This window comes from Hevea brasiliensis, chromosome 6, assembly GCF_030052815.1.
Source record: "Hevea brasiliensis isolate MT/VB/25A 57/8 chromosome 6, ASM3005281v1, whole genome shotgun sequence".
In the NCBI taxonomy this organism is placed as follows: domain Eukaryota; kingdom Viridiplantae; phylum Streptophyta; class Magnoliopsida; order Malpighiales; family Euphorbiaceae; genus Hevea; species Hevea brasiliensis.
In genome coordinates, this window is record NC_079498.1 from 24,340,832 (window position 1) to 24,412,920 (window position 72,089).

Genomic DNA, 72,089 nt, shown 5'->3' on the forward strand with positions numbered 1-72,089 from the left:
GGTGTTTTTCATTGCCAAAAACGTCTGCTAGAGAGTGTGTCTAACGGCTCTTTAATTTTCAAAAAACTAGCCGTTATTACTTAGAAAGTCGTGCAGAGAGTTGAGTCAGGTCAGATCATAAAAATAGTTAACTAAAATTTTCACCGGTTAACTAGTTTTGTAAGACAGAGAATTTTAGATATCAAAACTAGTTAACTAATTTTCGCAATAGGTTAATTAATTTCGCTACTGTCTGACTTAAAATTTAAAATTTTGAGTTTTTGAAGAAAGGTTATAAAAATTATTTTGACCATTCAAAAACCTTAGAAATGATATAAAAACACTTTCTAAACTCTTGAATCTAAAAACAAAATTGATTTTAGGTCTTAAATGGCATAAATTCTCCAATCTTGTACAATGGACCTAAGAACTTAATTTCTATCCTATTTCTTCATGGACTTTGATTCGTCTTGTGTTATACAAGATGATAAACTCCTTTTATATCAGCCATGTCAATAGAATAGTCCTTCCATCAATGTCTTTGCATATCATGACCTATAAAATCACTTCAAATACTTATGCACAAAGGGTTAATGTATATTTCATTAAGTTTTGTTATCATCAAAATCAAGCTCATTATAGCTTACAGGGCCTACAACATGATTCTCGTTTTGCTATGCACCCTGGTGGCACTAAAATGTACAGAGGGGTAAAAGAACATTATTAGTAGAATGGGATGAAGAAGGACATAGCTGAGTACATATCCAAATGCCTAACTTGTCAGCGAGTGAAGACAGAGCATCAAGTGTCAGCTGGTTTGCTACATCCACTGCCAGTACCTAAGTGGAAATGGGAAAGAATCACAATGGACTTCGTGATGGGACTTCCGAGAACACAGAAGAATCATGATGCAGTATGGGTTATTGTGGACAAATTAATCAAGTCTGCTCACTTTCTGCCTATGAGAATGGACTATAGCCTGGACAGATTGGCTAAACTGTACCTTGATGAGATAGTGAGACTTCATGGAGTGCCAGTATCGATTGTGTCAGACAGAGATCCAAGGTTCACTTCTAGATTCTGGGGTAGTTTGCAAAGAGCCCTAGGAACTAGATTGAACTTCAGTACGACATTCCATCCACAGACAGATGGCCAGTGTGAGAGAGTGATTCAGATATTGGAGGATATGCTATAGGCTTGTGTGATTGAATTTGAAGGTGGCTGGGATACACACTTGCCTCTGATTGAGTTTGCTTACAATAATAGCTATTAATCAAGTATTAAGATGCCTCCATATGAAGCCTTGCATGGTAGGAAGTGCAGAACTCCTCTGTGTTGGGATGAAGTGGGTGAAAGGAAGCTGATTGGGCCAGAAATTGTTCAGCAGACAGAGGAGTAAATTATTGATCTGAGGAGGAGAGATATTGAGTACACAGTGGGTGACAAGGTATTCCTCAAGGTTTCCCCTTGGAAGAGGATTATGAGATTTGGCAGAAAGGGGAAACTGAGTCCTCGCTTTATTGGACCATATGAGGTTTTGGAGAGAGTGGGTCCTTTGGCATATAGATTGGCACTACCTCCAGAGTTAGAAAAGATACATAATGTCTTTCATGTATCTATGTTGAAGAGGTACAGATCAGACCCCTCTCACGTGCTACCTATTAAAGAGATTAAGGTGAATCCAAACCTCACTTATGAGAAAGGGCCTATTGAGATTCTGGCATATGAGGTGAAACAGCTGAGGAACAAGCAGATACCATTGGTGAAAGTGTTGTGGAACCATCATTCAAGCCAGGAAGCTACTTGGGAACGCAAGGAGGATATGAGGAAGCAGCACCCACAGCTATTCAGAGACTAATCTCAGGTAAAATTTCGAGACGAAATTTATTTTAAGGGGGGGGGAGAGTTGTAACACCCCTATGTTCAGTAGTTTCGTACATTTCACAATTCTGGTGACCAGTGTCTGCTCGGACAGTCGAAATGTGTAAAATCATATTTAAGTCAACTAGAAAAGCCACAAACAAAAATTAATAGCAATTACATGAAGGTTAAATGCAAATCAAGAAAATAAGGCACAATGAGTTAAATGAGCCAAGGCCACAGTGATGGGTGACCGAACCTGGAAGTGACTGCGAGGTCAGTCGCTGTCCTATTTGAAGGAGCGAAAGCATGAAAATTGTTAGATTAGAGCGTTGAATTTGAAAATTTTCTTCTAGGATTTCATGCATCATGCAACATCCATTATGTACCTAATTAATCTCAATGCTCAATTGCATATTAAAACACTTTTAATATGTATTAGGATCTATGTTTGCCATTTAAGATTTTTGAATCAACAAATCAATTCAATTGAACCCTAGTTTGAAAGAAGAAAATGTGCACTAACCTTTTGATGCACAAGTGATGTAATTGCCACCTTTAGGAAGCACCTAGGACCCCAATTGTTGTCCCTCTAGCTTGTCCACACCAAGATCACCAATGGGCAGCCCCTAAATCAGCTTCTCAAGCCTTGCCAACCAATTGTAATTTAGGTTTTTGCCTTTAGAGAGGTTGTAGATGTGTATAGGACACTAGAAACAATTTCTAGTAATTTTAATTCAAAGGAATTTGGGCAATTCTCTTTGAATTGATGAGAAAAGAAGAAGAGGAGAGGGAGAGTTCAAGGTGGCGGCACCTTTGAGACAAGAAGAGTGTATTTTATTTTTCATTCTTTTTCCTTTTATAATTAGGTCATCACTTAAAACCCTTGCCACATGTCATCACCACATTGCATCTTAATTTTAATTGACTTAATCACATTAAGCCAAGTGTCAAAGCTAGACTTAATCTTGACTTTGATCATCTTACATGATTGGAAGACAAATAGCAAGCTTATATGGTGCCATGTGTCACCATCTCATGGTGCCACATGTCACCCTGTGAAATGACCAAACTAGAATTGACATCAATTTCATAAAATGTTATTGTGAAAGGGATTTAAAAAATGTGTTTATTGATGTATGCTTTATTTTCAGCAACTTTAAATTTTTATTGTGCACCACTGAGTAAAATTACTCAGCGATAGCTTTTTATTGTTGTCGCAGATAGGAGAAATGACAAAGCAGTAGAGTGAGTTGCTCTAGTGACAGGAGATAACTTTTGAGGATTTTTGTATGGGTATATTGTTTATACCCTTGTAATTACTTTTGATGTAATTATTTATGTTCATATATATCTTTGAAATTAGTCGAGCAGATGTACAATCAAATTGTAATATTATTACTTTTGTTTTCTTTTCTGTAAAATTATGACTTTTGTATGTATATATTTTGAATGAAATGAAGTTTATGTTATTTGAAAAATGTGTTGAATTGAGAATTAGTGAACTTTGGGATTGATTGGAAACTGTGTTGAAATTATGTTGAGTTGAGAAATGTTGAAATTGAAAATGAGAAAAATATATTGAAATTGTTTTCTTTTTCAGGTATTTGAAGAACTGTTTTCCCAAAATACAGCCGGCACTCTGCTGAAATTTTTATAAAATTTGCAGAAAAATTTCAAAAAGTCAAAATAACCAAAATTTTTATACATAATATAATTTGAACTTTAAGACCTCTTAACAATGGGCTAACACCACTATACAATTTAAAATGAATTGAAATGGTTTAAAATCCCTTGTAGTGTATTTAATGAGTTATCGGTAGACGAAATTCGATAATTCATTAGGTATACTACGGGATCATGTTATGCCTTACGGATGGGGTAAAGTGTAACAGTAAACTAGGGCAGACGCAGGATTATTGTCACGAGAGTGCCTCAATCCCACATCGGAAAGGAACGGAGGTCCTAGGCTTTTTATTAGTGGGTGTACTGCACACTCCATCAGGTGCATCTTTTGGGAAGAGGATAATTACTCCTTGACATTATACAAGGAGGTTGTCTATGGAGGAGTTAAAATTTAAACAACCATATAATTATTAAAATTAATAAAAATTTATAAATTGTATTTTTATTAAATAATAATTGACATTCATTTATTAAAATAAATAATATGAGTTTTAATAAATATTTAGACAATTATTTTTTTAAAAAAATCTAGACAACTAATTTAAGATAAATATTTAAAAAGATACTAATTTAATAATATTTATATAAATAGAATATCACATAAACTCTCTAGTACACATATTTTAAATTAAAAAAAATTGTAGCATAAGCATTTCAATGCTAAATTGGTTAACTTTATCGATTAATAATTTATTATGTATTATAAAAAAAATATTATTTATTAATCACTTATAAATTAAAACGTATAAAGGCATAAATTCATTAAGCATTTTTTGTAACACCCAAATCCCATATTGGTGGGATAGAAAGAATAGAAAGGGTTTATATAACCTTACTTCCACTATCATAATAACTTAATTATTTGGGTAAGGGTGTTTCATTTTTATAAAATATAAAACAAATTTGAATAAAAAAATTAATTTAATATTAGAAAAATAACAAACCTCAACCTATATATCAAAATTGAAAATAATAAAAATCGAGATTTGAGAATTAAGTTAAGAAGCAAATCAAGTAAAGAGATACCAAAGAGCATGTATAATATTTAGTTTTGTTTTCATGACTCTTGTTCTACATTTAATTACTAAATCATTAAAAATCTCGCAAATAGATGATTAAACTTAATCACTTGAAAACATACCTTTACCTTTTAAGATTAGCAATCAATTTTTCTATTTATAATTTTATAAAATTCATTGATAATTGAAATCACTAATAAATTACTAATGGACGAAGTTGGTTCAGTGAAACTCGATGATAATTTTTTAAAATCCATTGTATTATTAACAAATATTCTAATCAATTGATAAATCAAGAGAAAAATAAAAAAATAAAAAACATAAAATATTACAATACATTTACAAATTTATTTATCAAGATCCAAATTATAGACCGGACCGGCACTAGGATTTGGGTCAGCATAAGGTCCCCGAAATCCATAGTAAGCCTAACCAAACTCTAACCCATCATTAAGCTCAATTTCAAGTGACCACCTGGACAGAGTCTGACCATAAAATGGACCATCCAACGGGGAGCCATTGACTCACCCGACCTGTAATCTTAATGAAAATATATTTGGGGAGCTCAGCTCACCCGTCAATCATCCACAATCCCAAAATAAAATCAATGGGAGCTCAGCTCCCTCATCCATCATAAGTATCCAACCACACAATTACACATACATAAATCTTATAAGTTACAATCCTAAATTAATAAATATTACAGTCCAGCTAAATATTATGATCCTACACATGCGGAGGTCTAGAAGTTATATTTAACAATACAAAACGTAAAATTAATAATAAGTAGACCTGCGAAGAATAAAAGCAAGTTTGTGACACTCCTTACCCGACTACAGTGTAGCCGAGCAATGCGTGCTACATTCGGTGCCGGAGCACCCTATTTTATCTTACTTTATTCCTTTAATAATTTAATCTCGTTATATTTTAATATCAATTATTTTTCTATAGAGAAACCAATGGAGTTTCCCCTATTTTATTAAATATTGACGTGATTCACTATTCACCTGTTTGAAATTTTCAATAATATTTTCAAATAAAGATATCATCCATGCTCATCATTTCTGATAGTGTCCATACATTTCGATTCTTATTCATTACCATACATATTCATTCATGCTCATTTCATATATCAAAATTTTCAAATTTCCATTAATTACATAATTTATAATTTACATAATATACAAATTAATTACAATTCTATAATTTATATTTCAATTTAATAACTAATTATAAATACATAAAATAACTTTTGTGAGCCCTATCTACATGCATTGCTGAGGAGGTGACAACCTTATATACTTCTGACACTTCTGCAGATCCGGACTCCAAGATCCTAGTCTCATATCCACTGGGCTTTATCTTCAGTACCTGCGTGAAGGAAATAATCCATCGTGCTAAGCATTGCTGCTTAGTGGTGCAATAATATAACAATAAATAATGTATACAAATAAAGAAAGAATCAAACATTCTAAATATTCAAGTATCAATTTGATTTAAAATGACATTTCTAGTATTAACTATCTTATATGCTAATTTGTTCCTCTTTGGAAGTACTGAGTTTATAGCCTTACAGTAATAATATTTAATATATATTTTATTCTAGGAGTATTGTATTTGAGGTCTCTCTATGATTCTGCAAATTGTATTTTTGTTATGTTTCTATTGCTAATCTCTTTTTCACATTTTATTTAATACTTTCTAATGTTTTTAATTGCTAATATGCTTAAATAATTTCAATAATTTACACTGCCCAGATAACCTATGACAAGCTGACTAAATTGGATAACGGATCTTTGGCACCGGACACCGCGGTGCCTCAGGCCGTCATACCATAAGATGCGAAACGTCAACCACGTATGCAGTCAGTATGGCTAAAAAGCCATGATAACACATAATCGGGCATAAAAGCCATGAGTGCGGGCATAAAGCCATGAATACAGGCATAAAGCCTTTTGCAGTACTGCTAAAACAATACCCTATTGGCATGCCAATCTATCCAATCTGACACAAATGTCTAGGCGATACATGGGCACATAGTACCATTAAGTGTTCATAAGTTTCATTATTTCATTATAGGTTCTAATTATAATTTCTAGCATTTTAATCTTTTTCATAATATAAACATAAATCTCTAAGTCTAATATTTACATAATTTATGCATTCATCGTAATTTATATATTCATTATGTTATCCATAATGATTACAATTCAAAACAATGGTTCTCATATACTATTGTACTCAAAATATTTTTCCCTTCTACAATAATGAGAACTCATGTCTCATTCATACATTAATATGGTTCATTTATTCATTACACTATTTATATAATTTATCATTTGAAATTCAAGAAATGTCTTTGCTTACTAAGTATTTATGATTACTCTTAATTTCACTCATGTACCATTAAGTGTCAATAGGTTTTATTTTATTTCCTAGTGGGAATTGTAGACTCTTATTTTGTGATGAGTATGTGCATTGAGGCCGTGGGAAACCCGATGATGAAAAATTATATGACTGTAAGATGTAATTGGAGGCATTGAGCTGAATTATTAATTTCGTGGCATGATCTTGAAAAAATAAAAATAATAATAAAGTTTTGGGAAAATTAATTTAATTAAATTTAAATAAAATTTTATTTTGTTTAAATTTAATATGGGTAGTTTTTTAAATGGATCTAATTAAGTTTAATTGGGCTTCGTGGGCCTAAGAAAGCCTAGTTAGGAATTTTAAATGGGACCCATTTAATTATTTTCTAAAAATTAAAATAACAAAATATCTCTCTCCTCCTTGGCCCCACTCTCTTCCTCATTCCCTATTGGTGCCTTCCATTTTTTCCTGTGTTCCTATTGGTTGAAACACCTCACCCGTATCCCAGTCTTATTCGAATTCTGCAATCGCAGTTGTTTAAGTCATCTAAACTTTATCACCCTAAGACTACAAATCCTACCACACATCTTAATAAATCCCTATTGGTGCCTTCAATTTTTTCATGTAATCCTAATGTTTGAAACACAACACCAATATCACAGTCTTATTCGAATTCGCAATGTGATTGTTTAAGTCATCTAAACTTTATCATCCTAAGACTCCAAATCCTACCACACCTCTTCCTCATTCCCTATTGGTGCCTTCCATTTTTTCTGTCTTCCTATTGGTTGAAACACCTCACCCATATCCAGTCTTATTCGAATTACGCAATTGTAGTTGTTCAAGTCATCTAAACTTTATCATCCTAAGACTCCAAACCCTATCACACCTCTCTCCCAAAACCCTATAAATACCCTACTAGAGAAGAGAAGAAGGGGATGATGGGAGGAAAGAGGAAGAGAAAATTCAGAGCTATAGGAAATTTAGAGATATTCAAGACTCTTTGAGTTCTTTCTTATTTTTTTTCTTTTCTTCAAGAAGATTTGCATACAAGATTTCTATAAGGTCAGTTTTTTATTGTTTTCTTTTCAAGATCTATGCCACACAACATTTTAATTCTATGCTCTTTGTCTTCAATTTATTTTATATGTTCATATGGATCATGTAATCATGTTTAATTTGAGGATACACAACTCGCACATGTTTAGTTTCATCTCTTTATTTCTTTTATTTTCTTTAGTTTCTTTATTTTTTATTACAAACAAAATTGGTAAGTAGCCCTAAGGTAAGTACCAAAGAGGGCATTTGCGTGGAGCTTATATGGAGCTAAACGGGAGTAAGCCGGGGATATCATTACCATACTAGAAGAGAATACCCTTTTTTAAGGGTAGCTTGCCCCAATGGCAACTGCATTTATCAACAAGTAAGTAGCTCTAAACTTCTCGAATAACCATTGGCATGAAATTGTAGTAATAATAGAACTTTCATTTGGTAAATTAAAATTAACTTTGTTTTTAATTTAACTGACTTTTGCATGTAATTAATTTAAATAAATACTTTGTAAATTAAAATTAATCTTGTTTGTAAATTAAACTAATATTGGCATGTAAAATAAATTTAATTTAATACTTGGTGATTGTAAAATAAATTTGCATGTTAGAAATCTTTATTAGGTTGTGATTGTTTGGGACTTATGTGATATTAGAATAAATTACACATGTACATAATTGACTTAGTTCAATTATCCTTAGGGTAACTTGGTGAAAATTAATTAATTAGGTTAAATAGAAACATAGGGTTATTTGAAATTGAATTTGTTTGTAAATTAAATTCCCAATAATAAATTAATTTTAGTCATCTGGTAAATATCATTTAAATAATTAGCAACCCCATAGATAGGAATTACTTGTGCATGAAAATTGTGTGTAAACAACAACCCTTTTGTGAATTACTTGCGTGTGTAGGATTAGAATTGCATTTTTAGGATAAAAGTTTAATAAAGGAATAATAAACAAGACTTCTAGAAACATTAGTAGAGGACTGGCACTCGAATTAACGAGGTTAGACCAAGCGTAAGGGGTGCCTAACACCTTCCCCTTACGTACCCACTATCCCAAACCTAGACATTGGCCTATGGTAATGACGGTTGTGGAAACTCTGCAAGGAGTAAGTTGCCATCCATGACCCTCGGAAGAAACACTGAATATGTCCCGGTTATTACCCGGGTGGCGACTCCTGTCTATCTATGCCTTCGTGGCATAAATCCTTAGTACCGTGGTAGTGTTATGGGAAGACGGTACTTACCAGTGGTTTGATTCTATTAGGATTGTATGAAGTGCATGTCTAGGAAATGCTGTCTAAGGAGGTGGTATTTAAGTGAGACCATTGTGACTCCACCATCTTTCCTGGGCATTACCTGGTGCATTTTATATAATTCTAATGGATGATATTTCGCCTCACGCCCCCCTCCCTACAGTTTGGCGACTCCGCTGGGGACTAAATGGATAGTTACTCCAACATGTTTCTATTAGTCTAATATTATTCCTCTGTTAAACTTTTTGCATTGCACTACACTATCACACGGATCACTCTTACCCTTTTTAGCCCCGTTAGTACTAGCCAAGGAAACCATAGCTCTACTCGAGCTATGACGAATTGGTGAATGCTAGCACCCCATGCCTGTACCTTCGAGTATATAAAAGAGCCACAGCTCCGGCCGTTGTGCTTAATGGACAAGCTCTCGCATGGGTGACCCTTTTCCTACCCAATGAAGCCCATGAGCCATAGATTTCAACCCTAGGTACCTCATAGATTTTTGTTGTGCTGGATTCGTATCCTTACTGTTCAAACCATAAGTTTTAGTGGTAGTTGAGATGAACCTAGGCCTATGCATAAACCCAATGCGTGTATAGGCCCAAGTCCATTTCAAAACCCATGTTAAGCAAGAGGATGCTTACTTATGGTTAAACTTTAAGGATATAAATCCTTTGTTTGTGAGGGAAGGATCATCCTGGACCACCCCCTGTTGGTGTGTCCAGTGTACCAAAGCCTAGGATAGAATTTTTTCTTACCATGCACGTGAGAGTTGAAGGTATAAGGGGGCGAAGATTCAGTTCTGGAGACATTCTTTTTGGTTTATCATTTAGTCTTTGGTCCGATTTTAGTTCGGTTTATACAATTCGGTTTTGGTCGTATTAGTACGGTTTGGTTTTGGCTTTGTAAAGGCAAAGGTAAAAATGAAAGTGCATATTCATGCATTCATGCATTGCATTTGTACATAGCATAAGATGTTAAAACCTTGTATTTTTTTTCTCTTGTAGTAAACATAGCTTTAGAACACATCAGGAAGACTTCTAATCAGGTCACTTGGGTTAGGGAGGGAAAGAGATTGGTAAGAGTTACACCTGCACAAGCTAAAATGGAAGACACTAAGGTCATGTTTAAACAGATGCTTGAAGAAGCTTTGAATGCCAAGATGGCTGAGCTTGAAGGAAAAATCATGGCCAACTTTGAGAAGAAGTTAGAGATGGGTGGGCCTAGTGATGTTCAGGTGAAAAGGCCTGAAGAAGAGACTAGTAAAAAGAAGGCCTTTGATGACGTTTGGGATGAAGAAGATTATCTCCAAGACAAGGCCAAAAAGAAAGAAAAGGGGACAAGTGAGGAGATTAGAGTTTTTACTGAGATGATGGAAAAACTTGAGCCGGTGTGAAAAAGCAAGCTGAATTTCTTGGAATGGGGTCATTAGATGCAGATGACTTCGACATCCAGTTGGATGGAAATCTACCTGAAAAATTCAAGATGCTTGATTTGGCTAAATTCGATGGTATTGGTGACCCAAAAACCCACCTCAGGTCTTATCTTATAGTTATGAAAACAACTGGTTTGACTAAGAACCAAATCACTCTTCTTTTCTATGTCACTAGAAGGGGTTGCATCTTCATGGTATCATGGGCTAGAAGCCCTTTGTGAGAAAAGATTGGGAGGAGCTAGTTAGGAGATTTGTGCAACAATACTCCTATAATACTGCTTTAGATGTTACCCGAGAGACTTAGAGACCACTAGGCAAAAACCAAATGAAACCTTTTCTGAGTATCTATTGAGATGGAGGAAAAAGGCCATGAAGATGACCAATAGGCCAGCTGAAAAGGATCAGGTGCGCTTGGTAGTGAAAAGTCTGCTGACCTAGTTATTATGAGAAACTTTGTTATTATCCCTTGGCTACCTTTGAACAGCTATATGATGGGGGTATTAGTGGAGGATGTATTGAACAATGAAAAGAAGAGTTATCAGCCCAAGAGGGGAGGATACCATCACCGGCAACATTCTGGGAAAACAAAGTCATTGAGGTTCAAACCGTGTCCCGCACCCCTAGAAAGTTCTCTCAATTCAACCAACCTCTATCTAAAGTCTTGAGCGACTCAAAGCTCTGGGGTCTCCTCGAACCCTTGGCACCTAGACCACCACCAAACCCATTGCCACCCAATTACAATGCTAACCTATATTGCCAATTCCATCAAACTCATGGCCATGACACGATAGATGTTTTCGGCTAAAACACGAAGTTCGAGGACTTGATCGATGCTAAGAAAATAGTCGACCTAAAATCGACCCAACACACGCACCAACCCAATGCCCAACCATAATGTTCCACCTCCACGAGGACTTTACATGATTTCCACCACCTCAATTGACTCGAACAAATTCTCAACCTTATCCAACCTATCCAAAAGCTTGATGAACCTCGACCAGAATGACAATTGATATTTGGGATAGTTCGATGAATGAGGAAGGTTTGTTAGATGTTTGGGTTGACTCGACGGAGATGAAAAGAGTAGGGTGAGCCACATGACCAAGAGTGGTGGATATTATCTGATCCACCCATGGAGAAGGACAACGTGAGAGGAAAGCCAAGGTGTTGGTGAAGAGGACACAGATGAAGAGGATGATCAGTTCCTTAGGCAATTGAAGAGGACTCAGGCTAGTGTAACGGTCTGGGAATTTCTATTGGCATCAGAAAAACACAGAACCGCACTGACCAAGGCCCTGAGTGTACTCAAGGTCTCCACGGAGATAACTCGGAAGAGATTGCCAAAGTTGTGCTTATAGAAGATGGGGTCATATTACTTTCTCGATCATGATCTCGGTGAGGAGAAACTATAGTAGGGCTCTGTTCGTGACCGCCGAGGTTAGAGGGTGGAAAGTGCCTTGTGTGATGATAGATGATGGGTCAGCCATCAACGTATGCCCTCTGAAGATTCTGCCAAAATTAGGAATTTCTATGTCTGAACTAACTGGTTTTGATCTAGTTATCAGGGCCTATGATGATTCAAAGAGAAACATGATCGGGGCTTCAAGACTATGGTTAAGGTGGGGCTGTAGAGACCAGAAGTTGAGTTTCTTGTGCTAGACATCCCCATGACATTCTCCTTCTTGTTGGGTAGAATCGGTTCCATCCCTTAGGTGGAGTCCTCTACACTCCACCAAAAGATCAAGATCCCGTATCAAGATGGTATAATCACCGTCAATCTTTGAAAGAGATGGGGAAGTAGCGATCTTGCAAGTGGATGGTTCGGTACCACTATTGCAGTTTCCAAGTTCTTTGGGATCTATGAAGCTGGATGGACCCTAGGGTGGCCACTATGATGAAAGAGATGAAGTGTTTTCTGGCATGGGTCTGGGAAAACGAGCTAATGGCTTAGTGACTTTTCCAGAAATAAAGGGGCAAATCACTAGATATGGGCTGGGCTATCAGCCAACTGAAGATGAAGAGGAACTCAAGCCCACCAAGTTTATCAGGGAGGGCGCAATTGCATGGACTGATGACCAGGAGCTGCCGCATGTTGAGGAATTAGAACAAGAGGTCAATGTCATCAAGTTAAGGTCTGCTTGGAAGCCAAGCACTTGGACCTACACTCCTAAGTTTGAGTCTGTCTTTTGTAATGCTCATAATAGTGATACTGATATTGTTATTTCTGATGTACTTGATGATGATTTTGAGGCAAAAATAAATAATATGACTAGTCCTTTTGCTTATTTGTTTGATGTTCTTCCTAATGGCTACACGATAACATTCATAATCATTTAGAATCTATTTCTGTTAATGCATTAAAATCAATCTCTATTAATTTGGGTACACCAGATGATCCTAAAGACATTAAGTTAGCTGAAGATTTAACCCAAAAAGAAAGAGATAAATTTGTAGCCTTATTAATAAAGTACCAAGAAGCATTTGCCTGGTCTTATAAAGATATGCCGGGAATTGATCGAGACATAGTACAACACAAGATCCCCACAGACCCTAACATGAGGCCAGTAAAACAAAAGAAGCGTCGGCTTAGGCCAGAATGGGAAGAAAAGATAGCTCAAGAGGTGAAAAAGCTCATTGAGGCTGATTTCATTGAAGTAATTGAGTATCTCAAGTGGTTAGCCAACATTGTGCGTCCCCAAGAAGGATGGGCGAATCGGATATGTGTAGATTATAGGGACTTGAATAAGGCTACTCCTAAGGATGATTTCCCATTGCCTCACATCGATGTGCTTGTTGACAGTGCTGCTTGCATGGCCATGTACTCTTTCATGGATGGTTTTTCGGGATATAATCAGATCCTCATGGATTTGATAGATAAAGCAAAGACAACTTTTATCACTGAATGGGGGACTTATTGTTATAAGGTCATGCCTTTTGGGCTAAAAAATGCTGGTGCGACTTATCAGAGAATGGCTACTATATTGTTTCATGACATGATGCATAAAGAAGTTGAAGTATATGTGGATGATATGGTAGTAAAATCCCCAACTAGGGAGAGACATTTTGAGGCATTAGAAAAGTTCTTTCAAAGAGTCATCAAGTATAAATTGAGACTGAACCCTAGCAAGTGTGTGTTTGGGGTCACTTGAGCAAAGCTGTTAGGGCATATGATCGATAGGGAAAGGGATTGAGGTTGACCAGATAAGGTGAAGGCAATCCAGGAGATGCGGCCAGAGAAGCAGAAAAAGATTAGAGGTTTCTTAGGCAAATTACGATTACATCAGTAGGTTCATAGCTAGGCTCACAACTACTGTGAACCAATTTTTAAGCTACTAAGAAAGAATCACCGGTGGTGTGGAATGAGCAATGTCAAGAGGCATTTGAAAAGATAAAGCGAGCACTGAGCAATCCACCAATTTTGTCACCACCCATACCTAGCATCCTCTAATCCTCTACCTATCGGTGGAAAACATGGCCACAGGGGCAATGTTGGCACAAGAAGTAGAGAACTGGAGAGAGCCATCTATTACATCGAAGAAACTCCTTGCTTATGAGGAGAATTATTCACTAATAGAAAGAACCTTTGTTTGGTGTAGTATGGGCAACTAAGAAGTTAAGGCACTACTTTGGACTCATCGAGTTATTGTAGTATCCGGATGGATCCTTTAAAGTACCTATTTGAAGTACTGACGCTAGTTGGAAAATTGGCCAAATGGTTGGTCCCTCATGCGAATTTGATATTGTGTATGAGACTCGAAAAACCATTAAAGGGCGTGTAGTGGCGAATTTCTTTCGAAAATCCGGTTAATGAAGGGGAAGAAGTCAAACGACCTTCCGGATGAGAGTCTCAAGCTAGTAGAGGTCCACCATGGAAAATGTACTTTGATGGGGCCATGAATAAGAGCGGAGCCGGTATAGGGGTAGTTTTGGAAGCAGAATGGAGAACAATTGTTAATGTCAAAGGCTATGTTTCCCAACCACTAATAATATTGCGAATATGAGGCTTGCATTTGTGGCTGGAGGCATTAATAGTGTTGGGGCTAAAAAGGGAGGTGTTCGGAGATTCAATGCTAGTGGTTTCCCATGTTAAAGGTGAATGGGAATTAAAGAAGAAAAGTTGAGGCCATACAGAGTATGCTAAGAAACTATTATTTAGCTTTGAGGAAGTGACAATGAAGCACATGCCTAGAGCTCGAGAACCGGATAGTGATGCTCTAGCCACTGGCATCCTTATGGGAGAAGGGTGATCGGAAGTGTGACCCGATTATCTTGATGAGGAGTAGAATCCCATGCTATGAAAGGTTAATAATAGCACATTTAGATCTAGAAGATGAGATGAAATGGTATGAGGACATAAGAAGATATTTAGAGGTAAGAGAATACCCACGATGACCAATAGTAGGGATAGAGCTACAATTCGTAGATTAGCCACTCGATTCACTTTGGTGAGGGCAACTCTACAAAGGTTCTTGAAGGACTATTGCTCTTGTGTGTGTGAAAGCGATGCGAGCGGATAATGGAGGAAGTACATGCAGGAGTGTGTGGTCCTCACATGAGCGGAAGGGTATTAGCAGCAAAATTTTAAGATTGGGCTATTCTTGGTCTACCATGGATCTTGATTGCGCTAAATTTGTGAAAAGATGCCATGAGTGCCAAATCCATGGGAATTTGAATCACCTACCGTCCAGTGAACTCTCCAGCATGACTTCACCGTGGCCATTCTCAATATGGGGCATAGACATTATTGGGAAGATTTCTCCCACATTTCTAATGGCCATAGATTTATCATAGTGGCAATTGACTATTTCACCAAGTGGGTTGAAGCTGAATCTTATAAAGTAGTAGGGGCTAAGCAGATAAGTAAGTTTGTGAGAAAGAACTTGATTTGCAGGTTTGGGGTACCCCATGAGATAGTATCAGATAACGGCAGCCAGTTCAAAGGTGATTTCTTAGAATTAATTACCGAATTCAAGATTAAGCATCACAAGTCCTCACCATACAGGCCACAGACTAATGGAGCAGTAGAAGCAGCAAATAAGAATGTGAAAACCATTCTGAGAAAAATGGTTGAAACCTATAAGGATTGGCCTGAGAAACTCCCTTATGCTCTTTGGGGTTATCGCACTACTACAAGAACATCCACAGGGGCAACTCCATTCTCTTTAGTGTATGGGACTGAAGCAGTGCTACCCATTGAGCTAGAGGTCAAATCCTTGAGAGTGATACTAGAAGCTAAGATTCCGGAAAATGAGTGGGCCCAGAAAAGATATGAAGAACTAGCTTTGATTGATGAGAAGAGGATGCGAGCCTTGTATCATATGCAGGCTTATCAAAGGAAGATAGCAAGGGCCTTTAATAAGAAGGTGAAGCCAAGAAAGATCAAAGAGGGAGACATGGTTTTGAAACAAGCTCGGCCCATCCCTTTTGATCCAAGAGGAAAGTTTAAGCCAAATTGGGATGGTCCATATATAGTCAAAAAGATCTTGTCAGGTCTTTGTAAGAATATCGACTGGATGGGAATGAATTTCAAGAACCACCAACTTAGACAAGCTCAAACGGTACTTTGTGTGAGATAGGCCCGCTAGGCTGAAAATTTACAAGAGACGGTCTAGGCAAAAATAAGGGTCAAAGAAAAAAAAAAAGAAAAGAAAAGAAAAAAAAATGCTAGATTGAAAACCTGCAAAAGGCAGTCTAGGCAAAAGGAGAGATGAGAGAAGATTTGGATGAAAAACCTAAAAAGGCCATTCGACAGGTTATAAAGCTTATTTATAACTTTGGAAGGTTAGAAATTTGGCAAAACTAAATATAAGAGGGAGTAATGGTGTACCTGAATAAATAAAGAAATTTTTATTGCATTGACTAGGAATGGGTTTTATTTAATTATGATCGTGAATGTTTGTGTCTTGAGGGATACATCAAATGATTAAGTAATTGAACTGCGTTGTTTTGATTTAATCTATGTCTTCTGAGCATGACAAGATAGGTGCTTGATATGAATGTCCTGGTAATTGTCTAATTTCAAAAAAAAAAAAAAAAAAAAAAAAAAAAAAAAAAGGGGAGCTTGCTAGGTGGAAAACCCGGAAGGGCCACTTAGGCAAAAGTTAGAGCAAGCCCGCTGAGATGAAAATCCGAAAGGACATTTCAGGCAAAAGTTAGAACTGAGAGAATGGAGTTCATGGAAGAGAAATGAGTCAAGGCAGAAACCATGGGGGAAGAGAAGAAAAAGAAAAATCAGAGAGAAATTGTATTGTGACCTTAAGGAAGTCTTTTTTGGTGAACAATTCTTCTAAAAATCTTGGAGGCTAAAAGAAAGTTTTTGTAAAAAGAGGTCCCTCAGAGGACTAAGTTTTTTTAGAATCTCTAGCAAAATCAGCATGCCCATGATAGGAAGTAGCATACAAGAAGCACAAAAATCACAAAAAGAGTTATGAGACCTAGTCATCCTAATTTTTCAAATCATGAATTAGATATTTTTTTATAAGTCCTTAGACGTTGTTTAGGGCGCATGACATAGTTGTGTAAGGCATAGAAGAACATGCATCAACATGTCACCTGTGGGTGTGTAAGGCGTAGAATAACATGCATCACCACAGTTTCAATTGTCGAACTACGAGGGGGTCTGATTCTTCCTTAGGATAGCGAGGGGGATACGTAGGTAGTTTAGGACCGCGGTCCTAAATACGAACCCACAACATTTCATGACAGATATTTTTTTGGTAAGTCCTTAGACGTTGTTTAGGGCATATGGCATACTTGTGTAAGGCGTAGAAGAACACGCATCAACATGTCACCTGTAGGTGTGTAAGGCGTAGAAGAACATGCATCACCACAGTTTCAAGTGTCGAACTACGAGGGGGTCTGATTCTTCTTCAGGATAGCGAGGGAGATACGTAGGTAGTTTAGGACCGTGGTCCTAAATACGAACCCACAACATTTCAAGACAGATATTTTTAGTTAGTCCTTAGACGCTGTTTAGGGCATATGACATAGTTGTGTAAGGTGTAGAAGAACACGCATCAACATGTCACCTGTAGGTGTGTAAGGCGTAGAAGAACATGCATCACCACAGTTTCAAGTGTCGAACTACGAGTGAGTCTGATTCTTCCTCAGGATAATGAGGGGGATACGTAGGTAGTTTAGGACTGCGGTCCTAAATACGAATCCACAACATTTCAAATCACACAGTTGCCATTGTCATGAGACCATAGCTAGTCTCATTACACAGAGTGTATTGACAGAGCAAGATGCACTCAATTTTCACATGACACGATTATCAACATTGTTATGAGACCGTAGCTAGTCTCATGACGCAGAGTGTATCGGCGAGCAAGATACACTCATTTTTCACATGAGACAGTTATTACTGTTATGAGACCGTAGCTAGTCTCATAATATAGAGTATGTCGACCGAGCAAGATATACTTGATCCTCATAGCCAATGTTTCATAGTTATTAGAAATTCGAGTTTCACTTTGACGAAACTTGAGCAATGCTTTCGCATTGATTTCAACTTTTGCCAAAGTGGGGGGCAAACTGTAGACTCTTAATTTGTGATGAGTATGTGCATTGAGGCCGTGGGAAACCCGATGATGAAAAATTATATGAGTAATTGGAGGCATTGAGCTGAATTATTAATTTCGTGGCATGATCTTGAAAAAATAAAAATAATAATAAAGTTTTGGGAAAATTAATTTAATTAAATTTAAATAAAATTTTATTTTGTTTAAATTTAATATGGGTAGTTTTTTAAATGGATCTAATTAAGTTTAATTGGGCTCCGTGGGCCTAAGAAAGCCTAGTTAGGAATTTTAAATGGGACCCATTTAATTATTTTCTAAAAATTAAAATAATAAAATATCTCTCTCCTCCTTGGCCCCACTCTCTTCCTCACTCCCTATTGGTGCCTTCCATTTTTTCCTGTGTTCCTATTGGTTGAAACACCTCACCCATATCCCAGTCTTATTCGAATTCTGCAATCGCAGTTGTTTAAGTCATCTAAACTTTATCACCCTAAGACTCCAAATCCTACCACACCTCTTCCTCATTCCCTATTGGTGCCTTCCATTTTTTCCTGTGTTCCTATTGGTTGAAACACCTCACCCATATCCCAGTCTTATTCGAATTCTGCAATCGCAGTTGTTTAAGTCATCTAAACTTTATCATCCTAAGACTCCAAATCCTACCACACCTCTTCCTTATTCCCTATTGGTGCCTTCCATTTTTTTCTGTCTTCCTATTGGTTGAAACACCTCATCCATATCCCAGTCTTATTCGAATTCTGCAATTGTAGTTGTTCAAGTCATCTAAACTTTATCATCCTAAGACTCCAAACCCTATCACACCTCTCTCCCAAAACCCTATAAATACCCTACTAGAGAAGAGAAGAAGGGGATGATGGGAGGAAAGAGGAAGAGAAAATTCAGAGCTATAGGAAATTTAGAGATATTCAAGACTCTTTGAGTTCTTTCTTATTTTTTTTCTTTTCTTCAAGAAGATTTGCATACAAGATTTCTATAAGGTCAGTTTTTTATTGTTTTCTTTTCAAGATCTATGCCACACAACATTTTAATTCTATGCTCTTTGTCTTCAATTTATTTTATATGTTCATATGGATCATGTAATCATGTTTAATTTGAGGGGATATACAACTCTGCACATATTTAGTTTCTGTCTCTTTATTTCTTTTATTTTCTTTAGTTTCTTTATTTTTTATTACAAACAAAATTGGTAAGTAGCCCTAAGGTAAGTACCAAAGAGGGCATTTGCGTGGAGCTTATATGGAGCTAAACGAGAGTAAGCCGGGGATATCATTACCATACTAGAAGAGAAGACCCTTTTTTAAGGGTAGCTTGCCCCAATGGCAACTGCATTTATCAACAAGTAAGTAGCTCTAAACTTCTCGAATAACCATTGGCATGAAATTGTAGTAATAATAGAACTTTCATTTGGTAAATTAAAATTAACTTTGTTTTTAATTTAACTGACTTTTGCATGTAATTAATTTAAATAAATACTTTGTAAATTAAAATTAATCTTGTTTGTAAATTAAACTAATATTGGCATGTAAAATAAATTTAATTTAATACTTGGTAATTGTAAAATAAATTTGCATGTTAGAAATCTTTATTAGGTTGTGATTGTTTGGGACTTATGTGATATTAGAATAAATTACACATGTACATAATTGACTTAGTTCAATTATCCTTAGGGTAACTTGGTGAAAATTAATTAATTAGGTTAAATAGAAACATAGGGTTATTTGAAATTGAATTTGTTTGTAAATTAAATTCCCAATAATAAATTAATTTTAGTCATCTGGTAAATATCATTTAAATAATTAGCAACCCAATAGATAGGAATTACTTGTGCATGAAAATTGTGTGTAAACAACAACCCTTTTGTGAATTACTTGCGTGTGTAGGATTAGAATTGCATTTTTTAGGATAAAAGTTTAATAAAGGAATAATAAACAGGACTTCTAGAAACATTAGTAGAAGACTGGCACTCGAATTAATGAGGTTAAACCAGGCGTAAGGGGTGCCTAACACCTTCCCCTTACGTACCCACTATCCCGAACCTAGACATTGGGCTATGGTAATGACGGTTGTGGAAACTCTGCAAGGAGTAAGTTGCCATCCATGACCCTCGGAAGAAACACTGAATATGTCCCGGTTATTACACGGGTGGCGACTCCTGTCTATCTATGCCTTCGTGGCATAAATCCTTAATCCGTGGTAGTGTTATGGGAAGACGGTACTTACGGTGGTTTGATTCTATTAGGATTGTATGAAGTGCATGTCTAGGAAATCTTTGTCTAAGGAGGTGGTATTTAAGTGAGACCATTGTGACTCCACCATCTTTCCTGGGCATTACCTGGTGCATTTTATATAATTCTAATGGATGATATTTCGCCTCACGCCCCCCTCCCTACAGGAATACAATGTCCAAATTCATTTTTATCTAATGCATGTGTTCATAAATTTCATTTGTATAGTTCATTTACAATTTCATCTCTAATCTATCACATCAATTCACATGTACCTAGGTTCAAACAAATTTTCATTTTTATTTAATAAAAAGGAAAAATCCCCAAATATTATTTACACATCATTTATACCTTTAATATTTCATTTATAGTAATTTACAATTCACATTTCAAATTATATCAACTATTTCTCCTAAGTTCTATTTGTGATAAGCCTACAAATCCCATTAAACTAATCACATGATTTAAACAAACCTTAAATCATTTAAGTGAGGTATCATTAGTAATTTAAGTTTTGGTCCTTTGCATTTATTTCATTGAGGTTACTATTCACTTAACTATTTCTACATAAAAGTTGACTTTTTAATACATAATAGATTTGTTGAACCTAAGTTCACCAAGATACCACATTTTGCATTTTATTTTTGTTGGCATTAATTTCCAATACCATTTCAAAGCTTATTTTATATTATTCAAAACTTTCAGATTTCATACCTTAAGTTTACTGTTCCATTGGTCATTGTTACAGTAGAAATTTGATAAAATTTTCTTCATTAAAGTTGTACCTTTATGTGTCTTCTTTAATTTCATTTTTGAATCACTCCAATTGGAGTTTTATAGCTCAAGTTATGGCCTAAATACCATAATTGGCCGGATAGGGCAGTACCCAGAATTTCTGGGCAGAATCCATTCTAACAGTTTTTGTATCTTGAGTTTGGTGGGCAATTTCATTAAATTCTGGTAAAACTTTGGAGTTGTGTCCTCCATGAAAGTTGTCCTAAATTGTCTAATCTTTCCATTGATATAAATTTTAGGTCAATTGGACATTTCTACAGTGAGTTATGACTAAATGAATAAACACTGTTCATTTGGTCATTTTCCAAGGACAACATATTGGTCACCCGAATTAGGTCAATTTTTAGGGTAACTTAGGTTGGTTTTCTAGGCCAGGTTTCTTCATAAAAAATGTTGCATTATGTGTCTAATTTCACCTCCAATTAGCCTTGTACCAATTGGAGCTACAAAAATCAACTTATTGTAGCCTAACCACACTAGACTCAAGTCTAGTAATTCTGGCACAATGGAGGCAGCCTACCAAGTCAATGTTTAATGCTACAATTCATTCAAATTTTAGGGTAATTCACTCCCAATGGTTACTAATTAACCATTGGAGCACCAATTTAATATCAATTGAACATATCCTCAAACTCCTTCTCAAAACCCTAGCTCCCAACTAAATCTTCACACAATACCTATCATTTAAGTACACTAACATACCTAGCATCAAATTCAAGCACAATATCAAATTCATTTGGCACCAAACACTTCAAATCCTACCTTTACACAAGCTGGCCAAAGTTTGTGTCTTTAATTTCATGCATAAATATCAACTTTTCCCTTGTAATTCATGCATAATTAACCTTAATTTCAAGTTTAGAAAAGAAAAGTGGAGTGTAACTAGCACTAACCTTGTGTAAGCAGAATTTTCTTGGCTAATCTTAAATTTTCCTTCACTTTCCTTCTTTCTCTAGGCTGCCAAACACTCTCCCAAGAGGAAGTGACAAGGTTTAATGAAACAAACTTAGGGTTTTGTGGTGGGAATGCAAGGTTTGGAAGAGAGAAATGGAAGAAATTTTCATGGAGGTAGTGAGAGAATGGGCTGCCGAAACTTGAAAAAAATGAACAGAAATAATTTGCATTTTTGTGTCTCAATTATTGGTATTTATCCCTTTTAAGTTGCTTGATTAATTCCCATTGGTTAGAAATTAAATTTTATTCATTTATGACATCATATTATGTTATAATTTGGTATTTATTTTCATTTTCTTTTTTTTATTTTCTACTTATTTTTAATTAAAATTTTAGCAATGTTTATTCATATTTTATGTCATAATAATTATTTACTTAATTGGACAAATTGGCCAAAAATTATCTCTAAAGACGAAATGATCAAAATGCCATTCGTTTGGCTTATTGAGCCAAAATCGTCTGTACTGATTGATGAAATTCCAGAAGCATTTTCTTGGCATTCTAATGCTATCGAAACCTCAATAACTCTTCTCTGGAGTCCCAAAAATTATTTCACGAATTTTCCCTCGGGTTTGGGGCTTCTAGCTGTGAAGACCGCAACTTCCCACTGGGTTACTCATCGCTAGGGCACCGACTCATTTTACTTGGTTGTATTTCATTTCTAAAATTTTGTCTTAATTTTTCTTATTATTATTTGAGTTATTTATGACTCCTTACTCTAGTCTAAATATTTTTTCAGACATTCTAGCTTTCCGAACAGACACCGATCACCGGAATAGTAGAATGTACGGAATTGCTACAGTGAGGGTGTTACAAGGTTAGACACAAAGAAAAGCTCTCTTGTAACCTGGAAAAATAGTGAACATGAGTGAGCGTTCAACTCAGAGAGTAAATATTTATTTTACTTACAATTTCTATAACTATCTAATTCTAATGCATCCTTAGAAATGAAATGTCTCGTCTTCATACAAGTCAAACATATCATATTAAGTCACATCAAAGATAATCTGGAGCACTCACGGACCCAAGTCATATTCATACTCACGCATACATATATAGGTAGCTGATCCCCCTACCCAGCTCTCTTAATCCAAGACCTACCAGCAAGATCAACTCGAGCCGGACTTTTGCTTGGTAATCCATATGCGAGGGCCAGCGAGATCAACTCAAAGTCATGCCCGCCCTGACTTATCCATAATAAGGATCGGGTCCTACCGAGTCAAGCTCCAGCCGAGTCTACCCGTCCTACCCATATCCATATACTTCACATTCACACCCACTCACACACAGCTCCAGATTATCAAACACGGCAACCAAGCAAATATCATCAAGTATAAATGCAAAATAGGGCATGCCTAATATTTAACTACATAAATATAATTATAAGTAATGCATGAGCATGCCAAAAATATAATAATATTGAAATTATAAATAAAATAAATATCTACTTACAACACTTGTACAAGCTACTGTGCTGGTTGGGCTGGGGAAAAAGGCTATCTCAGCTCACCTAAATAATATATCAAAATTTATTAATAAACAACTTGAAACAAAGCTGTAGAGAATCAAAAGACAACTCTAAAATTTTGCTAAAAATCCGGCAGAGTTCTCCACTATACCTAGGACCTACCAAACTTGCAAAAGGGTTCAAACAACACTACTAATTCTCAATTTCCCACAATCACAACACATCAATAATATATGGCCCCTCCTGGACCCTTCAAATCAATCAAAACTCACAAGATGAAAAAATTACAATTTAGTCCCCGAAACCAACTTTTTAGCAAAAACCACTTAAATAAGCTTTAAAAATTCTAAAATTTTGCCCTGAGGTCCTTAGCAGTATTATTAAGCTAATGCAAAAGGAATTATAATTTTCTAACCTACCACGAATATTTTATAGATTTTTAATTAAAATCAGGCAATAGATAATTAAGAAAAATTAGAGTTCGGGTTTATCTATATCAATTCCGATGTTTGGGATACGTCCGGGATGTCTAAAAATGGTGGGGTAGCCTATAAACTCAACCCAATTCTAAAGTTTTACTGGTAGCCTACCTGCTCGGCCTGAAATTACAAACCCGAGCAACTATCGAATTTTCGCGAAACGATGGTATCTACGCGAAGCCCACAACACCAGAGGTTAGACTAAAATATTTATATTTACATATAAAATAATTATTTGAAAATTATGGGTATTACATTATCAATAAATTTAAAATTGATTGGTAATTAAAAAGTAAAGAATAAAATCAATTTTAATTAAAATAATAAATTTTATTATCAATTTTGAGATTAATTTTTTTCTTTCAATTTATTTTATTATTATAAATATATTTTTTATTTTATTGTTAATAATGATTGTAAATGCTTTATATATTGAGAGAAAAAAGTGGTTTATGGAAAAAATAGTAAAGAAGAGGAAAAGAAATGAGAGAAAATTATATTAATGAGAATCGAAAGTATAAGGTAAAAACTTTTAATTAAAAAAGTAAAGAATAAAATTAATTTTAATTAAAATAATAAGTTTTATTATCAATTTTGAGATTTTTTTTCTTTCAATTTATTTTATTATTATAAATATATTTTTTATTTTATTGTTAATTATGATTGTAAATGCTTTATATATTGAGAGAAAAAAGTGGTATATGGAAAAAATAGTTAAGAAGAGGAAAAGAAATGAGAGAAAATTATATTAATGAGAATCGAAAGTATAAGGTAAAAACTTTTAAGGGGTAAGATAGGATAGCAAAGCATTTTGCGCCTTTGTGGCCTGCCCTACAGGAATCCAAATTAATAAGATCAGTGAATTTTGAATACTAAATAGTTTGTAAAAAAATATATATAAGGTAAAAAAAAAAAAAAAAAAACGATGGGAGCCATGTTTGTAATGGGAGGTTAATCGCTAGACCCAGAGCGATTTATCAAGCAGAAGGCTTTAGAATTTGAATCAGCTGCCTTGGTCCGCTACTCACTTGATGATTTACTGCTCAATTCCCATGAAGAAGAATGTCTCATCTCTTTCATAATTTGTTGAACCTGGATAAACCCTAATGCTCTGCTGTTTCATGGTAAGTAGCCTGCAATGTTTGGTTTTTCCAGTTCAAGATTAGCTTTGTATAAGAGTGTTTCTCTGTTTGTCTCAAATGTCCAACTAGGTATTCTTCCTTTTCACTCATTATTCGCAATCAGATCCTCTTCGTCTACCATATCTTCTAATTTGAATGAGCACTCATTTATAGTCATGACATACCTTATAAATTCATGTGGATTAACCCTAAAATCTGCTCAATCTATCTCTAAGAGGATATGGTTTAAAACCCCTGAAAGACCCGACTCAGTATTAAGGTTTTTCAGGGAACATGGATTCGCGGATTCCCAGATCTCCAAAATTGTTAAGTATCGGCCCTGTTTGCTTTTAATGAAACCAGAAAAGACATTCTTGCCCAAGCTTGAGTTTCTGCGTTCTATAGGGGTTTCAAGATCAGGCGTTCCTATATTTGTTTCTAGGAATCCAGATTTGTTGGCTCGAAGTTTAGAGCGGTGTCTGATCCCAATTTACGAAATCCTTAAAAGTGTGCTTATCTCTGAAGAGAAAGTGGTTACGACCCTGAATCGCATGGAAAACAGATCTTTGCAGTCTTTTCACAAAACATTTTCTAACAATTTATCACTCTTAAGAGGACTTGGAATCTCTCAATCTTCCATCTCTTCCTTGGTCACCCAATGTCCCTCGGTCATGTGCCAAAAAGTGGGCAAGTTTGCTGAAGTGGTCAAGAAGGTTATGAATCTAGGATTTGACCCTTCAAAAGTTACATTTGTTATTGCTGTCCTTGTTTTTCATTCGATGTCACACAAAACATGGGAATACAAAATGGAGGTTTATGGGAGGTTCGGTTTGTCTGAAGATGAGATTTGGTCGATGTTCAGAAAGCATCCTAAATGTATGTCTTTGTCTGAGAAGAAGGTCACTGGCGTGATGAATTTTCTTGTGTGCAAGATGGGTTGGCAGGCTGCTGCTGTTGCCAGAGTTCCAAGCATTCTTTGTCGTAGCTTAGAGAAGGGGATTATGCCTAGATGTTCAGTTGTAAGAGTTTTGCTTTTAAAGGGTTTGATTAAGGCCGACATCCATTTATCTTCAGTGTTGATACCTTCTGAAAAGAGCTTCTTGGAAAGTTTTGTGATCAAGCATCAAGAACAGTTGCCTCAATTGTTAGATCTCTATCAGGGAAAAATGAGTCTTACAGATCTTGGTTTTGGCTTTGATGATAAATCTGGGATTTCTGGTAAACCTTGAATGAGTAACTTTGATAGCTAACTTTTACTTCTCATTAGACTCTTTTTTTTTTTTTTTTTTTTTTTGTTCAATTTGCAACTGGTCAAGTTTTGAAGATTTTTTTTTTATAAGCAAAAGATGGTGGCTTCCATTTTTCTGTCTTGCAATAACTTGAAGTTAAGTCTTGCATTTGATTGCTTGTTTCCTGTAAACCAAAATGATCTATTTTGTTGAAGTGCTGAAATGCTTTATGAATGTGTAAAGAGGGTTAATGAAGTGGGATAATCTCTAAAAATGAAGAATTTCTTGGCAGTTAGATTTTTTTTTTTTTTTTGACGGAGAATACACAAAGAGAATACACATGGAGGACTGAGACAACATAGAAATCTTATTTATTGTAGTCAAATGCGTGAATTAAGTTGGCAAGAAGAGATAGCAGTTGCACTGCACTTTTGCTATATACACAATCATTCCTTACCAAGGGAATCATCCCCTAGGTGCTCAGTCACTGGAATTCTTCTTTGGAAGGCCTTTAATTAGTGTGGGAAACTTCCTGTTATGTTTTTTTATTATTAAGGTCAACTGATTCCTTCAAAAAACAAAATATATAGGTCAAAGGATCTACTGGGTTCATTTGTAACTGGGTGTTGGAAATAGGATGCTGCATTGATAAATGTTTTCTAGGAAGAATGATAATTGTAGAATGAGGATTTGGATTTGAGCAGTAAAATAGTCTGTTAGTAGTATGCCTTAGAGAATATCATTTAGTATGTATCTTGTACTTATTTTATTAATAAAAAACAATTCCACTTTTCTGTTTACATAATATATTTATATGTAATAGAAAATGTCCATTGATATTTTGTTAGAAATTCTATTAGTAAATTGTTAAGAATATGTTTGCAGTATTTCTAGCACAAAGTATCATAAATTGGTTCACAATCGAAGATACTTCACAATAAGGACATGACTTATCTAGAAAGATTGTAATCATGTTTGTTTCCAAGTTATTTATATGAGATGTAAATAAGATGGAATGGTGAGTCTCATGCCATATAACAAACATGATAGGCACTTATGCATGATAAGTAGGCCGAACCAGTGATACTTATGACAAGCACGTGGAGGTTACTCTTGTCAATGCATTGTCATAAATCATATCAGCGCATATAATCTTTAGACCTGAGATAATACAGTTATCTTGTATATAGGTGGTTTGAGTTTGATACTGCTTTTATACATGTACTGTGTATGGGTATATGGGTATGTGTTGGCTCCTACTAGTTTTATATGGAGGTAGGTGTTGATCAAGATGGAATCTGTTATCCTAAGTAAATAGGGATAAAATTCTATGTTCATTTAATTGTTCTTGATGTTTCAAGTTCTTGGCCAGGATAGACAGATTTAATTAGAAAAGAGTTTCTGATGAGTAAATCTTTTTAATCAAAAATTAGAATTAAAAGATAATATAATATTTATAGCAAATGGGGTTTGACATAAACTATGACTCCAGCTCGAATTGGGATTTTATAACAGAGAGATTCTAGTGCATGGTAACATATGATAAAAGGTTCATTTAAGGTATTCCTTATTACTGATTGAGTGGCCATGGCATGCTATGCTAGGTGTTAACCAGGATCTACGAGATGCCTAAAATGACTTAGAGAAATCATTTATGGTAAGAAAGAGTTATGATGATATTACAAGTTAATATCATATCTCATTGCCAATTAGTAATGAGCCTAGTGAGTCACATACATACACAAGTAATCACTAAGTTTAATGTGATTTAATTAGTTAGTTAAAGAGTTTAATTGATTAATTAAATAGGTTTGGTTTGCAATTAGATTGCAAAGTCCCTAGCATGACTTGAAACTAAATCTAGGTTATTGGATGTATAGTATAAGTTAAATTTATATTTAAAGTGTTTAAATATGAATTTAATTGTGAGAAAGTAATTAATTGAGATTAATTAATTAATTTATATTTGATATAAATTGATTAGAAGAGGAGAAATAATTATTTTGGATTGAGAACTCAAAATTACAATACAAGGGTAATTTGGTCATTTCACAGGGTGGCATGTGGGACCATGAGATGGTGACACATGGCATCATGGCTTGTTATTTGTCTTCCTATCATGCATGATGATCAAAGTCAAGATTAAACTTAACTTTGACACTTGACTTAATGTGATTAGCTCAATTAAAATTAAGGTGCAATCAGAAGTTGACATGTGGCAAGGGTTTTAAGTGATGACCTAATTATATAATGTGATATTATGAAAGAATGAAATAACAATCTGATTTTTCTCTCAAAGGTGCCGCCACCCAAGAGGTTCTCTTCCTCTCTTCTTTTTCATCTCTCATCAATTCAAAGAGAGTTGTCCATATTCTCTTGAATTAAAATTGTTAGAAATTGTTTCTAGTGTCCAATATACATCTACAACCTCCCTAAATGCAAATCTCTATTTTCTAATAGGTTGAAAAGGCTTGAGAAGCTGGTCAAGGGGCTACCATTGGTGATATTGGTGTGGACAAGCTAGAGGGACAACATCTGGGTTCCTAGGTGCTTTAAAAAGGTATCAAACACATCTATAGTGCATCAAAAGGTTAGTGCACATGTTCTCGAATTAATCTAGGATTCTAATGAATTAATTTGTTAATTCTAAAATCTTAAATGGTAAATGTAGATCCTAATATATATTAAAAGAGTTTTAATATGCAATTGAATATTGAAATCAATTAGGTAAATAATGAATCTTGCATGATGCATGAGACCTTAGAAGAAAATTTTTGAATTCAATGTTTTAATCTAATAATTTTCATGCTTCCGCTCCTACATAGTCGTCACAGGCAACAGATCCATTTTAGATCTTTATTTGCAGTGAAATTCTTCTGCATTGGATGAGGGAAGATCATTGATTCAATAGTCGTTCTGCTGATGATAATATGTGAGGTGATAAAAATTAATGTATTAATAAAGCAATCTTTGCTGAAGCTTCATGATTTGGTCTCATTTTCATCCAAGCTTGGCGTAATATCTGCCACCATTTTTCTTCCCTTCATGTGAGATGAAGTGACAATGTCATACTTAGCCTTACTATTATTCTTTTGCTGTCCACCATCTTTCAATCTTTACTAACTAACATCTCCCATTTGGTTCTCTAACCTTTTACTATTTTGCAAGAGTGGATACTGACCACTTCCACTAATCTGACCCAGTTAGACGCAGGTCTTTACCGCTCAGACAGTACATCCTTAATCAAATACTTACCAGTGTTTCCTTACCGTAGACATACCTATCATGACACTATCTACGTGTTGCCCATCTACAATTCCTTTAGTATCAAAGAACATCATTCTGTCACTTAATTGTTTTTTCATTAAAAATTATAAAAAATAATTCTCTATTTTTAAATTTTTTTTCCAACCGTATGCTTATAAAAGGTAGAAGCTCAAATTTGCTCTTGATTTTTTTTAAAAAAAAAAAATGTTAAATAAGGCAATTTTGAGCATTTGGTTTAAATTAGTGATTAAGCTTAAATTAATCCTAATTAATAAAATATTTTTTTTAATAATAAAGTGTTTTATATATATATATATATATATATATATATATAATTTAAGTTATTTCTGATTAAGCTCCCAAAATTGCTATTATTGGTGCTAATAGCCGGACAAGAGAAGGCATCATTGGTGGCTTTGCAAGTAGAGGATGTGATTGGAGATCTACATGAGGTATCTGATGAATGTGAAGTCAGCAATGAAAGGGGATTTCATGGGCAGAACCCAATCTAAGTTTGTATTGTTAATATATTTATGTTGGGTTTGTATGATTTTGCAGAGGAAATTGAGTTTATATTATTTCATTTTGAAGCTTGTAGAATTTATGTTGTGCTTTGACTATTGGATTAGTGTTGTAGAATATAGATTTGTATTGTGAAATTTGTGTTACCGTTCTTCATTTTTTTAAATTTTATTGTAATTAAATTTATAAATAATTTTTTATTTAAAAATACGAAAATCAATATTTTATTATTAAAAATGACAAAATAAAATTCTATTTTTAAAAAATTGAACATATTTAAACTTAAATTAAAAAAATTAATTAATTTAGATAAAAAAGTTTAAAATCAACTTGTTTCAAGATAATTTTTATAGCTTATGCATGAATTTTATTTTATATTTTATTTTTTATCTCTTAATTTTAATTTATTACTAAAAAAATCTCCAAATTATAATTTTATTTTATAAAATATTTCCTTAATTTACAATAGCAGATTTTCAAATTAAAAAAATTTCTTCAAATTACTATGTAATGTCTATAAATACAGTTTTCATACTTTTTAATAAATAGTAAGTCCTTTTCTTTTTGAGGAAGTATATCATTGTGATTATATTAGTACTTTTATACTAAGTCCAGGTAGTGATTAAAATAATTAATTTTTTTGAGTGTAAGAGGAAATGAATATAATAGGAAAAGAAGTAAAAAGGTAATAGTAGATTTCTAAATTAAAAAATACCTTTAAATTATTGTGTAACATTTATAAATACAATTTTATCACTTCTTGATTTTTTTTCTAGGAAGCATACCATTGTAATTACATTGGTATTTTTGTGATTAGTCCAAATAATAGTTAGAATGGTCGATTTTTTTTTAGTGTGACAGGAAAGAAAACAAAAAAAATAATTTTAATATTTTTTTAATTTAAAAAATCTGTTATAGCATATAAAAAAGATTTTTGTAAAATAAAATTAAAATTTAAAAATTTTTTATTAATAAATTGGAGTTAGTGGATGAAATTGAAACACTAAAAAGTTAGACTATAAAAATTACCATTATTTCAATATTTTAAAAAATTTAGGGGCAAATTTAGCGTTATTTAATTTACAAGGTAACCGCATGGGGAAAATTGATCTTATTTGTACATGTATTTAAAGTCGAGACATGTTAGTATGGGATGTTAATTGCTAGACCCAGAGCGATTTATCAAGCAGAAGGCTTCAGAATTTGAATCAGCCGCCTTGGTCCCTTAGTCGCTTGATGATTTACTGCTCAATTCCAATGAAGAAGAATGTCTCATCTCTTTCATAATTTATTGAACCTGGATAAACCCTAAGCTCGGCTGTTTCATGGTAAGTAGCCTGCAATGTTTGGTTTTTCCAGTTCAAGATTAGCTTTGAATAAGAGTGTTTCTCTGTTTGTCTCAAATGTCCAACTAGTTATTCTTCCTTTTCACTCATTATTCGCAATCAGATCCTTCTCGTCTACCATATCTTCTAATTTGAATGAGCACTCATTTCTAGTCTCATACCTCATAAATTCATGTGGATTAGCCCTAAAATCTGCTCAATCTATCTCTAAGAGGATATGGTTTGAAACCCCTGAAAGACCCGACTCAGTATTAAGGTTTTTCAGGGAACATGGATTCACCGATTCCCAGATCTCCAAAATTGTTAAGCATCGGCCCTGTTTGCTTTTAGCGAAACCAGAAAAGACATTCTTGCCCAAGCTTGAGTTTCTGCGTTCTATAGGGGTTTCAAGATCAGGCCTTCCTATATTTGTTTCTAGGAATCCAGATTTGTTGGCTCGAAGTTTAGAGCGGTGTCTGATCCCAATTTGTGAAATCCTTAAAAGTGTACTTGTTTCTGATGAGAAAGTAGTTACGACCCTGAATCGCATGGAAAGCAGATGTTTGTACTCATTTCAGAAAACATTTTCTAACAATTTGTTACTCTTAAGAGGGCTTGGAATCTCTGAATCTTCCATCTCTTACTTGGTCACCCAATCTCCGTCAGTCATGTGCCAAAAAGTGGGCAAGTTTGCTGAAGTGATTAAGAAGGTTATGAAACTAGGATTTGACCCTTCAAAATCAGTATTTGTTGAGGCAGTCCGTGCTTTTCATTTCATGTCGCACAAAACATGGGAACACAAAACGGAGGTTTATGGGAGGTTCGGTTTGTCTGAAGATGAGATTTGGTCGATGTTCAGAAAGCGTCCCAATTGTATGTCTTTGTCTGAGAAGAAGGTCACTGGCGTGATGAATTTTCTTGTGTGCAAGATGGGTTGGCAGGCTGCTGTTGTTGCCAGAGTTCCAAGCATTCTTTGTCTTAGCTTGGAGAAGAGGATTATGCCTAGATGTTCAGTTGTAAGAGTTTTGCTTTTAAAGGGTTTGATTAAGGCTGACGTCCATTTATCTTCAGTGTTGATACCTTCTGAAAAGAGCTTCTTGGAAAGTTTTGTGATCAAGCATCAAGAACAGTTGCCTCAATTGTTAGATCTCTATCAGGGAAAAATGAGTCTTACAGAACTTGGCTTTGGCTTTGATGATAAATGTAGGATTTCTAGTAAACCTTGAATGAGAAAGTTTGATAGCTAACTTTTACTTCTCATTAGCTTTTTTAAGTTGCAACTGCTCAAGTTTTGAAGTTTTTTTTTATGAGCAAAAGATGGTGGCTTCCATTTTTCTGTATTGCAATAACTTGAAGTTAAGTCTTGCATTTGATTGCTTGTTTCCTGTAAACCAAAATGATCTATTTTGTTGAAGTGCTGAAATGGTTTATAAATGTGTAAAGAGGGTTAATGAAGTGGGATAATCTCTAAAAATGAAGAATTTCTTGGCAGTTAGATTTTTTTTTTTTTTGACGGAGAATACACAAAGAGAATACACACGGAGGACTGAGACAACATAGAAATCTTATTTATTGTAGTCAGATGCGTGAATTAAGTTGGCAAGAAGAGATAGCAATTGCACTGCATTTTTGCTAGATACACAGTGGGAAACTTCCTGTTATATTTTTTATTATTAAGATCAAATGATTCCTTCAGAAAACAAAATATATAGGTCATAGGATCTACTGGGTTCATTTGTAACTGGGTGTTGGAACCAGGATGCTGCATTGATAAATATTTACAAGGAAAAATGATAATTGTAGAATGAGGATTTGGACTTGAGCAATAAAATAGTCGTCACAGGCAACAGATCCATTTAGTTCTTTATTTCCAGTGAAACTCTTCTGCATTGGATGAGGCAAGATCATTGATTTGACAGTGGTTCTGCTGATGATAATTTCTATTGATTTGTTTTTTTTTTTTTTTTTTGATGCATTGTCTTTCATGTGAAATACCTTCAGCTGGTGATAATATATGAGGTGATAAAAATTAATGTATTAATAAAACAATCTTTGCTGAAGCTTAATGATTTGGTCTCATTTTCAGTCCAAGCTTGGCGTAATTTCTATTACCATTTTTCTTCCCTACATGTGAGATGAAGCAGCAATGGCATAGTTAACCTTATTACTCTTTGCTGTCCATAATCTTTCAATTTTTACGAGTGCCACCGGAGAACATTTCCCATTTAGTTCTCTAACCCTTTACTATCTTGCAGGAGTAGATACTAACCACTTCCACTGATATAATCCAGCCGGACATAGGCCTTTATCTCGAATAGTACATTCATAACCAAATATTTACTTGTATTTCCCTTGCTGTAGACATACCTCTATCTTGACATTATCTGCGTGCCCCCGGTGTCAAAGAACATCATTCATGTCATTTAATTATTTTTTAATTGTTTTTCCATTAAAAATACTAAAAATAAATTTCTCTATTTTTTATTTTTTTTTCCAGCTGCATGTTTATAAAAGGAACAACGCTCAAATTTGCCTCTGATTTAAAAAAAAAAAAAATTAAATAAGGCAATTTTGAGCATTTGGTTTAAATTAGTCCTTTACGATTAAGCTCAAATTAATCCTCTATATATATATATATATATATATATATATATATATATATATATATATATATATATATATATTTCATAATTTTAAGTATTTCTTATTAAGCTCCCAAAATTGCTATTATTGGTGCTAACAGCCAGATGAGAGAAGGCATCATTGGTGGCTTTGCAAGTAGAGGATGTGATTGGAGATCCACATGAAGGTATATGATGGATGTGAAGTCAGCATTGAAAGGGGATTTCATGGGCAGAACCCAATCTAAGTTTGTATTGTTAATATATTTATGCTGGGTTTGTATAATTTTGCAGAGGAAATTGAGTTTATATTATTTGATTTTGAAGCTTGTAGAATTTATGTTGTGGTTTGACTATTGGGTTAGTGTTGTAGAATATAGATTTGTATTGTGGAATTTGTGTTATTCTTCATTTTTTTAAAATTTTATCGCAATTTAATATATAAATAATTTTTTATTTAAAAATATGAAAAATTGATATTTTATTATTAAAATAACGAGAAAATAAAATTTTATTTTTTAAAATTTAGATATAAATAACAAAATTAAAATTTTAAAATAAACTTATTTCAAGGTAATTTTTATGATATATCCCTAAATTTTACTTTATATTTTATTTTTATCATTTGACTTTAATTTATTACTTAAAAAATTCTTAAATTTTTATTTTATTTTATAAAAAAAATCTCTTTAATCTGAAATAATATATTTTTATATTAAAAAATATCTATAAATTATGGTGTGATGATTTTAAATACAATTTCAACATTTATTAGTAAATGATAAATTCTCTTTTTTTTTTTGAAAAATTATATCATTATAATTACATTATTATTTTTATAATAGATTCAAATAATAGTTGAAATGGTTGATTTTTTTTTGAATGTGAGAGAAAATAAAGTAGAAAAAGACAATTTCGATATTTTTTAATCTGAAAAATTTGTTATAGCATATAAAAAAAAAATTTATAAAATAAAATTAAAACCGTATGGGCAAAATTGATCTTATTTGTACATGTATTTAAAGTTGAGACTTGAGAGCCATATTAGTATGGGATGTTGATTGCCAGACCCAGAGCGATTTATCAAGCAGAAGGCTTCAGAATTTGAATCAGCCGCCTTGGTCCTTTAGTCGCTTGATGATTTACTGCTCAATTCCCATGAAGAAGAATGTCTCATCTCTTTCATGATTTATTGAACCTGGATAAACCCTAACGCTCTGCTGTTTCATGGTAAGTAGCCTGCAATGTTTGGTTTTTTCAGTTCAAGATTAGCTTTGAATAAGAGTGTTTCTCTGTTGGTTTCAAATGTCCAACTATGTATTCTTCCTTTTCACTCATTATTCGCCATCAGATCCTTCTCGTCTACCATATCTTCTAATTTGAATGAGCACTCATTTATTGTCTCATACCTCATAAATTCATGTGGATTAACCCTAAAATCTGCTCAATCTATCTCTAAGAGGGTATGGTTTGAAACCCCTGAAAGACCCGACTCAGTATTAAGGTTTTTCAGGGAACATGGATTCTCTGATTCCCAGATCTCCAAAATTGTTAAGCATCGGCCCCGTTTGCTTTTAGCGAAACCAGAAAAGACATTCTTGCCCAAGCTTGAGTTTCTGCGTTCTATAGGGGTTTCAAGATCAGGCCTTCCTATATTTGTTTCTAGGAATCCAGAGTTGTTGAGTCGAAGTTTAGAGCGGTGTCTGATCCCAATTTATGAAATCCTTAAAACTATACTTATTTCTGATGAGAAAGTAGTTAACACCCTGAATCGCATGGAAAACAGATGTTTGTGCTCTTTTCAGAAAACATTTTCTAACAATTTATCATTCTTAAGAGGGCTTGGAATCTCTCAATCTTCCATCTCTTACTTGGTCATCCAATCTCCGTCGGTCATGTGCCAAAAAGTGCGCAAGTTTGCTGAAGTGGTCAAGAAGGTTATGAATCTAGGATTTGACCCTTCAAAATCAGTATTTGTTGAGGCAGTCCGTGCTTTTCATTTCATGTCGCACAAAACATGGGAACACAAAACGGAGGTTTATGGGAGGTTCGGTTTGTCTGAAGATGAGATTTGGTCGATGTTCAGGAAGCGTCCCAATTGTATGTCTTTGTCTGAGAAGAAGGTCACTGGCGTGATGAATTTTCTTGTGTGCAAGATGGGTTGGCAGGCTGCTGTTGTTGCCAGAGTTCCAAGCATTCTTTGTCTTAGCTTGGAGAAGAGGATTATGCCTAGATGTTCAGTTGTAAGAGTTTTGCTTTTAAAGGGTTTGATTAAGGCTGACGTCCATTTATCTTCAGTGTTGATACCTTCTGAAAAGAGCTTCATGGAAAGTTTTGTGATCAAGCATCAAGAACAGTTGCCTCAATTGTTGGATCTTTATCAGGGAACAATGAGTCTTACAGAACTTGGCTTTGGCTTTGATGATAAATCTAGGATTTCTAGTAAACCTTGAATGAGTAACTTTGATAGCTAACTTTTACTTCTCATTAGCCCCCTACCCCCCCACGCCCCACAAACCACCCCAAACCACTCCGCCGCCGCCCCCCCCTCTCTTTTTTTTTTTTTTAAGTTGCAACTGGTCAAGTTTTGAAGTTTTTTTTTTTTTTTTATGAGCAAAAGATGGTGGCTTCCATTTTTCTGTATTGCAATAACTTGAAGTTAAGTCTTGCATTTGATTGCTTGTTTCCTGTAAACCAAAATGATCTATTTTGTTGAAGTGCTGAAATGGTTTATAAATGTGTAAAGAGGGTTAATGAAGTGGGATAATCTCTAAAAATGAAGAATTTCTTGGCAGTTAGATTTTTTTTTTTTTTTTTTTGACGGAGAATACACAGAGAATACACACGGAGGACTGAGACAACATAGAAATCTTATTTATTGTAGTCAGATGCGTGAATTAAGTTGGCAAGAAGAGACAGCAATTGCACTGCATTTTTGCTAGATACACAGTGGGAAACTTCCTGTTATATTTTTTATTATTAAGATCAAATGATTCCTTCAGAAAACAAAATATATAGGTCATAGGATCTACTGGGTTCATTTGTAACTGGGTGTTGGAACCAGGATGCTGCATTGATAAATATTTACAAGGAAAAATGATAATTGTAGAATGAGGATTTGGACTTGAGCAATAAAATAGTCGTAACAGGCAACAGATCCATTTTAGTTCTGTATTTCCAGTGAAACTCTTCTGCATTGGATGAGGCAAGATCACTGATTTGACAGTGGTTCTGCTGATGATAATTTCTATTGATTTTTTTTTTTTTTCATGTGAAATACCTTCAGCTGGTGATAATATATGAGGTGATAAAAATTAATGTATTAATAAAACAATCTTTGCTGAAGCTTAATGATTTGGTCTCATTTTCAGTCCAAGCTTGGCGTAATTTCTATTACCATTTTTCTTCCCTACATGTGAGATGAAGCAGCAATGGCATAGTTAACCTTATTACTCTTTGCTGTCCATAATCTTTCAATTTTTACGAGTGCCACCGGAGAACATTTCCCATTTAGTTCTCTAACCCTTCACTATCTTGCAGGAGTAGATACTAACCACTTCCACTAATATAATCCAGCCGGACATAGGCCTTTATCTCGAATAGTACATTCATAACCAAATATTTACTTGTATTTCCCTTGCTGTAGACATACCTATCTTGACATTATCTGCGTGCCCCCGGTGTCAAAGAACATCATTCATGTCATTTAATTATTTTTTAATTGTTTTTCCATTAAAAATACTAAAAATAAATTTCTCTATTTTTTATTTTTTTTTTCCAGCTGCATGTTTATAAAAGGAACAAAGCTCAAATTTGCCTCTGATTTAAAAAAAAAAAATTAAATAAGGCAATTTTGAGCATTTGGTTTAAATTAGTTCTTTATGATTAAGCTCAAATTAATCCTCTATATATATATATATTTCATAATTTTAAGTATTTCTTATTAAGCTCCCAAAATTGCTATTATTGGTGCTAACAGCCAGATGAGAGAAGGCATCATTGGTGGCTTTGCAAGTAGAGGATGTGATTGGAGATCCACATGAAGGTATATGATGGATGTGAAGTCAGCATTGAAAGGGGATTTCATGGGCAGAACCCAATCTAAGTTTGTATTGTTAATATATTTATGCTGGGTTTGTATAATTTTGCAGAGGAAATTGAGTTTATATTATTTGATTTTGAAGCTTGTAGAATTTATGTTGTGGTTTGACTATTGGGTTAGTGTTGTAGAATATAGATTTGTATTGTGGAATTTGTGTTATTCTTCTTCCTTTTTTAAAATTTTATTGTAATTAAATATATAAATAATTTTTTATTTAAAAATATGAAAAATTAATATTTTATTATTAAAATAACGAGAAAATAAAATTTTATTTTTTAAAATTTAGATATAAATAATAAAATTAAAATTTTAAAATAAACTTATTTCAAGGTAATTTTTATGATATATCCTTAAATTTTACTTCATATTTTATTTCTATCATTTTACTTTAATTTATTACTTAAAAAATTTTTAAATTTTTATTTTATTTTATAAAAAAATCTCTTTAACATGAAATAATATATTTTTACATTAAAAAATATCTATAAATTACAGTGTGATGATTATAAATACAATTTCAATATTTCTTAGTAAATAATAAATATTCCTTTTCTTTTTTGAGAAATTATATCATTGTGATTATATTATTATTTTTATAATAAATTCAAATGATAGTTGAAATGATTGATTTTTTTGAGTATGAGAGGAAATAAAGTAGAAAAAGGCAATTTCAATATTTTTTAATCTAAAAAATTTGTTATAGCATATAAAAAAAATTTATAAAATAAAATTAAAATTTTAAATTTTTTTAATAATAAATTAAAGATAATGAACGAAATTAAAATATTAAAAAATGAAATTATAAAAATTACCATTATTTCAACATTTTAAAAAATTTAGGGACAAATTTAGCTTTATCCTATTTACTTGGCAACCGTATGGGCAAAATTGATCTTATTTGTACATGTATTTAAAGTTGAGACTTGAGAGCCATATTAGTATGGGATGTTGATTGCCAGACCCAGAGCGATTTATCAAGCAGTAGGCTTCAGAATTTGAATCAGCCGCCTTGGTCCGTTAGTCGCTTGATGATTTACTGCTCAATTCCCATGAAGAAGAATGTCTCATCTCTTTCATGATTTATTGAACCTGGATAAACCCTAATGCTCTGCTGTTTCATGGTAAGTAGCCTGCAATGTATGGTTTTTTCAGTTCAAGATTAGCTTTGAATAAGAGTGTTTCTCTGTTGGTCTCAAATGTCCAACTATGTATTCTTCCTTTTCACTCATTATTCGCAATCATATCCTTCTCGTCTACCATATCTTCTGATTTGAATGAGCACTCATTTATTGTCTCATACCTCATAAATTCATGTGGATTAACCTTAAAATCTGCTCAATCTATCTCTAAGAGGGTATGGTTTGAAACCCCTGAAAGACCCGACTCAGTATTAAGGTTTTTCAGGGAACATGGGTTCTCTGATTCCCATATCTCCAAAATTGTTAAGTATCGGCCCCGTTTGCTTTTAGCGAAACCAGAAAAGACATTCTTGCCCAAGCTTGAGTTTCTGCGTTCTATAGGGGTTTCAAGATCAGGCCTTCCTATATTTGTTTCTAGGAATCCAGAGTTGTTGAGTCGAAGTTTAGAGCGGTGTCTGATCCCAATTTATGAAATCCTTAAAACTATACTTATTTCTGATGAGAAAGTAGTTAAGACCCTGAATCGCATGGAAAACAGATCTTTGTGCTCTTTTCAGAAAACATTTTCTAACAATTTATCATTCTTAAGAGGGCTTGGAATCTCTCAATCTTCCATCTCTTACTTGGTCACCCAAAGTCCCTCAGTCATGTGCCAAAAAGCGGGCAATTTTGCTGAACTAGTCAAGAAGGTTATGAATCTAGGATTTGACCCTTCAGAATTTATATTTGTTATTGCTATCCATGTTTTTCGTTCGATGTCACACAAAACATGGGAACACAAAATGGAGGTTTATGGGAGAGTGGGTTTGTCTACAGATGAGATTTGGTCGATGTTCAGAAAGCATCCCAAATGTATGTCTTTGTCTGAGAAGAAGGTCACTGGCATGATGAATTTTCTTGTGTGCAAGATGGGTTGGCAGGCTGCTGCGGTTGCCAGAGTTCCAAGCATTCTTTTTCTTAGCTTGGAGAAGAGGATTATGCCTAGATGTTCAGTTGTAAGAGTTTTGCTTTTAAAGGGTTTGATTAAGGCTGACTTCCATTTATCTTCGGTGTTGATACCTTCTGAAAAGAACTTCTTGGAAAGTTTTGTGATCAAGCATCAAGAACAGTTGCCTCAATTGTTGGATCTTTATCAGGGAAAAATGAGTCTTACAGAACTTGGCTTTGGCTTTGATGATAAATCTAGGATTTCTGGTAAACCTTGAATGAGTAACTTTGATAGTTAACTTTTAGTTCTCATTAGACCCTTTTTTTTTTTTTTAAGTTGCAACTGATAAAGTTTTGATTATATATATATATATATATATATATATATATATATATAAGCAAAAGATGGTGGCTTCCATTTTTCTGTGTCTTGCAATAACTTGAAGTAAAGTCTTGCATTTGATTGCTTGTTTCCCGTAAACCAAAATGATTTATTTTGTTGAAGTGCTGAAATGCTTTATAAATATGTAAAGAGGGTTACTGGAGTGGGATAATCTCTAAAAATGAAGAATTTCTAGGCAGTTAGATTTTTTTTTTGACAGAGAACACACTTAGAGGACAGAGACAACATGGAACTCTTATATATTATAGTCAGATGCGTGAATTATGTTGGCAAGAAGAGATAGCAGTTGCACTGCACTTTTGCTAGATACACAATCATTCCTTAACAAGGGAATCATCCCCTAGGTGTTCAGTCACTGAAATTCTTCTTTGAAAGGCCTTTAATTAGTGTGGGAAACTTCCTGTTATATTTTTTATTATTAAGGTCAAAGGATTCCTTTATATATATATATATATATATATATATATATTGGTCAAAGGATCTATTGGGTTCATTTGTAACTGGGTGTTGGAAACAGGATGCTGGATTGATAAATATTTACGAGGAAGAATGATAATTGTAGAATGAGGATTTGGATTTGAGCAATAGAACAGTTTTCACGGGCAACAGATCCATTTTACATCTTTATTTCTACTGAAATTCTTCTGCATTGGATGAGGCAAGATGATTTATTTAATGGTTGTTCTGCTGATTATAATATCTGTTGATTTGTTTCATTTTTTGATGCATTGTTGTTCATCTCAAATACCTTTAGCTGATGGTAATATGTGTGACGATACAAATTATGTATTAAGAAAACAATATTTGCTGAAGCTTCATGACGTGGTCTCGTTTTCTGTCTGAGCTTGGTGTAACTAATTTCTACCATAATTGTTCTTCCCTTCATGTGAGCTGCAGTAACAATGTCATGTATAAATAGATTGCCATTCGCCAGACCTTACCATATTCCAATTTACAGAATTGTTGATGATCATTTACATGCCAGACTTCATCATCATGCGAGTATCTTAAGAAATGTGGTGAAACTTTAATGTTCAAGAGGCAAAAGGAAGCAACCTAAAGGCAAACAAGACAGATTTGAGGTCCCCGGAATGTGACATTGATCATGCGCACTTAAGCAGCACCGAAAAGCCAGACTCAGTGCTAAGGCTTCTCAGGGAACATGGATTGGTCAATTCCCGCATCTCCAAATTTGTTAAAGCTACGGCTACTTGAGCCTTCAGCTTAGGGCTAAGTATTTGGTTCAAGCTGAATTGAACTATCAAAATCGAATTATCATATTTTAAAAATCTAAGCGAATTAAAATATATGAAAAATCGAATCAAACTAAATTAGTTTGGTTCTATTTAAATCAATCAATTTTTGAGCTTTGATTAATTTTTTTACTTAGACTTAATTTTTAAGTTATTTGGCATGATTTTAACCTTGATTTGAATCTATTTATCATTAATCAATGAAATTAAATAATTTTTATATATATAAAAAGATATATGTAATACATAAATTTCTAATAAAAATAAAGTAATTTAAAAATCAATAAAATAATTTAGTTCAATTAATTTTTTCTCTTCAAAATCGAATACAATAAAAATAATTAAAAATTTTTAAAATTTAAAATTGAACTGAATCGAATCACTTTAAAAATTAAATTGAATTACTAAATTAAGACAATTCAGTTTGATTTATTCAATTCAAATCGAATAATACTCGTTACTACTTCAACTCATCTTGAAAAGACACTTTATTTGTGTTTCTACTATTTATAGGAGATTAGACTTGAAGAGCCTTGGCAAAAGGAATCCTAACTAGAATTCTACAGTTGAAGGGCCAGATCAAGGAGGAAATTCCTGTTATCATCTTTAATTATGAGGTCCTAAATTGCTTACTAAATAACTATTTTAATTTGAATATCCTAAAAAAATAAACTATATTTATATTGATTTAAACATACATATTAAATTGATAAAAGATTTGAAAATTTGGGCTGTCTAAAAAGTTTTCAAAAAATAATAATCTTGAGTGGTTGAAAGATCATGTTTTTTTTTTTTTTTTAATGTTCTCATTAAAAGCCTTCTTCTATTGAGGGGAAAGCACTACCAATTTCTACATTGCATTAACTTTCTAACTGTTTGATTCTTTATCGGAGAAAAGCACCATGGCCTTTGTCACTATTGGGGCCTTCAAGTGTCTAAGTAGTAAACCAGGAAGCAATAATTTAATTCTAATTTTTGTATGTTGTCTGACTTTTTGGATATTTTGCATGTTCTCAGTATTTTGGATTTTTGGAAGACTTGGCATCTCTTAGAATTTTCACTTAAGTAAAATTATCATTTTGCACCTCGGATTTTTTTTTTTTTTTTTCTAAATTGAGACTAAGAGAAGTTGGAGATGAGTTGTTAAAATGCAAGTGTATTAGGGTTGAAATAAATAATATAAAGATTAATTTGTTTTTTATTAAAATTGAAAATTTGACAAGGAATCAACAAATCTTTGTCATTATCGTGTGCTGTGGGATAAGGCCAATTTCACTGCAAATGAAAATTTTAATAATATTAACGTTGTTGTTTTCTTCTTATTCTTAGCCATTATCTAAAGAATTCAATTGTTTATAAAAAAAAAAAAATATATTATTCTTACTTTGCCTAGCTAGAAAATCTTTTAAAATTAAATTCATTTAGAAAAAAAAAAACTGCTAAGAAAATCCTATTTGAACTCAATTTTTTATTTTAAAAAACTATCCCTTTAATATATTGTTAAATAAAAATAATTTAAATTTTTATGACAAAATAATAATAATAATAATGATTATTATTATTATTATTGTTATTATTATTATATAAAATGAAAAGGAGGGGAGATCATAATAGAATGAACGAAAAAGAATATATATAATTTTTTATATTATAATAATGAATAACTAAATTTAATTGATTAATTAAAATTGATATATTTTAAATAAAATAAAAATATCATAAATTTAAAAAATAAAAAAAAAACTCTATCTAATATATATTAAATAATCATGTGTATAAGCAGTTTCACTAATTTATTTTAAATATTTACAAACTTATGATATACATACCCTAAGTGAAATAATTTTTTTTTATTGAGATACATATTATAATGTAATTGCTATAAAACTTAAAAAAATTAATTTTCATTTTATAAATAAAAAGCGGATGTCTTAATTCAAATTTTTACATCACATACTAAAATTGATGAAATCTTTAGAGTTGATGAGATTTTAAAAAATAACAAAAAAAATTATTTTATGCAAAGCATTCATTAAACAAAAAGTTATCCCAAGATTTTATTGTTAGGAAATTATCTTTAATCATAACCTTTTATATATATATATATATAATATATCAATATAAATAACCTAGAAATTCCTACACCTAAACAGTGCATTTAGAGTCTAGACACAACACAGCAGTAGTGCAATTCAAAATGGAAGTTAAAGATTTATTTAGCTAGTTGCAAGCAAATGCATAACCCTTATCAATTGTAAGAGTTTTGTTATAACAGGCACACAAATCTAAGACACATACATAAATTGCATAATTACACAGTATTAAAAATAGAAGAAGAATAACACAGGATTTAACGTGGTTCAACCGCAAGGTCTACGTCCACGAGCAAGACAAGAGAAAAAGTTTCACTATGATGAAAAGAGCAAGATACAATCAATCAGAACTCTCAAACCCTAAACCCAGTGTGTTTCCCGAATATCTCATAACTCTACCACAAAGGGTAGAATATTACAATATTTATACTGGTCCATACCGCGAGGGCGTTGCCCCTGTAGCCCCAAAGAGATCAGTGGTGGGCTTCGGCCCGTGCCCTCCGCTACCACCACATATCTCACTTTTTATCCCAATCGGGTTGCAACGCGAAAACTTTCGGGTTGGGTCACAATTCGAGTCCATGAAAAAATATATCCAAAATTCAAGCCACAAAAATAACAATTCTTCCCCTTGGCTTGAATTTCCTTTATCATCAACAAAATAACCACAAAATACTCTGTCTTGCCATATGCCCTCGCAAGGGCATTACTGAGCACTACAAACACCAACCAAGTCTAGGCAATGCCTAAACTTGCTGACTGGGACTCCCTTAGTCATCATATCTGCTGGATTATCATGTGTAGAGACTTTCTGCACAACTACAGTCCCCTGAGATACAATGTTCCGAATGAAATGATATATGACATCAATGTGCTTAGTTTGCTCATAGTACATCTGATTCTTTGTGAGATGTATTGCACTCTGGCTGTCACAAAACACCGTTGCCTTGTTCTGTATCAACTCAAGATCACCCAACACACCTTGTAACCATAAAACTTCCTTTACTGCCTCTGCTAAGGCTATATACTCAGCCTCTGTGGTAGACAAAGCAACTGTAGTTTGCAATGTTACCTTCCAACTGATAGCACTTCCAGAAAGAGTAAAAAAATAACTTGTCAAAGATCTCCTCTTGTCTAAGTCCCCTGCAAAATCTGAATCCACATAGCCAACAACTGAATCACTCATCTTGGCCCTGTCAAATGTCAGACCAACATCTGTAGTACTCTTCAAATACCTCAAAATCCATTTCAAAACCTGCCAATGCTCTTTCCCAGGACACACCATGTATCTACTCATAACACTAACTGCATGTGAAATGTCAGGTCGGGTGCATACCATAGCATACATGATGCTACCAACAGCACTCGAATAGGGAACACTGGACATGTGCTCCATCTCCTCATCTGTTTTGGGTGACATGTCTACAGATAACTTGAAATGGGCTACAAACGGAACAGTCATAGGCTTAGCATTATTTATGTTAAAACGCTTAAGCACTTTCTCAACATAGGCCTTTTGAGACAAGAAAAGCTTCCCAACACTTCTATCCCTGGTAATTTCCATTTTCAATATCTTCTTTGCAGCACCCAAATCTTTCATCTCAAACTCATAACTCAACTGTTTTTTCAGAATGTTAATTTGTGACATGCTTTTAGTAGCAATAAGCATGTCATCCACATACAATAGCAAATAAACAAAGGAATCATCTGAAAGCTTCTTATGATACACACAACTGTCATATGAACTACGATTAAAGCCATTATAAACCATGAATGTATCAAATCTTTTGTACCACTGCCTAGGAGACTGTTTCAGACCATATAAAGATTTCTTAAGTAAGCAAACTCGATTTTCCATACCTGGAATGAGAAATCCCTCAGGCTGACTTATATAAATTTGCTCCTCCAACTCACCATGCAAAAATGTTGTCTTCACATCTAGTTGCTCAAGCTCTAGATCATGAAGAGCAACCATAGCAAGTAAAACTCTGATAGAACTGTGCTTCACAACTGGAGAAAACACTTCATTAAAGTCAATCCCCTCCCTCTGAGTAAAGCCTTTTTCTACCAACCGTGCCTTATATCGAGGTGCTTCAACCCTTGGAGTGCCTTCCTTTTTCTTGAACACCCATTTGCAACCTACCACTTTTTGTCCCTTAGGCAATGTTACAAGCTCCCAAGTCTGATTCTTGTGAAGAGATTCAATTTCTTCACTCATAGCACCGACCTACTGATCTGCATTTGAACAAGAAATAACTTCTCTATAATTGTTGGGTTTATGCACATCAACTGTCTCAGGAACTGATAAGGCAAAGGCAACTAGATCTGCATATGCATATCTATGCGGTGATCTAATATGTCTTCTCTCTCTACCAGTTACAATGCTATATGGTTCCTGTTGCTGTTGCTCAGTTGCATCCTCTTGTTGATCAGGATCTTGCACCTCATCCTCTGAATCACCGGACTGAACCGCTAAAGTATCAATATCAAGCTCCACTTGTTCTCTGACATCGTGATCTGATTCTGCTATTGACTTCTCCCTCTGACTATCCAATGAAGCAGACTCATTAAATGTCACATCCCTGCTAATAATTAATCCTGGAGACTTTGGATCAATGCACCACAACCTGTAGCCTTTCACTCCAGATGCATACCCTAGAAATATGCATTTTCTTGCCCTCGGCTCAAGCTTACCATCTCTCACATGAACATAAGTAGGGCAACCAAATACTCTCAGCTGAGAGTCGTCAGCAGGTGAACCTGACAAGATCTCAAAAGGAGTTTTGCACTCAATAGTTGTAGATGGAGATCTATTAACTAAGAAACAGGCTGTAATAATAGCTTCAACCCAGAAATCCTTTCCCAATCCTGAATGTGAGAGCATGCTTTGTGCTTTGTCACAAAGCGTTCTGTTCATGCGTTCTGCAATATCATTCTATTGTGGTGTCCTTGTACAAGTGTGATGTCTCACTATACCTTCATTGCTGCAGAATGCATCGAACTCTCGATTGCAAAATTCCAACCCGTTATCAGTTATAAGACGCTTGACCTTCTTTTCTATCTACTTCTCAATCATTGTCTTCCACTTTACAAAGGTTGAAAATGCATTATCTTTTGTTTTCAGAAAATACACCCACACCATCTGAGAGTAATCATCAATCAAAGTCATGAAGTACCTGGCACCGCTCTTGGAAGGAATTCTACTAGGACCCCATAGATCTGAGTGGATATAATCCACCGTTCCTCTAGTCTTGTGCACTGCCTTTTTGTCGAACTTCACCCTGGTCTGTTTGCCAAACACACAGTGTTCACAAAAGTCCATAGATTCTGTTTTTTGCTCGTCCAACAAATCCCGCTTGCTTAACACAGATAATCCTCTTTCACTCATATGACCAAGACGCATATGCCACAATTGAGTCTGATTCTGATTATTGCTTCTGGATGCTACTGCAGCTTCCCCTGAAACTGTACTGCCTTGAAGAAAATACAATTCTGAAATCAAACTGCTCTTCATGAGTACCATAGAGCCCTTGCACACTTTGAGAACTCCATTCTTTGAATGATATCTAAATCCATGAGAGTCAAGTGTCCCAAGAGAAATCAGGTTCCTCTTTAGTCCTGGAACATGCCAACACTCTATAGTTCTGACAACGCCATCAAACATCCTCAATATGATATTACCAATTCCTTCAACAGATAATGCACGATAATTGCCCAGAAACACCTTGCCACTCATCTGTTTATAAGTGACAAACCAGTTTCTGTGTGGACAAATGTTATAAGTAGCACCAGTATCAAGAATCCAGGAATTTTGTCCATGATCTGAACTCACAGATAAAATTTCTCTAGCACTGTCATCACCATCAGAATTAATAAAACTATCAACCACATTCAAAGAACTTTCTGGTTGTTTTCCCTTTTTATTTTTCAACTTGGGACAGTCTCTCCCGTAGTGACCTTGCTCTCCGCACTCAAAACAGTTGGCCTTTTTCATTCTTGACTTAGATCTGGACTTAGATTTTTTCCTGCTGGAAGAACCCTCCCTTGAATGTGTTCTTCCCCTGCTCACCAAACCTTCCCCCTCAAATCTTTCTCTATTATCTAGAAATTTCTTTTTTAACTCCTTCGATTTTAGAGAATTACTAACATCGTCTAGTGAAATACTATCTTTCCCATACAACAGAGTATCAACAAAAGTTTCATAGGAGGGTGGCAAAGAACATAACACAATAAGGGTCTAATCCTCACTATCAATCTCAATATCAATATTCTTCAGATCCATAATGATTGAATTGAATTCATCGAGATGTTCTTTAATGGGCATACCTTCGCACATTCTCAGATTGTAAAGTCTTTTCTTCAGATACATGCGGTTGGTCAATGATTTGGCATAGTATAACTCCTCTAATTTCTTTCATGCTGCAGATGCTGAGCTTTCACTAGCAATCTCACGTAGGACATTATCAGTTATGCTCATGAAAATCACACTCAAGGCTCTCTCCTTTAGATTAGCCTTCTCCGCCTCTTTCATGCCTTCTGAAAAGTTATCCTCAATTGCCTTCCATAGACCTTGTAGGATCAAGGAAGATTTAATTTTAATCTTCCACAGACTAAAACTCGATCCACTATCAAACTTCTCCATCTCATACTTCGTTGAAGAAGACGCCATCTGTAAACCCTAGGTTTTGCGCAAAAAGCTCTGATACCAGTTTGTTATAATAAGCACGCAAATCTAAGACACACACACAAATCGCACAATCACACAGTATTAAAAAAGAAGAATAATAACACAGGATTTAACGTGGTTCAACCGTAAGGTCTACGTCCACGGGCAAGACAAGAGAAAAAGTTTCACTATGATGAAAAGAGCAAGATACAATCAATCAGAACTCTCAAACCCTAACCCCAGTGTGTTTTCCGAATATCTCACAACTCTATCACAAAGGGTAGAATATTACAATATTTATACTGGTCCATACCGCGAGGGCATTGCCCCTGCACCCCCAAGGAGATCAGTGGTGGGCTTCGGCCCGTGCCCTTCGCTAACACCACAGATCTCACTTTTTATCCCAATCGGGTCGCAGTGTGAAAACTTTCGGATCGGGTCATAATTCGAATCCATGAAAAAATATATCCAAAATTTAAGCAATAAAAATAACAGTTTTGCTTTTAAAGGGTTTGATTAAAGCTGACGTATGTTTATACTCAGTATTGAAACATTCTGAAGAGCTCTTCTTGGAAAGGTTTATGATCAATTATCAATATCATGTGCCTCAATTGTTGGATATCTATCACAGGAAAATGGGTCTTGCAGAACTTGGCTTTGGCTTTGGCTTTGGCTTTGATAATAAATTTAAGACTTGAAGTGCTCATCTATTTTTTTTCAAAAAAAAAAAAAATCTTTCTTGCTAACTTGAGGTTAAGTAATGCATTTGATTGCTTTTTTCTTATAAACCAAATGTTTTGTTTTAAGTGTTGAAATGCTTTATAAATGTGTAAAGAGGATTAATGAAGTGGCATAAACTCTAAAAATGAAGAATTTCTTGGCTTTTACTGCTCTTATTTATCATAGTCAAGCAGGTGAATTAAATTGGCAACATGAGATAGCAGTTGCACTGCACTTTTGCTAGATACATATTTGTTCCTTGACAAAAGGAATCATACCCAGGTGCTCAGTCACCAGAATTCTTCCGTGAAAGGACTTAGAGTGTGGAAACTTCCTGCTATGTTTTGTATTGTTAAGGTCAAAGGATATATTGGGTGCATTTGTAACTGGGTGTTGAAAACAGGATGCCCCACTAAAAAATCTTTAAGAAGGATAATGATAATTCTAGATTCAGGACTTGGATTTGAGTAATAGAATAGTTCTCACAAGCTACAAATCCATTTTAGATCTTTATGTCTATTGAAATTCTTCTGAATTGGATGGGACAACATCGTTGATTTAACAGTGGTTAAGTCTAAATAAGCCCTTCAAGTTTTCCTCAAAGTCCAAATAAACCCAATTTCAGCTTTTATCCCAATTTGTTAAGAAGAGAAGTTGGACTATAGAAAAGCCTTACTCAAGGTCCATACTTGGTGCTATTTTGGAAGTAATACCGAAGAGAGGAGCTGAGAAGCTTGAAGAATGTGACGCTGCAAGAGAGGCTACACTCCATCAAATTAAGGAGAGGATTCAGAAAACGAAGGATGAAAAAAAGGCAAAGAAGGCTGAGATAATGGCAAGGACACAAAAGATTCAGAGCAAGGGTAACTTGTTTTGTTCTCATGGTGTGTTGCAGAGACAATTTCATGTAGGTGGAGGTTAACAGGTAGCATCTCTATAATTGTTAAGAAAACTAGAGATATCATGTTAAATAGGTCGCCATTTGCAAGATGTTAGTATATCCTAGTTTTACAGTATTTGCTCATAGTCATCACCACCTCAAGTGCTCAACATTTGATGGTGACCACAAGGACCCTTTGGTGCTGTGATGGAAGAGCAAAAAAGCTAATTTTGTCATAAATTAATTAGGAGCCAGTTGCACCATTGCCGCACTAAGGTCCAATTACAAGGTCCATGGCAAAGAAGCCTCAAGGTATAGTGTCCAAACACATCAACAAGCTCAACATGATGGAAGAATTCAGTTCAGAAGAGGGAGCACTCAAGGACACCAATTTCATGGTGGTTGGTATGCTAGCTGAACCATTGGTGCACTATGAAGGAGAATTGGCTCAACCACTTGGGACCAAAATCTAGGCTGCCAATTCATACACCATTTCACACTCCACATGCTCCAAATGTGCATTTTAATATGCCCCAAACCTATCCCATTGTTGGAGAAGAGTTTGTCCATCTACATGCCAAATAAGGAAAAAGCAATGCACCAGCAGCACAAACTTGATACCTATTTTGTACACTTTTCAAGGTTGAATTATGTCAATTAAGGCCTTTTCAATATGATTATATCTGATTGTATCCATACTATTTATGTTTGAACTTATTTTCCATTTTTGCTTAAGAATAATGTAATATCCAAGTATGGGAAAGCACATTGGTCATTACCACACTTGCTGGACTACCTCTTTAAAAGGAGATTTCTCTTTCATTTTGAGTAGATTTTGGAAGATCAGAATACAATTTTCTTTCATTAGAGAGCTTTGCAAATATTCTTGCAATCTTAGTTCTTCTTAGAACTTAATCCAACTCTTAGCAAATTCAGCCTAGTTTGTTAAGTTTTATTGCATATGATTTAAAAAAAAAAATTAAATAAGGCAATTTTGAGCATTTGGTATAAATTAGTCCTTTAATTAATCCTATATATATATATTTCATAATTTTAAGTATTTTTTATTAAGCTCCCAAAATTGCTATTATTGGTGCTAACAGCCAGATGAGAGAAGGCATCATTGGTGGCTTTGCAAGTTGAGGATGTGATTGGAGATCCACATGAAGGTATATGATGGATGTGAAGTCAGCATTGAAAGGGGATTTCATGGGCAGAACCCAATCTAAGTTTGTATTGTTAATATATTTATGTTGGGTTTGTATAATTTTGCAGAGGAAATTGAGTTTATATTATTTGATTTTGAAGCTCGTAGAATTTATGTTGTGGTTTGACTATTGGGTTAGTGTTGTAGAATATAGATTTGTATTGTGGAATTTGTGTTATTCTTCTTCATTTTTTAAAATTTTATTGTAATTAAATATATAAATAATTTTTTATTTAAAATATATGAAAATTTAATATTTTATTATTAAAATAACGAGAAAATAAAATTTTATTTTTTAAAATTTAGATATAAATAACAAAATTAAAATTTTAAAATAAATTTATTTCAGGGTAATTTTTATGATATATCCCTAAATTTTACTTCATATTTTATTTCTATCCTTTTACTTTAATTTATTAATTAAAAAATTCTTAAATTTTTATTTTATTTTATAAAAAAAATTTCTTTAACATGAAATAATATATTTTTATATTAAAAAATATCTATAAATTACGGTGTGATGATTATAAATACAGTGTAACACCCCAAAAAATTTTAAATTTTATTATTTTATGAGCATTTTTGGTATTTTAATTTTATTTAAATTTTAGGAATTTTTTTTGAGATTTTTTGGATTTTAAAAATCGGGTTCGATTTTCCGAAAATATAAACTTTGATGATTTTTAAAAATTAATTTAAAGACCACGTGGCAAAACTAAAAATATATTCGGAGTCTACGTATTTTTCTGAGTTTTCTGGAATTTTTTCAGAATTTTTGGACCTCGTTTTCGGTCCCGGGGCAGAGTAAAAATTCAAAATTTTGTATCCTGAATCGGACCGGCCGAATCGAACCGGACCGAATCGGACCGGTCGAATCGGACCGGCTCCCTTTTTCTTCTTCCCTTTTCTTCCGCGCGTCCCGACCTCCTCCCCTTCTTTCTCCCTTTTCTCTCTCCTCCTGCCCCTGCCGCCACCACCTCCTGCCACCCGCGCCACCCGCCTCCCGGCCCGGTGGCCGCGCTAAGCACGGAACGCGCGTAATTCCCTCCCTCGGCGTTTCGACTTCTCCGGCCAAAATTCGGCCGATCCGGCCACCAATTGGACCGGGTCTTGTATCTAAAATTATCTACTCGGCGAAAGCTTTCCATAGACACCAAGAACGCAGAAATCCATCGAGCGGTTTGTCCAATTTTTGCTCGGGAAGTTTTTAGCCCATTTCGACTTTTGGGCTAGATTTCTCGAAAACCGTGAATCCCACGAGAAAACCGAGAGTACCAGAGTGCTCCACACGTCGAGAGCTTCGCGGAGATATAAATTTCAAAATTTTTCGACACCGTTTTTCGATGGGTCCCACGGAATTTCGCAGTGCTTTTCCGAGCATTAAATGAGCTTAGAAAATTCTGAAAAATTTATGTACTAACCCCCGTGTTATGGGCTTCGTATAAGTATCCTCAATTCGCAAAAATTCGACGATTGGCCGTGGATTTCGGCGATGCACTGTTCTGGAAAAGTCTCCGAATTGAATCGAGGTTTTGGCTATCCCCCCATTTTCAGACGTCTCGAGCGCGTCCCCGAAGTCGGAATTGGCAAAGGTAAACCCGAACCTTGCTTTTTCGTAATTTTCTAGTGCTTAAATAGGATTAAAAATCCATAAAATATTCGTGGTGGCTTAGAAAATTATGATTCTTTTTGCAATAGCTTAGTAATATTGCTAAGGACCGCGGGGCAAAGTTTTAGAATTTTTAGAGCTTATTTGGGCAGTTTTTGCAAAAATGGTCAATTATAGGGACTAAATTGAAATTTTACATATTGTGATGAATGATTGATTTGATGGGCCCAGGAGGGGCTGTGTGATGTGATTGAGTTGTGGACATATGGATTGTGAATATAGAAGTGTGTTTTGAGCCCTTTTGCAGGTTGGGTAGGTCCTAGGTATAGGGGAGACTCTGCCGGATTTTCGGCACGACTTAGGACGTAATTGGTCTTTTCTTGAGTTGTATTGAGTCATTTGTATTAAATAAATGTAATGTAATTGTCAGGTGAGCCGGGACAGCCTTCTTCCTCCGCCCAGCCGCCTCAGTGACCACCGTCAAGTCTGTGAGTAAAATATTGATTTTAATTGTAATTTCACTATTATTATATGTTCCAGCATGCCCATGCATCACCTATATGTATGTATCTATGTAGTTAAACTCTAGGCACGTTTTATGTTGCATTGATAACTGTGAAAGTACCATGTATGTTGTGGTAATTTGGAGCAGTGTGCGTGCGTTGGCGTGCGTGTGATGTGGTGTGGACTATGGACAGGACGGGTAGTCACGGCTTGAGTTCTTCGCTGGGACCCGATCCTTCGGGGGGGTAGTCACGGCTTGAGTTCTTCGCTGGGACCCCCGATTTGGTTTATTAAGCGAAAGTCCGGCTTGAGTTCTTCGCTGGCACCAGGTTGGATTTAAGAGGGCTGTATAGGGGATCAGCTCCCATATATTATGATTGATGTTACAGGGTGCGTGAGTGCTCCAAATTACCTTTTTGATGTTATGATGTGAAAATGTTATTGATGTTGCATTTCACTCTACATGGTGCATTAGTTTTAGATAGTTATAGAGATTATGGTTAAAATTGATATTTTACTCTCTGAGTCGAACGCTCACTCCTGTTCAAAAATTTTTCCAGGTCACAGGAGGATATTTTTGAGGTTAACCTGCTTTCTCCCTCGCAGGTCGATTACTACTGTTTGTATAAACTTGTTAAATCTTAGAATTTCCGCATGTGTTAGAAATGTTTATTTGATTTGGGTCTGTAAACTAAATTATTATTTTTGGACCTGTAAACTTAATATTCTATGCATGTTGGATGGATTGGATGAGGGAGCTGAGCTCCCATTTATTTTTTATGCTGATGAGTATGTGGAGGGTGAGCTGAGCTCCCCAATTGAGTATTTATTGTGTTTACAGGTCGGGTGAGTCGAAAACTCCCCGTTGGAAAGTCCATTTTATGGCCGGACTCTGTCCGTTTGTTTTCTTGAGTTGGGTTAAGGAACAGTTAGGCTTACTACGGGCCTCGGGGGCTATAGGCTGGCCCAGGTCCTAGTGCCGGTCCGGCCCATAGGTTGGGTCGTGACATACAGTTTCAATATTTCTAAATAAATAATAAATCCTTCTTTTCTTTTTTGAGAAATTATATCATCGTGATTGCATTATTATTTTTATAATAGATTCAAATGATAGTTGAAATGGTTAATTTTTTTGAGTGTAAGAGGAAATAAAGTAGAAAAAGGTAATTTTAATATTTTTTAATCTAAAAAATTTGTTATAGCATATAAAAAAATTTTTATAAAATAAAATTAAAATTTTAAATTTTTTTAATGATAAATTAAAGTTAAGGAACGAAATTAAAATATTAAAAAGTTAAATTATAAAAATTACCATTATTTCAACATTTAAAAAAATTTAGGGACAAATTTAGCTTTATCCTATTTACTTGGTAACTGTATGGGCAAAATTGATCTTATTTGTACATGTATTTAAAGTTGAGACTTGAGGGCCATATTAGTATGGGATGTTGATTGCCAGACCCAGAGCGATTTATCAAGCAGAAGGCTTCAGAATTTGAATCAGCCGCCTTGGTCCTTTAGTCGCTTGATGATTTACTGCTCAATTCCCATGAAGAAGAATGTCTCATCTCTTTCATGATTTATTGAACCTGGATAAACCCTAACGCTCTGCTGTTTCATGGTAAGTAGCCTGCAATGTTTGGTTTTTTCAGTTCAAGATTAGCTTTGAATAAGAGTGTTTCTCTGTTGGTCTCAAATGTCCAACTATGTATTCTTCCTTTTCACTCATTATTCGCCATCAGATCCTTCTCGTCTACCATATCTTCTAATTTGAATGAGCACTCATTTATTGTCTCATACCTCATAAATTCATGTGGATTAAGCCTAAAATCTGCTCAATCTATCTCTAAGAGGGTATGGTTTGAAACCCCTGAAAGACCCGACTCAGTATTAAGGTTTTTCAGGGAACATGGATTCTCTGATTCCCAGATCTCCAAAATTGTTAAGCATCGGCCCCGTTTGCTTTTAGCGAAACCAGAAAAGACATTCTTGCCCAAGCTTGAGTTTCTGCGTTCCATAGGGGTTTCAAGATCAGGCCTTCCTATATTTGTTTCTAGGAATCCAGAGTTGTTGAGTCGAAGTTTAGAGCGGTGTCTGATCCCAATTTATGAAATCCTTAAAACTATACTTATTTCTGATGAGAAAGTAGTTAAGACCGTGAATCGCATGGAAAACAGATGTTTGTGCTCTTTTCAGAAAACATTTTCTAACAATTTATCATTCTTAAGAGGGCTTGGAATCTCTCAATCTTCCATCTCTTACTTGGTCATCCAATCTCCGTCGGTCATGTGCCAAAAAGTGCGCAAGTTTGCTGAAGTGGTCAAGAAGGTTATGAATCTAGGATTTGACCCTTCAAAAGTTGTATTTGTCATTGCTGTCATTGTTTTTCATACCATGTCGAGCAAAACATGGGAACACAAAATGGAGGTTTATGGGAGGTTCGGTTTATCTGAAGATGGGATTTGGTCGATGTTCAAAAAGCAGCCCAGATGTATGTCTTTGTCTGAGAAGAAGGTCACTGGCGTAATGAATTTTCTTGTGTGCAAGATGGGTTGGCAGGCTGCTGCTGTTGCTAGAGTTCCAAACATTCTTTGTTATAGTTTGGAGAGGAGGATTATGCCTAGATGTTCAGTTGTAAGAGTTTTGCTTTTAAAGGGTTTGATTAAGACTGGCATCCATTTATCTGCGGTGTTGATGCCTTCTGAAAAGACCTTCTTGGAAAGTTTTGTGATCAAGCATCAAGAACAGTTGCCTCAATTGTTAGATCTCTATCAGGGAAAAATGAATGTTACAGAACTTGGCATTGGTTTTGATGCTAAATCTAGGATTTCTGGTAAACCTTGAATGATTAACTTTGATAGCTAACTTTTACTTCTCATTAGACTACTACTTCTTCTTCTTCTTACCCAAGGACAACCAACCGGCACCCCCCCCCCATCCCTCTCTTTTTTTTTTTTTGGTAAGTAAAAGATGGTGGCTTCCATTTTCTGGCTTGCAATAATTTGAAGTTAAGTCTTGCATTTGATTGCTTGTTTCCTGTAAACCAAAATGATCTATTTTGTTGAATTGCTGAAATGCTTTATAAATGTGTAAAGAGGGTTAATGAAGTGGGATAATCTCTAAAAATGAAGAATTTCTTGGCAGTTTGATATTTTTTTTTTTTCCACAGAGAACACACACAGAGGACAGAGACAATGTAGAACTCTTATTTATTATGGTAAGATGCGTGAGTTAAGTTGGCAAGAAGAGATAGCAGTTGCCCTGCACTTTTGCTAGATGCACAATCATTCCTTAACAAGGGAATCATCCCTAGGTGCTTGCTCAGCCACTGGAATTCTTCTTTGAAAGGCCTTTAATTAGTGTGGGAAACTTCCTGTTATTTTTTTTATTATTAAGGTCAAAGGATTCCTTAAAAAAACAAAATATATAGGTCAAAGGATCTATTGGGTTCATTTGTACCTGGGTGTCGGAAACAGGATGCTGGATTGATAAATATTTACAAGGAAGAATGATAATTGTAGAATGAGGATTTGGATTTGAGCAATAGAACAGTCTTCACAGGCAACAGATCCATTTAAATTTTTTATTTCCACTGAAATTCTTCTGCAATGGATGAGGCAAGATCATTGATTTAATAGTGGTTCTGCTGATGACAATTTCTATTGATTTGTTTTATCGTTTGAGGCATTGCTGTTCATCTTAAATACCTTTAGAAAATGATAATATGTGTGGTGATACAAATTATGTATTGAGAAAACAATCTTTGCTGAAGCTTCATGATTTGGTCTCGTCTTCTGTCCAAGCTTGGTGTAACTAATTTCTACCATAATTTTTCTTCCCTTCATGTGAACTGCAGTAACAATGTTATGTATAAATAGATTGCAATTCGCTAGACCTTACCATATTCCAATTTACAGAAGTGTTGATGGTGTTTTACATAACACTGCCAGACTTCATCATCATGAGAGTATCTTCAGAAAGGTGGTGCAACCTAATGGCAAAGAAGAGGCAAAAGGAAGCAACCGAAAGGCAAACAAGACAGATTTGAGGTCCCTGGAATGTGACGTTGATCCTGCCCACTTAAGCAGCACTGAAAAGCCTGACTCAGGCGTCTCAGGGAACATGGCTTGGTAAATTCCCGCATCTCCAAATTTGTTAAAGCTACGGCTCCATCTTCAGCCTAAGACTGAGCATTTGGTTTAAATCGAATCAAATTGAATTAAATTATCAAAATTAAATTAATCAAATTATCATATTTTAAAAATTAAATTGAATCGAAATATATGAAAAATTGAATCCTTTGATTAATTTTTATTTAGACTTAATTTTTAAGTTATTTAGTATGATTTTGATATTGATTTTAACTCATTAATCATTAATCAATGAAATTAAACAATATATATATATATATATATATATATTCCCTATAAAAATAAAGTAATTTAAAAATCAATAAAACAATTTGATTCAATTCGATTTGGTTTAATTGATTTTTTCTCTTCAAAATTTAACCGAATTGAAATAACTGAAATTTTTAAAATTTAAAATTGAACCGAATCGAATTACTTTAAAAACCAAATCAAATTATCAAATTGAAGTGATTCAATTTAGTTTACTCAATTCAAATTGAATAGTGCTCATCCTTACTTTAGCCCATCGTGAAACGACACTTTGCCCTAGTTTGCGTTTCTACTATTTATAGGAGATTAGACTTGAAGAGCCTTGCCAAAAGGAATCCTAACTAGAATTCTACCATTGAAGGGCCTGATCAAGGTGGAAATTCTTGTTATTATCTTTAATTATGAGGTCCTAAATTGCTTACTAAATGACTATTTTAATTTGAATATCCTAAAAAAATAAACTATATATATATATTGATTTAAACATACATATTAAATTGATAAAAGATTTGAAAATTTGGGCTGTCTAAAAAGTTTTCAAAAAATAATAATCTTGAGTGGTTGAAAGATCTTTTTTTTTTTTTTATGTTCTCATTAAAAGCCTTCTTCTATTGAGGGGAAAGCACTACCAATTTCTACATTGCATTAACTTTCTAACTGTTTGATTCTTTATTGGAGAAAAGCACCATGGCCTTTGTCACTATTGGGGCCTTCGAGTGTGTGAGTAGTACACCAAGAAGCAATAATTTAATTCTAATTTTTGTATGTTGTCTGACTTTTTGGATATTTTGCATGCTCTCAATATTTTGGATTTTTGGAAGACTTGGCATCTCTTAGAATTTTCACTTAAGTAAAATTATCATTTTGTACCTTTGAGACTAAGAGAAGTTGGAGATGAGTTGTTAAAATGCAAGTGTATTAGGTTTGAAATAAATAATATAAAGATTAATTTGTTTTTATTAAAATTGAAAATTTGACAAGGAATCAACAAATCTTTGTCATTATATGTAACAACCCAAATTAAAAAAAAAAAAAAAACTCAGAAATTCAAAGCACAGTCCCCCCATTTCACCTCCCTCCTCTCACTTTCTCTCACCTCTACCTATCTCTTTCCTTCTTTTTCCGGTGAACCACCACGGCCGGTGATGCCCACCAGCACGGCACAGCTCCGGCGACCCTCCAGGCGGCCTCCAGCGGTGGCCAGAACCACCAGAAGCGGCGGCAAAGGAGGGAGAAGAGAGAGAAACTCGCGCACAGTGGGCAGCGACTTTCCGGCGCGATTCCGGCTTCATCCGACGTCCGATCGGAGCGATTCAGGTGGCGTTGGAAAGCTTGTTCTGAGAGCTTTCTTTTGATACCTATTTTGCAACATTTGGTGGTCGGATGAGTAAGATATGGAGGAGAGAAGTTTTGGATTTTTCAAGCTTTTTCGTCAGATCTAGGACGATCCGACCGTTGGATCGACGATCCGAGACCACCTATGGAATGAGGAAGAGGAGAGAAATATTATAATATGATCAGATCCGGCAGATGTCTTTGGCGATCGGCGACTGGCCACCGTGCGCAGTGGTTCTAATAGTTTGAAATTTTTGAGGCACAGATAAGCTTCAACTAAGATTATTTTCATTATTCTCAGTCTGTGGTGCTTAAATGCAGTATTTCTTATGGTGTACAACTAAGACTTCCAGAATGGAAATATTCTACTTGAAGAATGTAGGACCTTCTAGAAAAGCAAGGAGCTGGAAGCGAGAGAGGAGAGGGATTATCAAGTCAAAACCATACAAGAGAAAATTGAACAAAACCGGGGAAATAGCTCTATTGCTAACCTTTACATCCATTTTATGCATTATGGTGATAAAATTTTTCATAAAAAAAAAATGGAGAATCAAAAAATTACACGGGTCGTGTATAGGATTCACATGCCCCGTGTAACTTTCTGGAAGTCCGTAAACTCTTGCAAATTTTAACTCTGAGGGAGACAGGAAGTTACACGGGTCTATTGGGTAAATTACACGATCCGTGTAACATCGTCAACAAGGTAACTTGAGCACAGTAAGTTACACGGGTCCTTGAGCCAATTTACACGGCCCGTGCATCTTAGCATGAGTAACAAAATTTTGGGCAGTAAGTTACATGGGTCCCAGAACGGAATTACACGGCCCGTGTAACTCAGCAGAAGTGATGAAATTTCGGGCAGAAAATTACACGGCCCAACATGTTGGGACCTGTGTAGTGATACACGACCCGTGTATCATGTCGCAGACGCGACTTCTAGGGCGCGAAACGTGCAAAACTAAGAGTCATAACGGCTCTTTAAATACACCTCTCACCTTGAAACCGTTCATAAAGACAAAACCCTTCCTCTCCACCTCCCCTAGCCTATAAAAACCTCTCAAATCTCTTCTCCCTTCACCAAACCCTAGTTTTCTCTTTCCCAAAACTAATCAATGGCTCTTGCAAAACGATCTGCACGAAGAATGGGGTCTTCTTTGAGGCAAGGAGGAGAATCCTCACCTTCTCCCCCTCAGCCGACACCTTAACGCCCAAGAACAAGGGCAGCCTCTCCTCAACCAACCCCTCCTCAACCACAACCCTCTCAACTAGCCCCACTGCAACTCCAGCCACGAGCCGCTCCACAACCCGAAATCTCCATTCCTTGGAGATTCCGTGATGATGCCTACAAGGCCATATGCACCCGGCTTCACACCCGAAAAATTAGCTCCACAAAATACATGGATTTCGAACTACTAGAGCAAATCAGGCTGCAAGACGAGATCAACGGACTCCTTGACAGCATCGGGTGGACAAGGTTTGCCCAACTCTAATTCCCCGCATACCGAGACACCACACTGGAGTTTTTGGGCAGTTTCAAGGCCACTTTATGGCTTACCGACAAGGAAGATAGAGGCAGAATTGAATTTCGCCTCCTTGGTGTCGATCGGGTAATGAATATAGATGAGTTCAATGCCATCTTTGGCTTCGACAGCACTGGCCACCAAGAGATCCCTCGAAACCGCATGCTCTACAACAACATTAACTTCTGGAGTTTCATAGCCCCGAACATGGAGCCGTATAACTCCAGCAAGTCAAAATCCTTGTGTATCACCAGTCCAGCCTTGCGTTACATGCACCGGTTAGCCGCCCACACCATCATGGGCCGTGGTGACAGCCTTAGCGTGGTAAATGCCAACGAGCTCTTTTTCCTATGGTGTATGGTCACTGAGCAGGGCTGCAGCACTGGCTTCTTTTTGTGCAACCACCTCCGTCACCTCTGTCACCAACCTACCGGGCACATCGTGCTTGGTGGCCTCATCACAACCATCGCCCTCCACTTCGAATTCGTCCCAGGACATCACAGGCTACGCTCCGTCAGCGGAACATTAAGAATTGATCAAACCATCTGCATATCCATGGGGATATATAAGAAGGTCGGCAACACCTGTCACCTACTTGATGCCGAAGGGAATGCCATCCCTCGGAGAGATGAAGCACAAGAAGGACCCGGCGAGACCTCGCAGCCACAGGCGGAAGCCCAAGAGCCATTCTTTCATGAGTCCCCTGCTCGAGTGCCTCCATACACACTACCATCCACAGACTTGATCCTAGCATACCTACAGCGTATGGAGACCACCATCGACACCAGGATGCGAGCAATCGAGGACAGCCTCTAGGAAGCCCACAATAAGCTGGACATGCTAATGGAGAGGCTCGATGAAGAGGAGCCATCATCGCTATCAGAGACCTTTTAGAGCTAGGACTACAGGATAGGTTCTTTATTGTAAAATCTTACATACCTTAGTCCTAAACTGCAATCATAGGTCTCTTTTATTTGCTTTTTGTCCAACCTTTCCATGCTTAATACATAATATGCTTTCTTATTATTTTTGTACGGTTTTTTATAATTTTGCATATTATGTTGACATTGAGGACAATGTCTGATTCGAGATTGGGGGGTACTAGTGCATTTCATGTCTTGCATATCATTACATTGCTTAATTTCAGCTATATTATTCTTGTGTATCAAAATTCTAGAAAAATATTGAAAATTTTTTTGAAAATTTTGAACTTTGAATTGTGAAACTTAGAACTACAACCAATTGCTAGTAAGCTAATAATTAGACTCCACGGGGTAGAGGAATGAACGTATCTGGATAGGCAAAAAGGGATTTTAACATGTTGTCTATGAAAAACTAATCTCTTCAGTAGAACTAGACTAGTTAAATCCCTTCATAACTATTAATTTGTCACATCGAACTTGTGAAGTTAGGAGAAATTTCTTGAAATATAAACAAACCTGAAAATGCCTCACCAGCTCTAGAACATATCTCTTGGACCTATCAAGGCGAAATCCTAACATATGCTTGATGAAGAAATGATTAAGGCATTCTTTGATATAGTCTAATTAAGCCTTAGCCACCCTTAGTCACAATATGTCCCTTGCACCTAACTTGAGCCTATATTTTTACCTATATGATTTTTCTTGTTTACCCATAATTATTTACCTAGCTCCTAGCCTAAACACCTATCCTACCCTTTTGAGGAAGCTAAATACATAAGTAAAAAGTATATTAAGTGCAAAAAGGAAAATGGAGAGAGGATGAAAAACTCAAGAAAGAGTGCAAGTGTGCAATTGAAATCAAAGAAAAATTTGCCTTTCCAACCCAGCAAAAGCAATGAGTTTGGGGGAGAGGACAAAAGGGACATAAATATAAAAAAAAAAAAAAAGAAGAAGAAGAAGTCCCAAGATAAGTATCATGAAGCACGCTTGGCACTATAAGAAATCAAAAGCCCTTCTTCTCCATACAAAATCAGTGGAATAAACTTAGTATACTTGATATTTTATGCATATATGCTATCCTCATATATGCATTCCCTAAAACCTTTCATTGACAACGAAGTCATTATTCCTTAGCCCCATTACAACCCTTTTAAAGACCTTTCGATCTTTTGAAAAGTGTATGTTACATTAGTGAAGATAGAAAATTGAGATATGCCTATGGAGTTGGAATTGAGTTACTTCATCACAATTATCCACAAGAGAGGCAAATTTTAGAGGAGTAAGTGTTTCTCAAATTTATCCTGATAAAACAAGTTATTTGTGACTTATGAATAGCCTTGCACAGAGGAATGACTAGTCGAAACACCATGAAAGGAGGTGAAGTTCCAAACAAGCAACTATTAGAACCCTTATGCCTTGAAAGAGGGTAACTGGTATAAAGGATTGGAGGAGTTCAATCATGTGCTTATTAAATTGTTGGTTATATTCATAAGTTATCCCCTGAAATGTGTTTTAAAATAGAGTTTTGTTTTGTTTGAGGACAAGCAAAAGTTTGAATTTGGGGGCATTTGATACACTTGAACTGTATAGATGTTTTTTAAGCATATTTGTATACTATCTCATAGCATTTAGGTAAGTAATCTCATGCATAGTAGTTGATTTCATTAGTTTTTGTAATTTCTATTATCAAGCTCTAAATTTCATGTTTCTATAGTATTTCAGGTGTTTTGGTGAAGTCCCAAAGCATAGAAGTGCGAAGGGAACCTTGGAGAGGTCAAAAGATTGAGAATTGCTGTTGATACAAAGTACACAGGTCGTGTAAGCAAAGCCACAGACCCGTGTAACTTTCTGCCAGATGAAAGTTAGAGGGCTAATGGAGGAACAAAAGTACACGAGTCGTGTAATTGGACCCGTGTAATCTATAGGGACCCGTGTAAGTCTCTTTCGAGCACAAGTTTGAAGAATTTTCTGAGAACAAAAGTACACGGGTCGTGCAACTAGGCTCGTGTAGCCAACGCAGATCCGTGTAAATCTCTGTGCCAATGCAAGACGCCGCCATTCTGCTCCAGTAAGTTACACGGCCCGGGGCTGTGTAGTGAGTGTACCATGCGGCAGCCAAACCCGAATTCCTGCTTTTGTTTACACATTCAAATCAGACTCCTAAGGCTTTTTGGACTCAAAATGACCTAACCCTAGAACAGCTATTATAAATAGAAGCAGAAAATATCAAAGAGGGGGGAATCTTTTTACAGAGCTTTTTAGGAGTTTCAAAGAGTGCTCGTTTCTGCACTCTCTTCAGCCGTCTTGAGGAGAAGAATATCAGTATCAAGGAGGAGTTTTTTAGCTGAAGTTCCACAAGATCAAAGCTGCAACCCCTCTTCGGTTGTTTCATTCCATTTCCTTAAACAGATTTTTATTGTTCTTTACTTCATTTTTATTATGTTTGCTTAACTCACCATGAGTGAGTAACTTTCATATTTTGGAATTGAGAGAGTAATGCTTGTAATCATTATTATGGATGAACATTAAGTTTTATTTATTAGATTTGAGATTTGTTACTTGATTTAATTTCTTGTGATCTGAATGCATGCTATGTGTTGGTACCCACCTAGTATTGATTATAGATATTAATTAAAGGACTGAAAGGTGAAGATTACTATTAGAAAATCAAGATTTTGAACCTAGAAATTCTGACCTAGACATAGGCTGATTACCTTTGTGGAATTTCAAAATTGGTCAAAGACCTTAAAGGATTTTAATTAATTTGATCGCCACGAAAGTCAGGTTTAAGTTAATTAAAATACACCCTAGGTGCCTTGAGAGAGTACTTAGGATACCTTAGGTTTAATTTCCATCAAGGTAAACGATTCTCAATCCAGTAAATAAACAAGATAACATCCATAATAAGATTCAAGTGTGAAATCTTAATTCAGGAATTGTTTCAAAATAGATTATTTCATTTTAAATTTATCATTTTAGTGTTTAAAATAAAGAACTTTCATTCCCTCATTATTCGATAGCCTAAACAATCAAAATCACTGTGTAGTTTGGTAGTTACTAATTAAATTCCTCGTGGGAACGATACTTTACTCATCACTTTATTACTTGTTAGCGATCCGTGCACTTGCGGTGGTTGTAAAACCAGCAAACAAGTTTTTGTTGCAAAGTTTATGATGAAAGTAAAATTATTTACAGATATTCTATGGTGTTTGTTGAATTTTTGAGTGATTGTAGAATATTTTTGAAAATTTTAGATGAATTTTAGTTAGATTTTTAGGATATGGGCATATAAGATTATCTAAATTTAGGGTATTTAAATTTCATATGATTGGTTAAAACTTGAGAATGGAGAGTTAAATATGTGAATGTTGATTTTGGTTGAATTAAGAACATATTTTCTGTCGGAAACTTATGAAATTGAGTAATAGTCTTGAACAAAAATTCATAAAATATTCAAGGGTTATTAGAAAATTGAAATTCTTTTTGCAGTAGCCTTGTAATATTGCTAAAGACCACATGACAAAATTTTAAAATTTTTAGAGCTCATTTGGGTAATTTTCGCAAAAAGGGTTAGTTGTAGGGACTAAATGGTAATTTTCTAAATTATGATTATTGACTGTTTGGGTGAGCCCAGGAGGGGCCTTGCGATGTGATTGAGTTGTGGTTGGGAGACTTGTGAATATAGAAGTGTTTTTTGAACCCTTTTGTAGGTTGGGTAAGTCTTAGGCATAGGGGAGACTCTGCCGAATTTTCGGCATACATTAGGATGTGTTTGCCTCTTTAAATTTATTTTTATTTGAATTAGCACTAATAAATTCATAATAAAATTATGTAGGTGATCAGGGTCAATCATATTCCTTCACCCAACCTCTACAGTCGTCTCTAGTGTACTGTGAGTAAAATATTAATTTTAATTATAATTTCAATATTATATGTTCAGGCATGCCCATGCATCACTTATAAATATGTATCTATATAGTTAAACACTAGGCACGTTTTATATTGCATTCTTAATTGATGAAGTGACATGGATGTTGTTTATGGTAATTTGGAGCAGTGTGCGTGCGTTAGCGTGCGTGTAGTGTGTGGTATTGGATATGGATAGGACGGATAGACGCGGCTTGAGAGACACTCGCTGGGATCCGGTCCTTTATGGATAAGTCAGGGTAGGCAAGGTTCGAGATGATCTCGCTAGCCCTGCATTTAGTTTATCAAGCGAAAGTCCGGCTTGAGAGACACTCGCTGGCAGAGGTTGGATTAAGAGAGCTGTATAGGGGATCAGCTTCCATATATGTACTGTTTGAACATTATTGGGTGTGTAAGTACTCCAAATTACCTTTTTGCTGTTATGATGTGATTTGTATGAAAATTTTGATGGTGTTGCATTCCACTCTTTATGATGAATTAGCTTTAGATAGTTATAGAAATTGTAGTTAAAATCGGTATTTTACTCCCTGAGTCAAACGCTCATTCCTGTTCACCTATTTTTCTAGGCTACAGGAGGAGTTCTTTTATAGAGCAATCTGCTTTCTTCCTTGCAGGTTTGACGTCAGTTATTTAATTGTTTTATTATTTTTTCTAAATTTGAAATCTAGAACTTCGCATGTGTTAGCAGTAGTATGGACCTTATTAGGAATCGTGTTAATTTAAATTCTTGAAATTAATAAATGAAGATTTGTATGATATTTAAACAATTTATAAGTGATGGTATCAGGGTTGAGCGGGGCTCCCCTGACTTCAGTTTTTGATGGTTATCGGATTGGGTTGACCCGAATAAAAATATTTTATTTTATTTTATTTTATTTACTTGTTGGGCTTAAGTTTTTGGGCCTTAGTTATGGATTTGAGAACAGTAAGGCTTACTACGGGCCTCAGGAGCTTTATGCCGGCCCAGGTCCTAGTGTCGGTCCAGCCCATAGGTTGGGTCGTGACAAATGTGGTATCAGAGCTTAGGCTTTAGGTTCATGGGAAAGTTTATACCTAGAGTTGTCACATGCAGAGTATAGGATTCTGTTTCGTCTTCTTCTATAATTCCTTGCGTCTAGATTCTGCGTTATTGCTCGATTTGTATAAGAGTGCTTCAGTTGAGCACCTCAGTTTTGTGAAGTACATGGTGATGTAAAATAGATTTAGCAGACGTGTTGAGGTCTGCCATGGAAATACGTACTCTAAGAAATACTATATTTTTGTTTGTATGGGTTTAAGTGGTGTGCCTATCTGGTGCAAGGCACGAGTACATAAAAGTGAGTCTTGAAAGTACAGTTGCCCTAGATAATTAGATAATTTTGACATTGCAATGGGTCTTTTGCCTAAAGTTTAGTGAAAAACAGTATCTTCGTTGTGTAGCAGCAGGGCGTAGGGTACGATTCTTCTCCCCTAAAGGAGACAGGATGCTATGGATGATGTTCATAGCCTGTAAAACGACGCTTTAAAGGGTTTGCAGTATGATAAGAGAGCAGATAACCAGAAGTGGTTATGGCAAGGTGGTAGATGTAGTACCTTTTTCGCAATCAGTTATGACGTAAAGCGGTCTTATTCTTTCAAGAGAGATAAGGGTTTATTACTAATGATGGTGATTAATAAAATAGTGCCCCATATGGGACTGTAGAGTGTGGTAGAGAGTAGTTAGCTCAGGAATCCTGGAGGGGGTGCAAGTTCCATTATATGAACCATAAATGATCATATCATGATGGATGTAAAGCCTTTAAATTGAATGACGGGTTTGGGTGCCTAATATCTTGAGTTTTGGCTAATTGAGTAAACATGAAAATAATAATAATAATAATAATAATAATAATAATAATAATAATAATAATAATAAAATAATAAAATAAATAATAAATAAAATAAAATAAAATTGCTGCAGAATTAGTTCTCGAGGTAGTAAGGGTATTATGGAGGCTAAAGGATAAGAATAGAGATCACACAATAAATGTATGACTGCAATTTCCTGAGTTCCTTCCTAACTTTATATTGTTCAAACAATAGTATAATCAATTATAATAGTGTTAAGAGTAATAAATTATCGAAGATAAATCAAAGAAGGCTAGTGGATAGAGAAAGTGCAGAATGAAAATTTGGATAATTGATTGCAGATTCAACACAATCTAAATGCCAGTGGAAGTACTAGCTAAAGTGGTCAAAGGACCAAATCTGAGTAGCACAGATATGTGATTACCTGGTAGAGACTCTGAAAGATACAGTTAACAAGTACAACTGTCACGTTAGGAAAAAGAATGGAACCAGAGATAGAATAGTCAAGTTCTATTTTGGATAAGATAAAAGAAATAAATGAAAGGACAACCTGAAGGGCGCAGAATAAAAGGAACAAAGTTAAGCTATAAGGTAGGTTAAGTGTTATTCTTGGCAAAGTGAATGACAAGGATGGAGAACCCAAAATGGGACCACATTAGTAAGAATAGTGATGGAGGCATGGAATTTAGTAATGTGATACTCATAGCATGATGTAGTTGAGGTAGTGCCAAGGGCTAGAATATAGAGCTTGGAGTTACATGATTGGATCATACTCTATCTATTCCCTATTCCTAAAGTGAAGTGGATAGCAATGGGGCAAGATTCCTTTAACTTGTTAACAGTATCAAGAAGATTAGGCGAGAAATACAATAATAATGAGCAAAAGCTAAAAGATGTGCAATGGTATTATGAATTAGCTAATCAGGTAGGAAAAAAAGAAGTTAGTAAGTAGTAAGTTGAATAAAAGTAAATCTAATGAATCAAATAGGTATGATGAGAGGAGAGAATTATAGATAATGACACATAGGCTTTGGGTTAGACTTTTCAGATAGTGAGAAGGTAGTTAGAGGTTCGTTATGAATGTCAGGCAAATGTCTTTATTGTGATCCACAGAATCACTTTGAAATGAAGCAATAATAACAGAACAACAGTAGTGGTAGAACAAAAAGCGACAAGTATAGGTGGTTATAAACCATTAGAAAGTTCAAGGATCAAATTAATGACCATAGGTAAGGGTGAAATTAGTGCTGAAAGAATCTATTAGTGAGACAAATCTTTCAGGATTCAACAAAAGTTAAAGGCACAATATAAATGATGATAGGTATGAATCATAGATCGAGTATAAGTAAAGTTAATAAATTATAAAATAATATGTCAAAAGGACAATGGTACGGTAAAGGGTTCATGCAGATGATACCTTATATGTAGAGCACAATTGTGCTAGGAGATGATCAAATTTGAAGAGAAGGACCAAGAAACATAGGTTAAACATTATTATATGGACAATCGGGCATAGTTGACTGTAAGAGGATATTTTTCTTTCTCTTCAAGTTTAGCTCGTGCTTTGGTTCTAGAGGGTTATATAAGAAACAGAGACTGAGTCAAGAAGACCTAGTTATTTGAGAGTTTGGTAAGCACCAATTCATACACAATCTCCTGATATGAGAATGACGGTAAGTGCATACCTAATGTTAAGTATGAAAGGACGATCAGAGTAGTGACAAGAGTTAAATTGAGTTAGCTACCAAGGCTTGCAGAGGAAGTACTATTTGTGGATGAGTTTCAATAGATGAAATTGCTGCTAATGGGAAAAGTTGAGGCTGAAGTTTGGAAAGCTATAAGCAATAGATGTGGCTATATCAAGGAGAATTAACTAAGTATCTAGTTGGGAATTGTGGCAGAACACGCATCCACCACTACCCCATCAGTTCAGGTGGAACTTATAGGCTCAAGGATTGTAGAGGGAATAATAATAATATTTTGACAGTTATGTTAGGAAGGAAGCACAAAGAGAATCATCTAGGGTGAATATCCTGGTGGAAACTAATTACAAAGTTAAAATTCCGAAAGTAACGGAGTTAGCAATCAAGTTAAGATTAAAAAGTAAATAGGGTACCATTAATGCTAATGGGATGAATATAGTCAAGGGAAAGGCACAAGGCAGGGAAAGACAAAGAGGAATGGTATGAGAGGGACACTAAGAAATATCGAGGGCAAGTTATGGTAAAATGGTAGGTTAAGGGAGTAGTGGAACCTCGATCTAAGCACCAATGTATTAGGACGCTTGTCAGATAGTAAGAAGTTCAAACGAAAGTCAAGGATCTCTTTTTTCAAGAAAGGACGAGGATATAATAAGTCATGTCGACTGGATAGCTTAAGAATACATAGACTTTTGTCATGTTAAAGGAGAGACTGGTTCAAGTGTTGATGCCGATAGATGGAGTAAGAAATGTTTAACACTCGGACAGAAGTCTACATAGCTGATGACTTATGAGGTAGGAAGGAGTTAGTACAAGGACCTCATTAGTGATGTGAAGTAAATTGGAAGCTTGTAGTATCATGAAGTTAAGACGATGCAAATGTTTTGAATATTAAAGAGAACTAGCTAAAGCTTCAATGGCCAATAAAATCAGTAATGATCTCGAGTGAGGTACATGTAAGAGTAGTTATTTCAGATAGGCACTTCAAGAGACTTTGTAAAGTAGGTAGTGTCACATATTTGCCCCAGAAATTGGTAATAGCAAAGAAATCAAGACTAGTATTGTTACCTATTATATCTGAGTGCAGTGGGGGCATCGTGTGTGCTAGAGATATCAGGAAAAGATCAATGAGTATTCAAATATAATGGCTTAGTTTTAGATGCAAGATGGTAGCGAGCGTGCTACAGTAGGAACAGTTGCAAGTAAAGTATTTTGATCATCTCTGAATAGCTGGAGGAGTAATGCTCGCATTTGACCTAATAATCTTCTTTTCTTTATCCCTAGTTTATTCAAAAATTCAAGGATGAATTTTTCTTAAGGGGGGAAGAATGTAACAACCCAAATTAAAAAAATAAAAATAAAAGAACCCAGAAATTCGCAGCACACCCCCCCCCCTCCATTTCACCTCCCTCCTCTCACTTTCTCTTACCTCACCCCATCACTTTCCTTCTTTTTCCGGTGAAACACTACCGCTGGCGATGCCCACCAGCACAGCACAGCTCCCGCGACCCTCCAGGTGGCCTCCAATGGCGGCCAGAACCACCAGAAGCGGCGGCAAGGGAGGGAGAAGAGAGAGAAACTCGCGCACAGTGGGCAGCGACTTTTCGGCGCAATTTCGGCTTCATCCAACGTTCGATCGGATCAATTCAGGTGGCATTGGAAAGCTTGTTCCGAGAGCTTTCTTTTGATACCTATTTTGCAACATTTGGTGGTCGGATGAGTGAGATATGGAGGAGAGAAGTTTCGGATTTTTCAAGCTTTTTCATTAGATCTAGGACAATCTGGCTGTTGGATCGACGACCGAGACCACCTATGGACTGAAAAAAAGGAGAGGAACATTATAGTATGATCAGATCCGGCAGATGTCGCCAGCGACCGACCACCGTGCGCGGTGGTTCCGGCGAGCTTTGGGGATGATTCAACTTCCAGAGGTTTCCTCATAAATTTTTGAAATTTTTGAGACACAGATAATGTCACACCCTGCCCCTTTGTAAGGCATAACATGATCCCATAGTATACCTAATGAATTACTAACTTCGTCTATTAATAACCTATTAAATACACTACAAGAGATTTTAAAACTTTTCTTACTTCTTTTTACAGTGGTGAGAACTATTTACAGGTGTTAAAATTTTTTTTGAACTGAAGTGAAACAGCTAACACATTTGAATTATTAGTAATTTCTGTAAAAATTTTTGCGGAGTGCGATCTGTATTTTGAATAAAATAGTTCTTCAAAAACCTGTAAAAAGCACTTCAAATATATTTCTCAATCTCAAACTCCAACATTTAATCAACACAATATGTTTCTCAACATTTGTCAACTCAAATCCATAATAATTTTTCAGTATTTTCAAAGGCTGAGATAAAAGAAATATATCACAATATTTACAAACCAAAATAATTTACAATTTATTTTACAACTTCAATGTACAATTTTAATTTACAACTGCTCAAAACCAAAAACACTATATACATACAGTGAACATACATTACAATACAAAATGCAAAATATGGTATACTCAATATACCCGGTGAACTCTCAATATAACATTAGCAGCCTAGTCTGCTGCCCTGTCAGTCTGTCTACCTGCGACAGTAATGAAAAGCTATCGCTGAGTAAAATTTACTCAGTGGTGCACAATAATAATTTAAAATGCGATATATAAATCTTTTATTGATAATTCACAAATCAAATAATTCACAATTCCATTTCACAATTTACAAAGTTCATATAACAATAACA

At 35.1% G+C, this 72,089-nt stretch overlaps 5 protein-coding genes and 3 long non-coding RNA genes across 9 annotated transcripts; all 8 read left to right on the forward strand.

The window, feature by feature from the left end:
• The first annotated feature begins 25,042 nt into the window (after positions 1–25,042).
• Positions 25,043–26,685, forward strand: LOC110667879 (uncharacterized). Of its 2 annotated transcripts, XM_058148477.1 has the most exons (2): positions 25,043–25,248; positions 25,336–26,685. In XM_058148477.1, exon 2 carries the CDS (start codon positions 25,422–25,424, stop codon positions 26,472–26,474), a length of 1,053 nt encoding a protein of 350 aa, XP_058004460.1. In that variant the 5' UTR covers positions 25,043–25,248; positions 25,336–25,421; the 3' UTR covers positions 26,475–26,685. The 2 variants fall into 2 exon arrangements, with proteins under 2 accessions (XP_058004460.1, XP_058004459.1); XM_058148476.1 differs by having other exon boundaries at positions 25,043–26,685.
• Positions 26,686–31,288: 4,603 nt separating this feature from the next.
• On the forward strand, positions 31,289–34,613 carry LOC131180793 (uncharacterized). Its single transcript, XR_009149471.1, has 2 exons — positions 31,289–31,591; positions 34,332–34,613. It is a non-coding gene; the product is annotated as an uncharacterized LOC131180793 (long non-coding RNA).
• On the forward strand, positions 31,588–32,847 carry LOC131180791 (uncharacterized). The gene has a single exon (XM_058148479.1). The coding sequence runs from the start codon at positions 31,606–31,608 to the stop codon at positions 32,812–32,814; it is 1,209 nt and encodes a 402-aa protein (XP_058004462.1). The 5' UTR covers positions 31,588–31,605; the 3' UTR covers positions 32,815–32,847.
• Positions 34,614–35,194: 581 nt separating the features above from the next.
• On the forward strand, positions 35,195–38,461 carry LOC131180792 (uncharacterized). Its single transcript, XR_009149470.1, has 2 exons — positions 35,195–35,439; positions 38,189–38,461. It is a non-coding gene; the product is annotated as an uncharacterized LOC131180792 (long non-coding RNA).
• LOC131180790 (uncharacterized) lies at positions 35,438–36,967 on the forward strand. Its single transcript, XM_058148478.1, has one exon. It carries the CDS (start codon positions 35,454–35,456, stop codon positions 36,660–36,662), a length of 1,209 nt encoding a protein of 402 aa, XP_058004461.1. The 5' UTR covers positions 35,438–35,453; the 3' UTR covers positions 36,663–36,967.
• A 977-nt stretch (positions 38,462–39,438) lies between the features above and the next one.
• On the forward strand, positions 39,439–42,139 carry LOC110636491 (uncharacterized). Its single transcript, XM_021786217.2, has 2 exons — positions 39,439–40,644; positions 41,739–42,139. The coding sequence occupies exons 1-2, from the start codon at positions 39,447–39,449 to the stop codon at positions 41,789–41,791; spliced, it is 1,251 nt and encodes a 416-aa protein (XP_021641909.2). The 5' UTR covers positions 39,439–39,446; the 3' UTR covers positions 41,792–42,139.
• Positions 42,140–55,061: 12,922 nt separating this feature from the next.
• On the forward strand, positions 55,062–57,347 carry LOC131180794 (uncharacterized). The gene is made up of 2 exons (XR_009149473.1): positions 55,062–55,333; positions 56,882–57,347. It is a non-coding gene; the product is annotated as an uncharacterized LOC131180794 (long non-coding RNA).
• Positions 55,331–56,601, forward strand: LOC110636487 (uncharacterized). Its single transcript, XM_058148482.1, has one exon. The coding sequence runs from the start codon at positions 55,348–55,350 to the stop codon at positions 56,554–56,556; it is 1,209 nt and encodes a 402-aa protein (XP_058004465.1). The 5' UTR covers positions 55,331–55,347; the 3' UTR covers positions 56,557–56,601.
• Positions 57,348–72,089: the final 14,742 nt, after the last annotated feature.

Bases quoted from the DNA above. Each gene is read 5' to 3' on its own strand.
- LOC131180790 (XM_058148478.1), top strand. From the start codon at position 35,454: ATGTTTGGTTTTTTCAGTTCAAGATTAGCTTTGAATAAGAGTGTTTCT.
- LOC131180791 (XM_058148479.1), top strand. From the start codon at position 31,606: ATGTTTGGTTTTTCCAGTTCAAGATTAGCTTTGAATAAGAGTGTTTCT.
- LOC110636487 (XM_058148482.1), top strand. From the start codon at position 55,348: ATGTTTGGTTTTTTCAGTTCAAGATTAGCTTTGAATAAGAGTGTTTCT.
- LOC110636491 (XM_021786217.2), top strand. From the start codon at position 39,447: ATGTATGGTTTTTTCAGTTCAAGATTAGCTTTGAATAAGAGTGTTTCT. The intron at 40,645-41,738 runs GTAAACCTTGAA...TCCAATTTACAG, and splicing joins TGATAAATCTAGGATTTCTG to AATTGTTGATGATCATTTAC.
- LOC110667879 (XM_058148476.1), top strand. From the start codon at position 25,263: ATGTTTGGTTTTTCCAGTTCAAGATTAGCTTTGTATAAGAGTGTTTCT.